Source organism: Andrographis paniculata, unplaced genomic scaffold, assembly GCF_009805555.1.
Source record: "Andrographis paniculata isolate CXL003 unplaced genomic scaffold, ASM980555v1 Contig69END, whole genome shotgun sequence".
Taxonomy (NCBI): Eukaryota; Viridiplantae; Streptophyta; class Magnoliopsida; order Lamiales; family Acanthaceae; genus Andrographis; species Andrographis paniculata.
Window position 1 is genome coordinate 1331890 of NW_026137605.1, and position 72089 is coordinate 1403978.

Consider the following 72089-nt stretch of genomic DNA (forward strand, 5'->3'; position numbering starts at 1 on the left):
CGTGGCCGTCCAATTGCACCACTTCGAAATCAACGGTGATAAATCATAGAGGTGTATGTGTTTTAAATTACTTATAGCACATATATCCTATTATATTTCTATATCATATTTATTTATTATTTTTTTAAAAAGAATTTTATGCAAAATATAAAGAGTAAAATGTAGACATTCTAAAATGACACATACAATATGAACAATTTTTTGTCTTTTATAATAATAATAATAATAATAATAATAATTAGGGACAAATTCTAAAGTGGATTTTGACAGCATATATCATTATTCTCAACATAATGATTAATATTCGGTTTAGGAAATTAAAACGACCCAAGAAAATTTGAGATTTAATAATAGAGTCAAATCTTATAATTATCATTTTTTTATATATATAATAATAATAATTGACGAAACATTTGGCAAAAATTAAAGGGTGACTTGGCATAATTGTATTTTAATATAAATATATAAGATAAATTTTATTGTACGTATAAAATGAATTATATAATAAAAATTATAGAAAATATGTTATGTATTAATTTGTTTATTTCAAAATAATATATGTACTGGAAATATAATTCAACAAAAATTAAAGGGGCCCCGGTGTGGTGGTGTTGGAAGAATGTTACAAGTTGCAGACACTTTTGCGAACTTTAAACCTGCATCACATCTATTTGCATTTCTGTCTCCAGATATTTTATTTTATTCTATTTCCTACCCTCAACTATAGCTGGTCTTTCCACCTGTTTTTGGACATTTTAATTATTCTTAATATAATAACTTTCAAAAAATATATATATATATATTGAACTTGATATAAAAAATAAATAATTGAACTTCACAAAGCTAGAGCATTTATATATTTATCTATATATATATATATATTATTGTTGAAAAAATATGGCTTAATTAAAAAAAAAAAAATTGATCCAAACCACAGGCAAGCACACCTATATATTGTCAGTTTTGTTATATCATTTTGTATGGTCAAATTTTAACAATGTAAGATGTAATAGTTGAATTTTTGTCTAATAATTATATAGAGATCATCTGAAAGTTATAGGACCAAAAACATAACAAACTAAAATAACAAAACAAGATTAATAATTAAACACACTATATATAAATTCATTTAGCATAACTTTAGGGTTTGTAGGGTTTGTTCATTTAATATATACATACATATATTTTTAAAAAATATTATATTCAATACCTATATATATATATATATAGATTGTATTCAAAATACCGCATCAAAACTGCATTTTAATTTTACAAAAAAAAAGGGAGTAAGTAAACTTGAAATCAATAGTAGAAGGTGGTTTGTTTGAATGTGTGTGTGTGCATGTTGTGTACTTAACATTCATATTATAATTTTAATATGATTATTAAATAATTCCTTAAAAATAAGCAAACCTTGAACCATGAAAAATATGGATAATCAAACATTGCTTATTATTATTGAAATAAACTTAGTTTATTTTACTAGCTAATTATATATAGCTTTTAAAACATATACAAACAAGGATTTGTTTATTATATTTAAGGAAGGGATTAATTAATCTTATATATATATATATATCTTAAGGTCAATATATTCTTGTTTCACCTTTTTTTAAATCATATAAAATATCAGCAACGGAGCAACCATATCGAATGCATCAATTCTCATAAGGCATAATAAAAAAGCAAGAATAGAGAAAGAACAACAAGATTGATGTGGGGTGGGGTGGGGTGGGGTGTGGTTGGATTGGTGTTTGATGACAAGATCTGACAAAGAGAAGATCGATCAAGAGATTAAAGAAAGGGAGATTACAAGCCTCAAATCTTGATGCCCTAAATCAAAACATTGGCTATCATTGAGACAAGCCCAATTCAACCATCTTGGATTAAAGGTAATGAATAATTATATTGGGGGGTGGGGTGGGGTGGGGGTGGTCCTTCATCTTATCAAGAATCTCTCATTATGTCCAAAGTTTGGGTAACAAGATGAGCCTCCATATTAATCTAATGTCAAAGTGATTAGAACTGTCATTTCAATAAAGTCCCAATATGAAGCCAATATTTTTGCCCAAGTCTAAATATATATATAGAAAGTGGTCACACATTTCATAAAGGAATTATTATAGTGGTTTTGGGTTAGAAATATTTTTTGATATAAAGTAAATTTAAAATTGGAAATACATATTAAATATATTCTATCAACTAAAAAATATTTGTTGAATACCAAATCTTAATTTTAATAACAATTTAACATAAATTGTATTATGCAAAAATAAAATTGAAAATACATATGAATAGCCCCTTCTCTCTCTTCTCTCTTTTGATCACAAACACACAAATGGTTTGCATTAAGTGGTACATCTTTTGTTGAATGAGCAACAAAAGTTTAAAGACAATAACTAATAATGTTAGTTGAAAGGTAGTGGCCATCAATTTATCTAAATTTTTTTTCTTGCTTTGATTACTTTTGGACATTATTTTGTAGAACTATCTAGAATAATACTAAATTAATCCAAGTAAATTACTATAACTATGAAGTAAATTAGGATTTAGAACCCTAACCTTTGGATAAATTAATCCCACAAGTTACTACCTAAAAAATCTTGTAAGTTACCATACCCTTATAGATAATAGCGACAATCAAAGTCTAGTCGAACCCTTAAAAACTTATGTTTTTACTTGGTGATTTTTAATTGGATTTTTTTTATATAAAAAAATATATATTTGGTTGAAGATGTTTCATTAAAAATAATAATAATAATAATTATGTATTTTTATTTAAAAAAAAAATAGTAAAGATTGCATATAAATCAACCAGAAAAAATAAAAATAAAAATCAAAGGATATAAACAAAGTCTTAAGAAATTCAAAGTGTGTTTATTTACTAACACATTAATTTTATCTATGTAAGAAATTGAACGATAAGCACATCATCGATAAAACAAAACTCTACAATAGCAATTATAACTATATATTTCAGTTGAGTTTTGTCGAATCGAATCGCCTTAATTAAAATACACATGCAAACAACAATGGACACAAAGAGAAACATGAAGATCCTAGATTTGTCCTAAATGGTGTTTGATGAGATATATATGATATATATATATATATATGTATATATGCTTACAGCAAAGCTGTTGGAGAGAATATAATCAATTTTTTGGTCACTACTACAAAGAAAGATATATAGATGTGTAGAAAGAGGACCCATTATTGTTTGTCCTAAAGAGGACCCAAGTACTTGGATCATGATTCTATATATATAATTAAATTATCAGAAATTAAATTAAAAAGTCATGGATTTGATTTTCTTGTTAATCAAGTACTATTTCAGACAGATGTTACACACAAGAAGTTGTAGTAAAGAGGGATGGGGTTGGTTTATCTGTTGGCAACAAAAGATGTCTCCCACTCTCAACTCATCTTCACATGGACATGTTTTTATTTCTTAAATCTTTTATGTATATCTTTGTAAAATAAATAAAATAAAATAATTGACAAATAAACTTCGAGTTGAATTATTATTTCAGTGTCTTGCAATGTTGGGAGATTTGGTTTAGGGTTCTTGCCCCTTGTTGTTGCCCGGCGCAAGAAACCCTACGCCATTGTCTTTTTCTTTGTTTGGCGCCGTTTTGCTAATATTCGGGCACTTTTCGAACTCTTCCAAAATGATTCTTGTAAGGGATTAGTGGATCAAATAATTAATTTTGTTTACTAATTTGAAAGAGGAATATATATAAATGTAATATTAGGGTTTGTAGTAAGTCAGCTTCATTGACCGCGCAAAGTTGAAAGGTATGCTATCTTTATATGGCCGATCGAAAGGGGTATTGATGAGGGCTTCAAAAGAGATTGAAGAATTAAAATATTTTATTGCAACACAAGTTTGGTGTGTTTATTTTGGGGTTGTGTTTTCGTTTTGAATTTGTGTAATAGTAATTTGAAATGATATTTTGTGCGAAAATTAAAATATTTTTATTAGAAACTATGATGTCAGCAAATTTATATTGAGAATTATAAAATTTATCCAATTTTTTTCCTCAAAAATATCAAATAAAAAACGTACTTTTTATTTTTTATATTATACTAAAAATCAATTTTACATTCAAAATATCACATAACATCTATTTATATCACATCATATAACTATTCAAATTCAAAATTTTTACTATTCAAATCTCAACTCAAAATCCAAACCCTCAAACAAACACACCCTAAGGTCTATATATATATATATATATATATTAGAGAGAAGGATAAATTGTTTGGAATGTTTTGATGACTTTTATATCTAAGAATACATGAATAATTAGAAGCAATTTTAAAGTATAAAAATAACATAAGACACCAAAAGAATTCATACGTGTAGATACATATATATGTAGAAGCCTTGAAAAACCTAACCCACAAATATAGGGTTTGTTTAGATATGTTAGAGTGTGTTTTTGAGAGTTTTATGAATAATAAATATAATAAATAGAAAATATGTATTTAATTTATGTAACATGAATTGGTATGCAATGTCATATTTTGAATGAAAAATATGTATTGATTGAAATTTTTTTAATGAAAAAGTAACTATTGTAGATAAATTGTCCGATGACAAGTTTGAAACATAAGTAAATAAATCCATAATATTCAAGAAACAGTATTATATGATTACACTGATGATTATAAGACTTGTCTTTACTTTAAACAAGACTGATACTAGGTATAATTTATATCCCAAAGTTAGAAGTAGCGTATAAATAAAAATAAGAGTCAAATAAATTTTCAATAAACTTTGAAACTCGAGGTTCTATTATTATTTTTTAGAATATAAAATTGAAATTCTCTATTTCAATCGTAAGAATACGTATATATTTATAGTATATACAAATCGTTTAGATAAGGTAAGAACCTTACGAATGTCTTAAATTAGATAACTACCATAAATATTATATATTGCTTCTATATATATTTTAACACCCCTCCTCAAACTCAAGATATGATCGAACAAACTTGAGTTTGTCAGAAGTGACCGAAAAAGATATAGCTGAAATCTTCCACGTATGAATTTTCAATTCACCAAGATTGACTGAAAGTGGTGTAGCCGTCCACTGGATCAAAGTTAGAAGTAGAATTCTTAACACCGTTACAATTGGAAACAGGACTCGCTCGCTTTATAGAGCTAGAATCGGAAACAGGACTTGCTCGCTCACAACATAGTTAGAGTCGGAAATATGACTCGCTCGTTCATAACAGAGCTATAGTCGGAAACATGACTCGCTCGTTCACAACAGAGCTAGAGTCGAAAACAGAACTCTCGACGGCATTAAAGTTGAAAGTAAAACTCTGTCAATGAAAATCGAAGTAATAGAGACGGAGACGGCATAAAAATGATAGTATGATCGTGGATAAAAGCAAATACATCAATAAAATATAAATATATATACGGAATATAACGGGTCATAAAGATACCTGAAGAGAATTTGGCTCTGATACCATGCTAGAATATGAAATTGAAATTCTCTATTTCAATTATAAGAATACGTACATATTTATAGTGATATACAAATCGTCTAAATAACGCAAGAATCCTATGAATCTCTTAAATTAGACAACTATCATAAATATAATATATTACTTCTAAATATATTTTAATATTATTATATAATTTTTTTGTATATTTTCCATTTTAGTTGTACTCTTTGATGATTATATACATTTATGTATATATTATAATTGGACAATTACTATACAAATTTCCTTGTATTTTGGGTTTTGTGTGTGTGTGAGACAGAGAGCATATGTTTTAGCTTGGTTATAGGATATAGGCAAAATTACTTATAATTTACGTGTATTTAAAAATTCATTATTTTTTTCATGTGATATAAAAATTGTATAAGATTTTTATTGTATTTTAGGAAGCATTGAACATAATTTTTTTAAAAAAAATTTAGGTGAAATTCTTTTTGTGTTTTTAAAAATATTACATAAAAACCACTAAAAGAATATTCTATGCAATATTTTTTAAAATACGAAAAAAATTTATGTAATTTTTTAAATCATTATAGATAATGATACAAATTTTTCAAATCATATATGGATTATAAGCAATTTCGCATCTATATATATTGGTTTTTTTTTTTTTAAAAAAAATATATTTAATACATATTTTTGTTGAGAATATTATCTTCAAAATTTAATTTTCATTGAAAAAAAAAAAAAAATTCAAATCCAAAACACCAGAAACTCAAAAAACAAACACAACTTACAATACAGCCCTCTATTTAAAAATATACAAACTCCATTTACTTTGCTATTTATTTTTTTTGGATTTATTATATCCATTTGTCAATATTTCTTTGAAAAAGACATTATTATTTTCTTTAATAAAATATCACATTCAACTCACTATTTGAACAAAAATAAAAATTAAATACAAAAAAAAAATAAATAAATAAATTGACCAAGTGAACATATATATATGAAAATTTTCACATATTAATGATATTTTATAATTAATAAAATACTAGAGATTAATAAGCAAAGACTAATATTTTTCTTATAATATTTTCCAAATGATAAATTCTTGTTACATGTGAAACAAATTTATTTATCTAAACTAACAAATATTAGTGACCATAATTATTGATTAAATACATAATTAGGGTCGTCTATATAGGTACGGTGTATTTATATGCGGGGTTTTGGTTTTGAATAATAAAATTATGAATTGAAATAATTATTTGATTTGATATTTTGAATGTAAATATTAAATTTTAATGTAATATAATAATAAAAAATAAGTGTTTAGTTTGGTTTGGTTTTTAATTTTATATTTTTTGAGGAAAAAGTTTTAGAATAGTAAAAATAAAAGCAAAATGCAAAATCCCACAAGTAAATATTTTTTTTCCCTCTCTCATTTTATTTTTATTGAGTAATTAATATTATTTAATTACAAAAAAGACTATTTATTAAATTACTAGAAATTTAATGTTTATTCTGTGCATGGAATAATAATAAAAATTTCAATCAAGTTTCTCATACATTTAATTTGATATATATATATATATAATATTATGAAAATATGTCAGTAGGATGACACAAATATTTAATTTTCTGGATCATCATTTAATTTGCATTTAATAAATCATTCAAATTCCAACGTCGTCCTCTTCTTCTACCATTCACCATCCAAAATTTTTGCGTTTGTTAATTTTCTCTTTTTTTTTATTATTATTATTATTATTTTACTAATATATTAAAATCGTGCAATTTTTTTAATATATATAATTTTTTAAAACTATTTTCTCGTTGAAAATAAATTTATAAATTGCATGTAATTAAGAAGAATAAAAAGATATGCAAAAAAAGGTTAATTGGTTAAAATTAATTAGCAAACTATCCTAATAAATTCCTATAAATTAAATCAGCATATGCTACATAAATTCATATATTCATATATATATATATATATATATATGTATAACACGTTGTGCTAAGATGAATTAAATGTATTGTAATGTCCTAGTATTATATTTATTTTTGGTGCAAAATTTATAAATTAATAATATTTTAATTGTAATGTGTAGTTAAAAGTTGTGTAAAAATAATTCTGTTTTTATCTTTTTGATGTAAATGTAATAATGCGATGATAAAGTATGAATATTTACAGAAAAAATTGAGGTCTATGTTACTAAAAAAAAAAAGGAATTATTACTATATAATTGAATGATCCAAAATAGAAATATGTATGTTTTTTTTTTTTTTTGATAGAAGTTTTAAAATAATATTATTTTATTAATTAATAAAAGTGTGTAAAATAATTTTGATATTTTTATTGCCATTACAAATACAAGGAAAATGATTACTTTGTAAAATAAAGAGGTATTTTAGTATTTTTATATAAATTATTTTTAAAATAATATGAAAATATTAATAATAGTTTTAAGTGATCACTACTAGAACTATTTATTATTATTATTATTATTTTAATGATGTGAGAACTATTTATTTTGATATTTCTTTATATTTAGTGTTTATATATGTATGCTATGAAAATCAATACCCAAAAACATATGTATCAATAAATGTGATGTCAATAAATATTATTAATCAAATATTCCCTCCGTCCACAAATTAATGTTCTACTTTCCTATTTGAAAAGTCCAAAAATGATTGTTCTCTTTCTATTTTTATACATGGAATTTACCTTTTTACCCTTACTATATTTATCTTTTTTATATTTATACATAAAATAAAGGGCTATTTTGTCAATTTACAAAAAAAAACTAATTACCTAAAAATGTGTGTAAATATCACTCAGGACATTAGAAAATGGACGGAGGGAGTAGTAATTTTTAATTATCATCTAGTAGTTATTATATATCACAAAGAAGATTGAGAATTGCCTAAAATAATATGTTAAACAGTTACAAAAATGGATGTTGAATTTCCCTATCTACATTGGTGTGTGTATATCATGTAACAAAACTTACAGTTGTTTGGTTATGCTGTCAATTTTTGATTTATTTTATAGTTAAACATATATATTCTTTCATTTAAAATGTTACATCTAAAAGTTATTTTTAATATGAATTTCTATTTTGATATCTAACTACAAAGCCAAACAAACCCTAAATTACTAAAACTGGAAACACTTGAATTAAGGGTTTGAATCTAGAACATCATCAAACATATAATATACCAAATTAAAGGGTAAAATCTCTGCAAGATTAATTATTACAAATAATATCACAGAAATATTCAAAACAAATTAAAAAAAAAAAAAAAGAAAAAAAGATCAATACCCTAAAATTCAACACCAAACCCTGACTACAATATATATTGATAATATTATTATTATTACTACTATTTCAGCTGGAGCAGAAAGTAATCAGAAGTCCCGGGACCTCCAGTCCTTCTGAAACTCGTCATTACCACCGCCGGAAAGTCCGACGGAGTAAACTCCGTTCCAGATCTCCGTAAAAGCCCTAATTATAATTCCGTGGTAATAAGGCGAGTTCAGCTGTAAGAAGCACTTGAGAAGCTCTTTCAGGTCCTTCTTCGCGTAGATCTCTTTCTCCAGAATCATCTGCAGCATCGACCGCCGGAAGTCCAGGTAAGGGTCGTCGGAATCCTTCTCCACCGCCACGCTGTCGCCGCCGCCGATCCTGCCGAGACGACGGACCACCTTGATGTCGGAATCCGTGTCGGAGGAGGAGGATCTCGCCGGCGGCGTCGCGACGCCGGAGGATAAAGTGGTGGTGGAATTTGACCGGCGGCTCCGGTGGAGTTTTCCGGCGGCGATCACGGCGGCGAGGCTGGGCTTTCTGCAGCTGCTGCAGCCTGTGTCGACAGACACTGTGTTAAGGATGTAATTTTTCTTGGAGATTGCCATTTTTGTGATTAAGGTTTTTGCTTTTTGGGAGAAGTTTTTGGTGTAGTGAGGTTTGTTTGTGTTTGTATATATAGAGAGAATGTTAGGGGCGGTTTTGCTAATCTCACTGCTTGGTCATGGAACTGGATCACGGGCGTTCGAGGGACACGATTTTATTGGTTTGTCATGATTGGAGGTGACCGCCGCGTCACTCTTTAAAACTTGCCACGCTGAGAGAGTAGACATTATAGGCCGGCCATTGACAGTTTTTATCGAAATATAAAATAAAGCCAAATTAGTCCATAATGGGTGTTTTTTTAGCCACCTAGTTGTGCCTCATGGATTTAAACTCCCGATATTTAAAAATTTTGTTTTTAAGACATGGTTCATTTGTTAGAGTGTACTCGTCAAATAGTGACTACGGATTCTCTCATTATTAAAAGGTAATACTCTCTTTGCCTCGGATATTTTATCCGTTTTACTATAAACACGAAAATTTAATAGGGGTATAATTAGTAAATAATTAAAAATATATTAGTAAAAATAATTATCTTATAATAAAAATAATTATAGATTAACATTAAAATAACTAATTAGTATAATTAAAATTAAAAAAATATAAATTAAATTTTTTAAAATAAGATTAAAGTATTTAATTCTTTTATAAAAAACCATGAAAGATAAACATGAGAAATGAATGGAGTAATAAATAAAGGAGAGTCTTTTATATTTTGAATTTATTTTCTTTGAATTTAATTATTTATAAATAAAAATATGTATTGCTATATAGTACTTCATCCATCCTATTTTAATTAATATTTTAAAATTAACATATTTTTTTTAGTTAAAATATACTAAATTCAAACATATTTAATAAATAAATATTTATTTAATTATATAACATCATATACATGAGTAAGACTATTCAAAATTCTTTTATTTATATTTATTTTTTCATAAAATAAATACTACTTTTTATCTACATTCAAATTCTATCTCTTTTATAAAATTAGTTTATATTAATTATAAATAAAAAAATCTTTTTTATTTACTTGTATCATATGAAATTTTTATTTTTTATAAATGATGTTCATATTATTTTTTTTAATTGCGATATAATTTTTAAAATAATTAAATAGATATTTTAAAATTTTTTAATCATATATATTCAATTTATTTGAAAATGATCAATATAATTAATTATATGAAAAATAATTTCATAATTTACTATTATTAATTTATTAAACATAGTTACCTTAAATGTCTTACTAATTAAAATGATCAACTATATTAGGACAGATAGAGTATATATTTTAACAAGAATCATACAATAATAAAAAAAAAAATTAAATTTCATTTTTAAGTGATAACTTTCACAATTTTATTACCATTTTACCGTTCCTTTGTGTTTAAAATTTTGTTATACATAAAGAAAGAACAAACATTCTAAATTAAAAATAATTGTCAATGAAATTAGCTAAAAAAGAAATGAAATACTTTATCTGTGGTATTAAGGTGTGTTTGTTCCCCTAAAAAAATTAAATTAAATACTTATATTTTATTTTTTATATTATACTAAAAATCAATTTTACATTAAAAAAACATCACGTCAATACCTATTTATATCACATCCTACAACTATTCAAATTCAAATTTTTTACTATTTAAATTTCAATTCAAAATCCAGACCCTCAAACAAACACACTCTAAATAAAAATATCTTCTAATTATCTTTTAATTTTTTTTAATTTTTGCTACAGACCAATAGAGACTATTTTTACATAACTAATGGAGTAATACAAATTCTATAAAACAAAAGTGTTCGGCTAGTATGACTTTCCTATCGGTCTGGTTTGCAGGTATTAGGTTTGGCCGGAGATCTGCTCAGTGCACACTTTCGGACAGCGGCTGCGGATTCCAATATCATAAAAAAAAAAAAAAAAAAAAAAAAAAAAAAAAAAAAATCCGTAAGGAATGGTCTGCTAATGTGAATCTTGACTCGAAGTGACCATTGATTTATAAATAAATGATATGAGAATCCACCTATAGCTTCGACTCCGAGCTCAAGTTCCTCCCATTGTCTTTCTTGATAATTCCGGCGACATGTCGCGCAACCCACACCGATCCGGCCTCAGAACAAGAGAAAGCATGCGTATGACCCTCACGCTCGACCTCCGCAGAGGCATCTGGAACCTTCCGGCACATCTGCCATCAAAGAGACCAACACGAATTAGATATCCAGCAGTGACAGAGCTAGCCGTAAAACTTCGAGGGGTCAAAATATCAGTTCTTTTTATCGATTCAAATGTTGTGTTTTTCGATTTCTCTCAGCATAGTCGGGTAAAAAACAAATTGAGAAAAACTAAATAATTTTTAAACAAAAAAAATCGAAAACATTATATAAAATTCATTAGTTATTTTTACTATAAAATAAAATAAAATTCAAAAAGTAAAAAATGTAAATCAACAAATAAACAAATTTTTATTATATTTTACACTAAAAAATACATATAATTTGGGGGTTAAGGTGCAGTCTCCCAAGCCCCCATTTCCATGATGTCGGGTAGCCGCCAAATTGTGACCTAGCCGGAAGGCCGGCAACTAAAATAGCGCGTATTGTTTGCTCGATATTTCAAAACATTTCTCGAAATGCACACACACAACATGAATGGATCGAACAACGGCTAACCTCTTCATACAAATGCAAGGGACCCCAATGATCATCGGCGCCAAACAAAAACGCGATTCGATTCCTCTTCCATCGGATCAAATCCCAATCCGGATTCTCCGGAAGCTGCCAGACGATGATGAGTGAGAAAAACCGGAAATGCGATGAGGCGAGATGAGTAAAGAAGAGAGACGGCGTACCTTCTCGAACTCGGTCATTGCCATGTAGAGCATATTCCGCATCGTATGATACTGCAGAAAATAACTAATTTTTCATTCCAAATATCGCATCAAATACTATTTCAGCTCGAGTTTTTACTGATTCCAATGTGTTTCCTTACCAAAAATTTCCCAAATTTTATCCCCTCCGTCCCATTTAATTTGTCCACTTTCTATATTTCTGTTTGTCCCACATAATTTGTCTTTTCTTTTCTTGAAAATATAATTATATACTTTAATCACATTTTAAAATTTATAATTATTTTTTTTATTTTAATTAAATTATTTAGTTATTTTTATTAAATCATAATTATTTTCACTAATACATTTCTTAATTACTTACTAATTACACAATATCTAAAACTTCGTGCATAAACTAAATTGGACAAATTAGCTGGGACAAAAGAAAGTACTATTTAGATTCTGCGTGTTTCGAAGAAAATACTTCATCCGTCCCAATTCAAAGTATTCCTTTTACCATTTTTGTCCGTCTCGTTCAAAAGTATCTCTTTCCTATTTTAGAAAAAACAATTGTACACTAATACCAAAACATCTTTAATTTTTACTTAAATTACAAACATATTATTACACATACAATTACTTTACATATAAAGTCAATAAGCAAAAATGTCAAAATTTCTTGCAGACATTTTTAAACCAAATCTTTCCAAATCAAACCCAAAGAAGCATGTACTCTTTTAGACAACAAATGAGAAGTAGAATGAATCGCGCCACAAATCTAAAACGTGTAATGTAAAGAAGTGAGCGCGAGCAAGAACAAAGCGTCGTCACCTGAAGAACATGGCTGCATAGAACTTCGACAGCAGAAGACGACCACGATTTCCCGATCGAATTTTTCACGAGGAATTTCAAAATCGACGTCGGGAGAATTCTCAACGAAGCTCCGATCGTGCTAAGCGCGGCGCATAGAGCGGAGGACCTACATTGAGAATTAGATTTTTCGACACAATTAAACTTAAAACACGAAAAAAGATTAAGTTTTTAGGAAGAGTTGTACGCTGCGATTTTTCTTATCAACGATTGAGTCGACGAGGTCCGGTCGACAGCCAAAAATGGATACAGACAGATGCAGTATGCAACCTAAAGAATCGAAGTGTTCGATTACTACGACGCTGTAATAAATACCGAATAATAATCTTTAAATAGCATACTTTCTCTTGAGATCTTCGGAACATTTCAAGACAAATGTGTGCGCCGATGGAATGACCGATCTGAATCCATTAGTACATACACATTTAGAAATATCGAAGAATTCTTCGGACACTGCTGTAATAGAAAACTGGACATGATCGCGCGATGACAAAACAAAATTTGATCGCGAAATACGGTTCTTACCAATACGACGGGCACATCGACGTCTTTGAGTTCATTATCGACAAAGCTTATCTGAAAATTTTTAAGAGTTCTTCGATACTAAATAAAACCGAAAGCTTCTTTGAAACAACGTCGATTTCGATAGATGGCCTTAAAATGCATACATTGCCATTATCATTACAAAAAATTATACCTTATGATCGATTTGTTCTTGCAAAGAGAACAATCTACCGGACTCCGAATCCTAGCAATTGTATTTTTTTGTGCTGTTATTACAATGTCAGAAAGAACATTAGATTGGATCGATGTGTAAGAGAACAAACAAACTTACCTTGCCCGAGTGGGATATGTGGCCAACAGCTTCATAAAAAAAAATTAATCAAATAAATTAAACAATCGCCATGGATGCAGAATTCGAAGAAAACAGAAATGAAATTCGATAAATCATCACAAGCCTGTGATCGATGCAGTTCCTCCAAGAAACTCAAACAGCCAATCCAAAAAATCAGCGTAGAACGAAACGACTCCTATGACACAAAAAAAAAATAATAATAATACATTCGATAATTAATTGCCCAATCCTTTTCCAATCGCACAGACAACCTCAAACATGGATGAATTGAGTACCAGGATTTCCAGGAACAAACACAATGTGCAATGCAGGATTATGGCAAGAAATCTCTAACAATTCCGTCTTAAACCTAGGTTAAAATCAGCACGAAATCAATTAATCAACAAAAGACAGCGAAATCCACGGTAAGAACATGAACAAAACGACGTCGTTTTAGAATCACCCGGAAACATTAGCGAGCCGAAAAATTGCTTGCTTCCTCGTCTGAATCAGACCTAATTTTTCACTCCCCATCGGTTTCGCGCTGCGGAGAATTGTTGTGCAGTTAAAGAAATGGGTTCGGAGGTTGGAGAAGACTCTTGGAGGGGGTGAGAAAGGTTTCGACAGCATCGGAATCATCGATGTAGGGATGGTCTTTTGCGGCTGTGTTGTATTGTAGAGTGTAGTGTAGGATTCGGAAACGCGCTTTTATTTTCCGCGACACGTTTTTTGGGAACTTTATGCATAATCGTGTTTTTGGAGGATATTTTATTTAGATGTTCGATGAAGCTTATTTATTGCACATAATAATTACCAAAAAAATAAATAAGAACAAAACAAAAGAATAAATGAATCCGCTGTTGTAGTAGTTTATCAACCTCGTTTGGATTTGTATATGTTCATGTTATAGATAGTTTGTGGCTGGAGTTGGGATCCCGGGACTTCTCTTCTTGGAACCTTGGACCGAGAGTAAATTTTGAGAGGCTTTCGACTATCGTTGAATTGTTGAATTTTAAATTAGAAGTTAATTGTGACTGATTTATTTAATTAATATTTAATTTATAATATAATTTAAAAAATTTAAAATTTTATTTAAATACTTTAAAATTTATATTTTAATCAAATATATTAAATAAGTAAAAAATAAAATTTTATATAATTCAAATAAATAATATAGATATATAAATCTTCATTCATAAGTAAAAATTAATTTTATAAAGAATACTACAAACATATATTCCTATTTTTTTTTTCACCGAGTTTTAGAAATATTAATATTATATTAGGATAAAGTCGTAATAAAGGTAAAAAGACTAAATTAACCCTATTAGTATTGTATGATATAAAAGTAATAACATTTGTGTAATATATTGTAAATTGAAATGATATTTGTAATGTTAGGTAGATAATACAATTACTAAGAAAATGAAATAGATATTTTGCTATGGGACTAACCAAAATAAAAAAAATGAATAAATTATCAAAGGACGAAGGAAGTATTTATTTGTTCAAGAAATAGATAGAAAATAAAAAATTTTAAATGACTGTGTGTGTTTACAAGAGTTTTTTTTTTAAGTATTTTAAATAAAAATCAATATTATTGACGTGTTTTTAATAAAAATATGTCTTTCGTCCCATAAGAATAATGTCACTTTCTATTTATATCGATCTCGAAATTAAGTTATTATTTTCTAATTTAATAATTATATTATATATCTAACATAATAAGTACTTTTATAATTTACAATATATTACACAATTGTCGTTATTTTCATATTACTCGGTACTAATAGAATTGTTTTGTTTTGTTTTTACTGCAAAAGTAATATAATACTAATATTTTAAAAATTATGGTGAAAAAAATCAAATAATACTATTCTTACTGGATGTAAAGAGTATAATATTTCGTCTTATAAAACATAATATTATTTCAAGTGAATTTTAAATTACAATCAAATCAAATTTTTTAAATTGAAATAATTGAAAGTTCTTAGAGGGCATGCTTTATATGATATTGCTTTTGGCGTATGAATTCAATGCTCACTCTATGTACATAATCAATTTATTCACCCAACAGTTTTTAATGAAATTATTCTTTATAAATATTATTAAAAAAAATAAATATATACATATTAATATAATATTCCTCCGTCCACTTACAAAGTTTACATGTTTCTATTTTGGGACGTCCAATTACAAAGTTTACATTTCATTAAATACCCTATTTTTTTCCATAAATACCCTTACTTTACATCACATCATTATTTTTACACGAAAAAATAAGGGCAAAAATGTCATTACACTACTTTTAAAATACTATTATTTCTTAAACACCGCGCCAAAAATAAATGTAACCCTTGTAAATGGACGGAGGGAGTATATATTATTCATTCATAAAAAGTCAATCATTTAATACAATGTTATTTTTTATATTACAACATAGTTCTCCATACAAAAAAATCAATTCATCTAAAAACACGCTGGGTGAAGAGATTCATCTAAAAACGCTGAGTCGAATTTATCGTATAGAATTAATGTCTTCTATTCTAATTATTCATGTGTTTGAAAGTTTAAGTGCGTTTGTTTTGTGTTGTGGTTTGAAGAAATTTTTTTTAATGTAAGATAAAAAAATTATGTAAATAATATAAAAATAATAAAAATATGTAGTAAAAAACCTTTTGAAAAAAAACAATTAAAGTTGTAACCGCAAGTTATTAAGTCATTAAAAAATAAAAATTATAGATTTTTACGTTTATAGATGAACAAGTGATATATAAAAATTACTCTCTCCGTTTCTGATATAATGTCCGTCCTTGATATAATGTCAATGTTACTTAGACACAAAATTTAGAAAATGTATGACTAGTAAATAATTAAGAATTTATTTTTAAAAATAATTATAATATAATAAAAATAATTATATATTAAAGTTAAGATAACTCATTAGAATAATTAAAAATTAAAAATAAATGAAATTTAAAAATTTTAAATATGATTAAAGTGTATAATATTTTTTTTAAAAAAAAATGACATGAAATGTGTGACGAATGCAAAAAAATGTGACATTATATATGAGACCGACGGAATAGTTAAATTTATATTAACTCCATCCCACAATGAGTGTATTTGTCGCTATAGACACGAGAATTTAAAATAAGTATAATTAGTAGATAATTAAAAATATATTAGTGAAAATAATTAACCTATAATATAAATCATTATAGATTAAAATTAATACTTCCTTCATCCCATAACAAGGTATTCGTTTGCTTTTTGCACGGAGTTTTAGAAATATTAGTATTATATTGAAATTTAGTATGAATAAAGTGAAAATTACTAGAATAACCTTATTAGTATTGTGTGATATAAACGTAATGACATTTGTGTAATATATTGTAAGTTGTAAGGATATTTGTAATGTTTGATAGATAGTTATGAGACAGACTAAAATGTAAAAATGATAGTTTGTTATGGAACGGACGGAGTATAACTAATTAGTTTAATTAAAATTAAAAAAATTAAAAGAAGATTAAAATAGATAATTTTTTTTTTTTTGAAAAAGGTGACATGAAAATTATTGTTAAAAAAAAAATGACATGAGATGTGAGACGGACATAAATGATAACATAGATGCGGAACGGATGGAGTATTATTTTAGAATTACGTACTAAAAATATCTTTAATTAATAGCTGTTAAGGAGTATTATAATTCTATTCTCTTTAATTAAAAAAATTGAACTTACAATTTTTATAAATATAAATCATTCTCCTCAATAAAATATTAATTATTTAAAACATAAAAAAACAAATATAGAAAGAATAAACCCTAAATTGAGGTATTGGCTGAAACTCGGGCATTGGGACCTACCTACCTGAGTTCCATCCAAGATGATATACCGTACCGTACCGAAAATACCGATCGATATCGATATCGTATCGAATTTTTTGGTATGACGAAAATATTTATCGGTACCGTACCGAAATTTTAAATATACCGAATTTTGGCACATCAAAATTTTCGGTATTGTAGGTATATATACCACTTATACCGAAAATTTTGATTTTGATAGATACTTGTATAATTTTAAATTTCAAAATAATTAAAAAAATTAATAAATATCACAATTCTCCACCTTAAAAATATTACGAAAAAATCAATAAATTTTCAATAGTTTATATATATATTTTTTGTTATGATTTTAAAAAAATTAATAATTATCATTTATATTAATAATTAAATTATTTAATAAAAATAATATCGGTACCGAAATACCGAACTCTCCGAAAATTCATACCGATACCGAACTTCAGTATGATATCCATACCGTACCGAAATTTTCGATATTCTCAACAATAAGTAGGTATTTCGGTATATTGGGTAAATTTATCCGTTCCTAGTTCCATCATCCCCACAGTCCCTTATGGATCACACTAAAGAAGCTTCCATAACAATACCATATCATATGATCAAACAATAATAATAATAACAATAATAATAATAAAGCTTTTTTAAGTTTTTATTTATGTAAATTATTTTTTCATTTTGATTTTAATTTGCATCAAACGTAATCTTAAGCGACACACGCACACACTTACACGAATTGAATCGAACGGCTCTGGTGGTGCTATCTGAGGCCCGGAAAAATCTGGAGCGTCCAATTGAGGATCCGAATGACGCTACGGCGGAGGAGGTCAAAGAAGGCGGCGACGCGTTGGCAGAAGCCGTCTCCGGCGGCGCCGGGCGACGAGGACATCGGCTGGAGGTACGCCCAAGCAGCCTGCTTCACGAGCCGGTTACGGATACAGATGTCGGAGTCCGATTGGAGGACCTGGCTCGGCTTCGGCGAGTTCACGGCGGCCGCCGGCAGGAGGTCTTTCAGGGAGGTGTAGCTGTAGGACGCCGGCTTGATGACGAGGAGCTCGAGATCGTCGGAGGAGGAGGAGAAGGTTCCGGTGGTGGTGGTGGAGGAGGAGCTGCGGTGGGGGAGGAGGATTAGCTTCGGCGGCGCGGCGGGGACGGAGCTCCGGCGACGGAGGAGGGGGTGGTCTTGGCCGTTTGTGGGGGAAACGACGTCGTCCATGGAGGCGGCTCGGCGGAGCTTAGCGGCGCGGCTTATTCGGCTCTTAAGGGTTTGTTTTGATTTGGGTTTCAGTGTTCAATTTTGATTTTCTCAGCAAGCCAACAATTATTGGGGCTTACATAATACAAACTTTCTGCGTAGAAGTGCTGGAAGATCCCGGGACTTCGGGGCCGGATTTGATACGCTCCACTTCTAGCGTGGGACCCGTTTTTTCGATTGTATTGATCTACTCCGGTGTCGCCGTCCCCGGGCTTCTTAGATTTAGTGTCCAATTTTGACTTGTGGAAAGTCAAAAATACCCCTAACTGAATTTATTTTTTGGAAGAAATGGGAAAGGCAAATGGCATATCGACACAGCAATGACAAATAATCCAATATGGAAGAAAGGTGGTGGTCTGTTACGAAAGAGAACATCAATGAATTATTTTGTTGGGGTCTTTTTATTTATTTTATAATAGCTAAAACCCATATAATTTGTTGGGTGGTTTTTATTTAAATTTTTATACACACATGAAAAATTAATACGTGGATATATCATTTTCTTGAAAATGGGTAGTCATGGGGCATGGGACCCACAGTTGCCTTGGTTCTTAGAGAAATCGTGTTGGCCAAATGAGAAAACGTTTTGTAATAGTTCAATTTGTTGGGGAAACTATATTCTCCCTCCGTCCCATAACAAGATATCTATTTATTTTTTGCATCATTGTATTCAACGTTAAAAATATTTTTATATTTGTATAATTTTTTATATAAATGTCATTGTATTAGTATAAGATACTAATAGAAATATTTTTACAATTTTTTCTTAATTTGTAATACGTTTTAATATAATAATTAATATCCAAAGACAAACACGCAAAAAGTAAATGAATACTTAGTTATAGGACGAATAGAGTATTTGAGTTTTACTATTCTAATACTTTATCTTTTAAAAAAATATTATATCGAATAATTATTTTAATTTAAAATTTTACTATTCAAAACTAGAATCAAAATTAAAATCCTACAAATAAACACATTATATGTGTTCCGGGAATGATAAGAATTTTTTTTCTACAATGGCTCTATTTCACAAGGGAAAATGTCTTTTCAATCTCTTCTCTGCGAGCAAATCCGTAGCTACGGTGAATGAGAATCTCTCTCAATTTTTTCTTCAATTTCTTGAACATTTCTTAATTTTGAAAAAAATTCTAAGAATTTATGAATAGAGTTAGACTTGAGACAACCTTTGCCGAAAACAAAATTCACTCTAATGGCGGCTGGTGAAAACTTTGGCGTAGACAGACCGGTGGTCATGATGAAAAGAGAAGAAGAGGGTGGCCGCGATCTTGTCTCAACTGCATGAGACAATGTCGACGGTGCACCAAAATTATGGCCCGAAGAAGATGACCATTGCTGATGTCTTTTTTATGGCGTGGGGAAAAGACGTCTAAAATGAAAAGAAGGATCGTTAGAAAAAAGTCACTGTGTGTGCTCTTAAACCAGCAGTCCCGTTAGAATTATTTCAAGCTTATTTACTAGTACGAGTTAGAGCACACATAATGACTCAGAACTAAATATTTTAATGTTTAAATTTGATTTCGCTGCTAAAATTTTGCGGAGCCGTGTGGACTGGTAGTCCCGGGAGCTGCTGTAATATTCGAATGTTACCAATAATGGGCCAGAATATAACGGGCCAGCCCAACTATTATATTAGGCTCTCAATATTAGTAACGTGTAGTCGTGTTTCACTATTTTGCGACGTTAAAGCAATATGGAGAAAAGCGTGGTTTTAAATGTCGCTTCACGTTCGCCGCAGCGTCTTCTGCTGCGGTTGCTTTTCCCCACTCGCTCATAAGAGTCGGTCCCTGCGCTCATTCGCCGTGAATCTTCGAATTGCCGGCAATCGGAAGTTGTTTCCGAGAAGTTTGATTCGGATCTCGTCATTTTCTTCCATGTCTCACCGCCCTAACTTCCAAGGCGGCCGTCGTGGCGGCGGAAGAGGTGGAGGTGGACGAGGCGGTGGCGGAAGAGGTGGAGGTGGACGCGGCGGCGGCGGAAGAGGTGGTGAGCAGCGGTGGTGGGATCCTGTATGGCGAGCTGAGCGCTTGCGTCAAACAGCACCCAAGGTGCTCTATTTTTTTATTTATTGTTTGTTGAATATTTGGCTTCCGTAGCATTTCTCTTATTTTTTTGATATGGAGAACATGGTTTTTTCATCATTTATCATTCTAAAAATTATTTCTAGCTCGGGGCACTTACTGACTTGCATATTGAGCTGAGAATTTTAAGCGGGGAACTCATACGAAGAATGTGTAAAGAGTTTATTAGTTTCATCTACGTCGCCATTGCCTTTAAAGCTTGAATTTCTGATTCATATATATGGAATAGGTGTTCGTGGATAGTGGAATGGGGAAGTATGAATTGATAACACGTAGTTGAATTCTTGCACTAATTATGTGCTTGAGTGCGTTACTACGTTTGCCACTAACTTGTTTTTATTGATCTAGATAGAGGCAATGGATCAGAATGAATGGTGGGGGAAAATGGAAGAAATGAAGAAAGGAGGGGAGCAGGAGATGATAATAAGGCGATATTTCAGCAGAGAAGATCAGCAGATATTGGGCGATATGGCTAATCAATTGAGCCTTTATTTGTAAGTTGTCATGTCTTTGTAATCTACTGTTACATGCCGCTCATTTCGTTGAAATATTGATGGGAAGTATATGCAGCAGCTGTAGCATATTGTCTAAAACCCTAAACCCTATCCTATGTTGGTTACTCTTATATATTGATTGAGTAAGTTCCTTTTTTTTTTGTTTTTTTTTCACTTAGTGTTCCTGGAAATGTAAAATTTAGGTAACAGCTGCTATATAAAATCGCATTGAGAGAACTTGAAAATCTGCACTTAACAACTGCTTTGGATGAAGTATGCAATGTACTTTAGAAGTTGGTATATCTTAGGATAATCATTGAATGACTGATCGATCACTCTATAGAAATCCTCATTAAATCTTGTGCTTCTGTAATGTGTTGTGTTGTCTCTTTTGATAGTGGGCATTATGTATTTACATATCTGACTTTATCATCTTATGGGTTTGGAAGTCATGCATATAATAAAGGGAAGGCACTTGTTGTGAGCAAAGTTCCATTGCCTGATTATCGGGCAGATCTTGATGAGCGGCATGGCTCAACAAAGAAAGAGGTATTTGGTGCAACAATTTGTGGAAAATGATTAACTACACCAGACTCTTTATGTTGCTTGTGGCGTGTGTCACCTCTCCTTTTGGACAATATTTTCAGATAAACATGTCCTCAGAGATTGAAAGAAGAGTTGGGAATTTGTTGAATAGTTCCAGTGGGTCAAGACCTGCAGAGATCAATTCTTCCAGTTCTTCTCAGAATGCAGCATCACAATCCAAACTGGCTGAACTTAACAACAGAGTAATGTTGCAGACTGGTATTGGCACAGAGGACCTTAATTTGGAACTGAAACAGAAGCAGGACAACCTGAGGGTATGTGGCCTGATGCCATGAATTTCTCTGTTTCGTTGGTTAAAGATACCTGCGAATGACATGTTTCTTGCAATGCAGGAAAGTGATAGTGTAAAGACAATGCTAGCATTTAGAGAGAAACTCCCAGCTTATAAACTGAAATCTGAGTTTTTAAAAGCTGTAGCAGAAAATCAGGTAATCCAGTTGCTATTTTTCATGCTCTGCATTTATGCTTAAACTTTTAAATTCTAATGCCGTTAAACAGCTGTAGCAGAAAATCGGGTAATCCAATTGCTAATTTTCATGCTCTGCACTTGCTTACAGTTTTATCTTCTAATGCTGTTGAACAGCTCCCTGTTCTCATAGTTTGTTTATTGTATGCTTGTCTCCTGTCACTTATTATTATCCTATTTCATTCTGCTTCATTTCTGCTTACATCTGTCTTCTAGATATGATTTCTGAAATATATTTTAGCTTTTGAGCCCAGAATATGTTGAGGTCTTAGTAAAACCAATGAATTAGTTTGATATATTTACTGCAGTAACATATATGCATTGCAGAAGTTTCCTCTGTAAACCATCATTTTTTTGCCCCCGACTAAAATCAGGGGTATCCTGTACTTCATTTTTTTCAATGACATGGGTTTTTAGTGTTTTCCTATAAACATCTGACAAACTTCTATTCATTGCTACTTGTATCTCTTTGTCTGTCATATTTTCATATTATGAAGGGACTCTGCCTTTTTAATTCCTGTATGTTATCAATGATGCAGGTTCTGGTAGTATCAGGAGAAACGGGTTGTGGGAAAACCACCCAGCTCCCTCAGTTTATCCTGGAAGAGGAGATATCATCTCTAAGAGGTTCTAGTTGTAGTATAATATGCACCCAACCTCGTAGAATATCTGCAATATCAGTTGCTGCTCGAATATCCTCAGAAAGGGGAGAGAAGCTTGGTGACACTGTAGGCTATAAGATTCGTCTGGAATCACAATGCTCTGCTCAAACAAGATTACTCTTTTGCACAACTGGAGTTTTGCTTCGGCAGCTGGTATTGTGTTGATTGGAAGTTTTACACCTGCTGCCTGTTACGAGATTCAGGATTTTGGTTTATTCTTCATTCCTGTATACAGGTGCAGGATCCAGATTTAAGTGGAATTACTCATTTGCTGGTGGATGAAATTCATGAAAGAGGGATGAATGAGGACTTCCTGCTAATAATATTACGAGACATCCTCACTCGCCGTCCAGACCTTCGCATTATCCTGATGAGTGCCACAATCAATGCTGACTTATTCTCAAAATACTTTGGAAATGCTCCCACTATTCATATCCCCGTATGCAATGCTAACTTATGTGTTATCCTGTCTTCAATGTTTGCTATAATAGGCATTTCCCATATGCAGTAAGTATTCTGGCACTATTTCTTTTGCAGGGATTTACCTTTCCAGTGAAAGAATTTTATCTAGAAGATGTTTTGGAGAAAACTCGTTACAGTATTCAATCAGATTCTGACAATTATTCAGGAAACTCTAGAAGAGGTCGGCGACAACAAGAGCCCACGAAAGATCCTTTGACAGAACTATTTGAGGTGTTGCTTTCATGATTCTTGAGAATTTTGAATATGCTTTTGTTTGAAGTAATTAAATAGTGAGCAGCAACACTGAGAATTGGATTGATTTGCATTGTCTTATTTGATTTTATGTTTCACTTGGTAGCTTTTTCATGATGCTGCTAAAGCATGGGAAACTGTTTCTAGCATATAGAGCAGTTATAATTCATATTGAAAGTCAACACACACCTGACTATGTTAAAGAAATTTGATCATGTTGTGTGTCATATTTGATTAGTTTTCTGAATATCCTGCTAATATACTAGCTTTAAGAAATCAATGTAATATTTTCTCATCTCACCAATTTTGACCCCTTGTTCTAGTTTGGTGTCCATTTGTTTATTCTGATAGGAGTGAGTTTCTCTTAGCATATAATAAAGCTTTTGATTGTTAGATAGCCTATGCTCATAAGAATGCATGTACCAAATTTGTATCATACCATGTAACTAAAGTGCAACTCCATGAATTCTCTAGCTTCAAGATATATTCTCAAAATTCTACAACCTACAAGATACTAATATTTCTCCTATTCTTTTTTCAGGACGCAGATATAGATTCACTCTACAAAGGCTACAGCAGAAACACCAGACAATCACTTGAAGCTTGGTCGGGTTCTAAGCTGGACTTGGGACTTGTATGTATCTTTGAGTTGTATAATTTTACATGCACCTAAATTTATAAATTGGGTGAAATATCCAAAGATAACAGAACAGTTTAATTTCTTTTAACAGTTATTTTAATTACTCTGTTGTTTTACATCAACATCATTGTCAAAACTCCAACAATAGGAAGTCTGATTGATAATCACTACTTTTAGCAGATCTGTATCCTTCCTATGACCTCTGATGTGGTAGAGTGCTGTTTTATTTTATTTTCAGTTTTGTCTTTTCATTTAAGTTTTTGACAGCTGATTGATATTACTTGGTTTTGTTGGTAGATATCTCAAAGATTGACGTTGGCAACCTATTTATTTTTTTTACAGGTGGAAACAACTATTGAGCATATATGTTGCCGTGAAGATATTGGAGCAATTCTTGTTTTCCTTTCTGGATGGGATGAAATTTCAAAGCTCCTCGATAAAATCAAAGCTAACAGAATTCTGGGAGATGCAAGTAAATTCTTAGTTCTTCCACTTCATGGCTCAATGCCTACTATTAATCAACGAGAGATTTTTGACCGTCCACCTCCTAATGTTAGGTAAGCATCTTTATCTTTTATCTCCTCTTTACATGTTCAAAAATCTGTTTTCCAAATGAAGCAGAATAGGTATGTGTAATACAATTGGTATGAATTTCCTCTCATACACTGAAAACCGTTAAGGGATCCGCTGTTCCAACTTAAACGAATTGGTATTAAATGGAATAGCCATACCCTTATAAGTAATAGGAAGTTCCAACATTTTTCTTATGTGGGACAATATTCAACATTCCCTCTCTATATATTCTCGAAATCCCTTAATTAGAACCAATATCCAATATAGCCCATGGCTCTAATGCCATGTCAAAAAAGGATCTGGATTTCTAACTTAAAACCAATTGGTGTTAAGTGGTGTAGCAGTAATAGGGTGTTCCCACATTTTTCCTATGTGGGACAATGTTCAACAAAAACAAACCGCCAGTCTCTTGGTGTGCAACATATGAAGTTGTTTGCACATGCCAGTTGTTCTCATTTGATATGAATGAAGCAAGTTGGGACGTTATATTGAATATTTCTTTCTCACTGAAACCTTTTGGGATTCCAACTGTAAAAGCTTTTCAATCTTAATCTAGTGGACTAATATGTTCCAAACTTATTTTCATCATTTTTAGCTTTCATTCATGGAAATTATTGTTGAGATCAGCTTGTTTTGATCCTTACAAGTTTCAGCTACACTTGTGTTCTATTCATGACACTAACCATGACCTTTCAATTGTTCTCGTTTGTTCATGTGGTGGTTTTGTACACAAGCTTAAACTCTTTTCTAAGAAACACAATTTGTGTAATTGATAGATACTGCAGTGAGAGATGCTGCTTGTAACAATTTTTATACTTAATTTTTATGATGTTTGATTCTGCAGAAAGATTGTGCTAGCAACCAACATTGCTGAGAGTAGCATTACGATAGATGATGTTGTGTACGTTGTGGATTGCGGGAAGGCAAAAGAGACAAGTTACGATGCTCTTAACAAACTAGCTTGCCTTTTACCTTCATGGATTTCTAAGGCGTCAGCTCATCAGGTATTTTGACAAAACATCTAGCCATTTTAATTGGGCTTGCAGCTGTCAAAATTTATATCTTAAGTACTATCTGTGTATGACTAAATTTGCTCTCATATGATTTACTGCATTTTTTCCTTTGGTAACTTGTTATGGGTAATTGCAGAGACGTGGTCGTGCGGGTCGTGTGCAACCGGGAGTTTGCTACAGACTATATCCCAAAATGATCCATGACGCTATGCCGGAATACCAGCTGCCTGAAATGCTTCGAACTCCTCTGCAGGAGCTATGTCTGAATATCAAGAGCTTGCAGCTTGGTTCAATCAGTACATTTTTGTCAAAGGCTCTCCAGCCACCTGATCCGCGCTCTGTGGAAAATGCCGTTGAACTTCTCAAAACAATTGGCGCTCTAAATGAAAATGAAGAGCTCACTCCACTTGGTGCGTGGTATTTAACATTATCGGGTACTCATTGTCTTCATCCGATTCCATAACCGATATCTAATAAAGAACGCTGCTAATATTTAACAGGACGGCATCTCTGCACATTGCCTCTGGACCCGAATATTGGAAAGATGCTTCTCATGGGTGCAATCTTTCAGTGCCTTAACCCTGCGCTAACAATAGCCGCTGCCCTTGCTCATCGTGACCCGTTTGTTCTTCCATTAAATAGGAAAGAGGAAGCCGACGCTGCGAAAAGATTCTTCGCCGGTGATTCATGCAGGTTCGTCGGCATAACTTTAAACTCGATAGATAAATACATTAATATTGACGAGCTTACCCGTCTTTGAAACAGCGATCACATTGCGCTCCTCAAAGCATTCGAAGGCTGGAAAGACGCGAAACGTAATAGAAATGACAAGTCTTTCTGTTGGGAAAATTTTCTGTCGCCGGTAACCATGCAAATGATGGAAGACATGAGGCTTCAGTTCTTGGATTTCCTGTCCGGGATTGGTTTCGTAAACAAATCCTTAGGCCCTCAAGTAAGTGTGTAACCTTGCGACTTCTTTCCAACATAAAATTACAATAATCCGCGCCGTTGATTGGAATTCATGTATGATCGCAGGCGTACAACAAATACAGCAACGATCTGGAGATGGTATGCGCGATTCTCTGTGCGGGACTCTACCCGAATGTTGTGCAGTGCAAAAGACGCGGAAAGCGAACCGCATTCTACACGAAAGAAGTCGGTAAAGTGGACATTCATCCTGCGTCGGTAAACGCCGCCGTTCATCTCTTCCCGCTCCCGTACATGGTGTACAGCGAAAAGGTGAAAACCAACCTCATCTACATACGAGACTCGACCAACATATCCGATTACGCGCTGCTCATGTTCGGAGGGAATCTTGTCCCGAGCAAAAGTGGGGACGGCATCGAAATGCTCGACGGTTACCTGCACTTTTCCGCGTCGAAGCCTGTGTTGGACCTAATACGGGTACTCCTACACTTATCTCGACATATTTATTCCGACACTGTTCTTCGAACATGAATTAGTCGTATGGTTCGATCCTGAATTCTCTACTTCAATTCACGACTAACTTTTTGCAGAAACTTCGCGGGGAGCTCGACAAGCTTCTCACCCGGAAAATCGAGGAGCCGGGGCTCGACGTAACGGTGGAGGGGAAGGGTGTTGTTGCAGCTGTAATCGAGTTGTTGCACAACCAAAATATTCGGTAAGCGTTAAGAGTTTTAATCTTTACATATTTCACTAGTCATGCACTTTTATTACAAGTAGAATAATTCATATACATATTAGTACACTTACCATTTTTATTTATTTATTTATTTTTTAATGTTGTGTCGTTTTGATTGGTGTGCTGTGTGCTAATATAATTTATTGCTGAATTAAATCTAAATTATTGGGTTAGTTACAAAATCAATGATCGAAAGATTCAGTAAGGAATTAAGAAATTACATGGTAGTATTCACCAGAGTTCTTTATTTCTAGTTTAATAGTTTATATATTGTTTAATAGTGTAATTCTGTTGTACACTACATTTGTGGTTCAAGTGTAGATGCCATGGTTAACTTAATACTCGCTCCGGCCCAATACAATAGTCCTATTTACTATTTTTGTCCGTTCAAAAACAATAATTTTATTTTTATAAATATTCATATCTTACTTTTATTTTTTCTTTATTATTACACAATTGATATTCCTCTTTACACTAATATATTCGCAAGGCCATTTGTCCATGTTTTTTTATCTGCTATTAATATAATATCAATAATTTTGTGTCAAATACAATTGTTTTGGGACGGATGGAGTATTTTGTATAATTATGATTAGTATACAAAGAGATGAATATTTTTTGTTATAAAATAATTTATTCCATAAAATATAAATATTTAATACTTAAATTTTACATGGATCTGCCTTCCAATACTTAGGGTGTGTTTATTTTAATGAGTAGTTTGGAAAAAATTTGGTATGATTTGGTATGAAAATAATGTTTGATAGATATTTTTGTGAGAGAAAAAAAAATGTATTTTTTTTCCACCGAAACACATAATCTAAATAATAAAATTAATTTATTAAAAAGAGTAGGAAAGCACTTATGCTATTTCTTTCCATTTTTATTTATTCAATTTATCAGTAAAAATATATTATTTTTTATATAAAAAATATAACATCAACTATAATTTTATTTAGAAAAAAGAAAACAAAACTGACAAAAACTTATAAGATTCAAACCCAACACTCTTTTGTTTTAGTTTTTTCCTTTTTGAAGTAAATATATTGATTTCAATGCGTTTTTTTTTATTTTTTTATTTTGCACAAAAATAGATCGAAATGTAAAAATAATCGAGACTAAAAAATATATGTTTTCTTGTGTTTTCAATTGTCTTCCACTATATATTAATCAATATATATATATATGTATGTATTTTTTTAAAAATATTCTACTAACATTGAACTTTTATTTAAGATATTAAGATTCAGTTTAGATAGAAATTTTAGAATTTAAAGTAAAAAAACTAAATACGTATGTAAAAGGAGAATTCAAGTGTTTAAACTACTTCCTCTAATTTAATTTAATAAAAATTATAAAATTTAAAATATAAAATATTTTTCTAAAAATAAAAAGTAGCATAATAATGTGAAACAGACGAAAATGAAAAATATTTTATAATATGTGAGACTAAGAGAGCAATAAATTGTAATGTAAATTTCAAAAGTATATAAACAAAGTCGAAGTTAAAAAAAATATGTAAGTATTTTTTTAAAATGATGTAGTATTTATTAATAACATATTTTTATTATTCTTTTTTTACTATTTTCAAATCTCACTCAAGATTTTAAAACAAATAGCAACCCAAATATCACATACTCCTATTTTTTATGTATACATAAATTCTGTCAAGGATTAATATTATTTTCTTAAATAATATATTAAGTATTTATTTTTTTTATTTAAAATATTATAGTAAAATTCTGTAATAATTTATTTTTTTATTGTTTAACAAAAAAGACGTAGCAACACTTTATTAAATAAATACATGAGTCATTGTTGAGTGTTGAGAAATGCAAGTGGGATACATCATATATATATATATATATATATATATATCCTCACACACACGTATCAAGAATCAAAGTGAAATCACAATCCCATTACAAATATAAAAAGGCTATTTTAATTAAAGTCAGAATGGTGCAATTTGCACAAATAATAACAATATCTTTTTCATTAAAATTTATGCTCATTGTATTTTTTTATTGTTATAAGAAAATTTTTTTTAATAAGAAAATTCTATTTTTTACTCCTTTTTTACTATAAATTTTTTTTTATTTTTTTTGCACAAATGATAATAATAATAATAGTAGTAGTAATTATAATAAAAATAATAATAATATCTTTTTCATTAAAATTTATGCCCATTATATTTTTCTATTGTTATAAAAAAAAAAAATTATTTTCTTTTTTAATAAGAAAATACTACTTTTTTACTATAAATTTTTTTTTATTTGTATTCAGTCTTTCTAAAATACATAGCCAATGAACATAAATTTCGATAACAAAGTAATAATAATAATAATAATAATAGTAGTTTCAACATAAACGGCTGTGCAATATTTGACAGGTTCATTACAACCTACACACATCACTATAAGCCACACAAAAAATATTATGAAAATTGATGCTATATTATATTATATTAGTATATCCATTCTTTCATTGTTAGGTACGGACAGCCGAAACCTTGCCTCAATTTTCCACCACTTAATTATTTAATAGTATTAAGTTTAGTTGACAACCACAACAAATAAATTAAAATATATATATATATATATATTATACATCATCAAGAATAAGACAAATTAAAAAATAAAGGTGTTAGTTGGGTTAAATTGTGTGAATCGATTCTACCACATGTATTGTGTGTGGGGGAGATTTGTTACTACATACAAAAAATAAATAAATAAATAAATACCATTTTTGAGATATATTTCTAATTAAATTTTTGTATTTTATTAGTATATATTTCTATAATCATAATATTGTAGAACTAAATTTCTTGTTTAATATATATATATATATATATATTTTGTTTATCAATACAAAAAATATTTTATTGCGAATGAATACAATATCCAAGAACTGTCTATGCGTAAACTTAAAATTATTTGCACGGTTCTTTTTTATGGAACAATGAAAATATTTTGTTACGAGAGAAATATAAGTAATGTGAATTATTCAAAAATCGAATCGATTTGCAATATGAGATTCAAGCAATTTGTCTTGATAAAAAAAAAATGTTGATAGAAATGAAAATTAAGTTATGTTAGATTCAAGACAACAAAAAATAAAAAGTATGTCATGGATCAAATTAATAGTTAAAACTTTATTCATCCAAAAACTAAATCAAAATACTTTATGAGGGCACAACTTTTTGCCCATCCATTAATGTATATCCTTTATAGTTGAACCCAAACTATATTCACAAACAACAATACACCAAAAATGTGACTTAAAAAAAAATTGTATGTATATATATGTGTGTGTGTGTTCTAAAAACCTATGAGCATGGATAAGAAAGCATCAAATTTACAGGCACACATGGTGAATTCCTCCAGGCCCTGGAATGTGTTCTCAAGATTTCCCTGGCCCTTTCCCTGATTTTGCTCCCACAATCGACCTGGACTATCAAACACAGCTTCGCCACGACGCCAATCTGCAGCATCTCCTGTAGAACCGCCGGCGTCGACGAATGTCTGGACACAGATTGCAGAATTCTTACAGCCCTTTCGCTGGCGGCGCTGGAGATTCTGAGGATCTTCTTGGAGACGACAGCCAGGCCGGCGCTGTGGGTCAACAGGCCTGATCTTCCATCGGCGCATTGGCAGAGGGAATCCAGGGCCGTCAGGGCCATTTCCGATGTTCTTTTGTCGGAAGATTCTAGAAGGAGGTCGATCAGGGCCGGGACTGCCCCGGATTCGACGGCCTTGATTCGATTCCGGCCCCATGAGATGGAGGTGATTAGGGCTTTTAGAGATGATTTTGTGGCCTTTGGGGAGATTTGGTCTTTTAGGGTTTGGGAAATTTGGGTGAAGAATTCGGGGGTCAGATTGATTAGGAGATTAGGGTTGGAAGATTCTTCGAGGATTGGGTTTAGGAGCATGATTGAGTATGTTCTTGATTCGTAGCTGCCTGATTGCATGATTAGGGTTAGGGATTCGATGAATTGGGGATTGGCTAGGGTTTTCAGGCCTGATTCTGATAATTGGAGGCTGTAGAGGATGCTGAGGGCGTCGCCGGCGGCGGCGCCGGCGTCTCCGTCGCCGTCGTCGAATAGTTGGGGGTTTGAGAGGGTTTGGTTTACGACAATGGCGGATAGGACGGCGGCGGCGCCGGCGGATTCGAGGGAGCGTTTGTTGGTCTGGCTTTGGGCGGCGATGGATTTTAGGGTTTGGAGGGACTTACGGCGGCGCGTGGGGGATTGGGTGTCTTCTAGAAGCTTCGAGATTTGTGGTACGGTGGCGGGGGGTTTGGGGGTGGGGAGGCGTTCGACGGCGTGGAGGGTGCACCAGGCCTGGATCAGGCGACGGAGCGTGATGTTGGGGGTGAGGTCCAGGGACTTGAGGTCCTGCTTGGTGACGGGGCAGGTGGTGTTTTTCTGGGAGAATATCCACCGTTCGATGCTTTCCCTGTCGTAGGTTATCCCCGTGGCTACTGTGACGGGATCTTTCATGGTTTCGAGGGTGATAGGGCAGAGAAAGTAGGGGGGCACTTCGATGTTGTCGGTTTCCGCCATTGATGGACCTCGAGCTCGGATTTGGGCTTGATTTTGAAATTGGCGGCGGTTCCGGCAAGAATTGAATTTCTGAACTTTCAGATGGCTGATCGGAGAAGACGATGAAGGAATGAATTTTGGGAATTTGGGGAATGGGTTTGGTTTTTATATTGGGAAAGTCAAAACACGCTCAATTGTGTGCGCTGTCTCTGGGAAGGAGTTTGGTGGTGGTGGTAGGTCCCGGGAGTTAAACACCAGAACCGTAGGATTTGAGTCTGAATGGTGTTGATGCGCTTCAGTGCTGAAGTCCTGGTGTTGTGGGATTGGAATATGGTTTTTATTATTTTTTTAATTAATATATGGGGTTTTGACTTTTGACTTTTCTTAAAAGACGCTGTACATTGTGTGTAGGATTAGTGTAAGCGAAAGTATCCATTTTGAATTTTCTACGTAGGAATAAGAAATTGCACGTGGTGCTAATTAGTATTACGTGGCGCAGCCACGTGCTTTAATTCACTTTGTCGATGGTCAACTCCTTCCATACATAACATTTTCATAATGGATTATGATGTAACAAGCTCATTGTCCATTTTATTGTCAAGAACATTGAATGTAATTTTTGTACATTCTTTAAATTTATTACCCATAATAATAATAATAATAATAATAATAAAAGTAAAGAAAAATTTATCGAATTATGTAGGCTCAACAAATTTTAATATGATGATCAATTCTTACTTAATTTTTTAAAAAATATTCATTAATAATTTAATTTAATAAATTATTCCTGTTCAAATATTAAATTAAATATTTATTTTTACTTAAAATATTATACTTCAAATAAAGAGTAATATTTAATTTTTATACGCAGATTTTTTAATATTATATTGAATTATAGTAAAAAAAAATAAAAAAATTTCTATAAGTATTATGTAATAAAAAAGTAATGATATTTGTATAATATATTAAATATTGTAAAAATATTTATTATATTAGGTGATTGTACAATTTTTTAACTTTGTTTTGATACGAACCAAAAAAAATGAAACCCTAAGGGAGTATAAAAATATAATGTATATTTTTATTAAATTCATCAAAAGATATTATCTTTATTTTATATTTTATAAAAATAGTACTATCTTCGTCATTCAATTGTGCGCTCATTTAATCGGAGATGAGTTTTAAGAAAAAATAAGTAAAAATAGAAACTTTTACTTTTTTAGTAAAGAAAAAGTAAAAAAAAATGATATTTTTAACGGGAATAAATTTGAATGACAACAAAATAAAAAAAAATGATAATAAATTTGAACAATAAAGAGAATAGTATTTTTCTTAAAAATTAAGCAAAATTGTCCATAACACCCTTGTGGTTTCTAAATTCAGCGTAAATCTCTCATCTACTTTAAAAATTGCATGACACCGTCTTGTATTTTAAAAAATGTTACATGAAATCACTCTGTGGTTTCGAAACTTAGCATAAATCCCCACTTTACTTTAAAAAATTGCATGACGCTCCCTTATACTTTAAAAAATATTGCATAAAATTCCCCTGTCATGCAAAACATATAGATATGAAATCATTTTTTAATTACATGAGGAAAGTTTCATGGTGGTGGGGTTTATATAACGTTTTTTAAAGTATAAGGGGGTACCATGCAATTTTAAAAGTATATGGAGATTTTACATTGAATTTAAAAACCACGTGGGAGATATAAGCAATTTTACCTAAAAATTATGAAAGTTCAACAAAAAAATTTTTTAAATTAAATTAAAGTTTATAGAATAAGAAAATAGAATTATATTTTCTATGCAAAACTTCTCGAATTTAATATTTATTTATATTTAATCAAATACTACAATTTTATTTAACTTTTTATTGTTCACAAACCAATCCAAAATTTCAGTACACTTCCGGAACGCACAGCCACACTAATTTCAATAAATTAATTCATTAGCAATAATTTCAATAAATTGTCATAATGGTATTTTAAATAATAATAATAATAATAATAATAATAATAATAATAATAATAATAACATAAATTAGTATTATTATTCTATTAGGCTCTGACTTGTTACTTGTGTTAGCATTTGAACATTTCGAAAATGCGACTTCAGGTTTAAGTTTAGAAAACGTTACAAGCAAAGTCGCTTCTTTCAAATTGTATAGTGCAGAATACGTCGCCGTTTTGTTTGCCGACATCTACAGGAAGGTGGACTAATTAATACTACAAATTTAATATTAAAGGAGTTTGGCAGTTGGATGTGGGTCAGCTGGACCGGACCGACCAACCCGGCGGTGTTGACCCTGACCCGCTCCGATTGACTCTAATATATATATTTTTTTCATTTGTTTTTTTAATTATAACATTATTTTATTAGTTGACCTGATATTTTTATTACATAATTGGCAGGGCATCGAAAGTCAAACCCCCAAGGATGAAATTTATTATTATTATTATTATTATTATGAAGGCTGCAAGTAGGGGATGCAAACTTGGAATAGGTATTTCTTTGTTGAGTAGTAAATATAGAAATGATGTCGGTGGTGACAGGTCAACGCAAAAAGCCTTTTCCACAATAATGATTTTATTTATTTATTTAATTAATTGTATAGATGCCATGTAAATATGTAATCAATTAATCCATTCGTCCATTAATAATCTATTTATTTTTTTTATTTTGGTTTATTCCATGATAAAATATCAATTTTCTTTCTTTTTGTAGTAATTGTATCATCTACCTAACATTACAAATATCTTTCCAATTTACAACATATTACACAAATGTCATCACATTATATCATGCAATACTAATGTGGTTAATTTAGTATTTTTATCTTTATTTCTACTTTATTCTAATATAATACTAATAATTCTAAAACTTCGTACAAAAAGCAAATGAATATATAAATATGGGACGGATGAAGTATATAAATAATCTAATGTCAGTTACCTTGTCGAACTAACGCACCGACTCATACGTTATAAAAAAAAATAAAATTATATAAAGTAGTCGATATTTAGTGTATGTAATTGTGGTATATAATTTGTCTAGTATTGCTTATTCAACTTGCTTGGATATTAGCTTGGGATTTGCTCAATGCTTATTCAAATAGAATAAGCTTGACTGAAAAAATGTCTACGGGATTTAAATAAAAATCATAAGTTCATTTATCACACCAATTCGATCATCTTTGTTTGAATTTAAATTTTTTTATTTGAATAATTATTTAATATAATATATATATATAGTAATTTTAATATTTTAGTTATAAAATAAATTTTTAATATAATATAAAAAATAAAAGTTAAATATTTGATTTAATATTTAAAAATTAATTAAATAGCAAAAAAATTTGAAAAAAAAAATATTTTAGAAAAACACAACCTAAGTAAAATGTCATTAAAAACCTTTTTAAACACCGAACTGTTCTAATCAATAATGTGAATTTAATAATTAAAAATTTCAACAGAATATTGTTAGGGTCTGTTTAAGTGATTTTTTAAAACATTTTTTTAAGTAAAATAATTATCTGATATAAATTTTAAATAAAAATAAAATTTAAGTAGTTTTTTTTATATATATATATTGAAATACTTAAATAATAATAATAATAATACATTTGATTTATATTTGATATTTTATAAAAAATAATAATAATGATAAATAAATTTTTAAGCAACAGTAAAAATTACTATAATAATAAAATACTTCTTCCGTCTCAAAAGAATTGTCGTTGTTTTTTCATTTTCGTCGGTACCAAAATAATTGTCTTGTTTCCTTATTTAGTAAGTGTGGTCTTCACTTTATAACAAAATTATTCCTATTTTTCCAAACTACACATAGTTATTACTCTAATCTAACTTTTTAAAATCTTTCAAAAAGTAAGGATATTCTAGTTTTTTACATTCTATTTTATACCTACCTTCAATTAAATACTATTATTTATTAATTCTCGTGTCAATATAAGACGTCTCCTTTTGCGACGACGAGAGTATTAAAAATAAACTTTAAGAAACAGCGTGTGCAATTCCATAAGCATTAAGCAATAAGATTTTTAGGGGCAAGGCCATAGCCATCCATTATCAAGCTTGCTTTTTATATTGATTAATTAATTAATTAATAATCAATAGTCAATATTGTAATAGAGTCATCAACGCCCACTATTAATATGATGGACAAGTGGCCCCCTTAAGGAAAGATAGAAATATTTTAATACAGCAAGATAATGCAAAATTATAGTCCCTTCGTTCCAGATACTATGTCTGCTACACTGTAGAGACGGTATTTTAGGAGGGGTGTAATTAGTAGATAATTAAGAATGTATTAGTAAAAATAATTATCCTATAATATAAATAATTATAAATTAAGATTAAGATAACTAATTAGTTTAATTAAAATTTTAAAAATTTAAAATGAGATTAAAGTGTGTAATCATTTTTCAAAAAAGGAAAGTGACATGGTATGTGGGACGGACAAAAACGGCAACGTGGACATGGTATCTAGGACGGAGGGAGTATATCAACAATGACGATGTTAAATTTTATTTTTTTTAAAAAAAAAAAAACTATCAAAGAAAGATTCTAACTTCAATCACTCAAGAATTTGGATACTATAGGAATGATTTAGGATGGTTTTGAATATTGCAATTCTTATAAATTACAACACCAGACACAATAATAGATAATTTACTAGAAGCCGTGGTTAATTATTTCGAAAACAATGACGAGAACACACACACAAGTAACAATCGGTTTAAAACTGGTGGGATTGGGTCAACTCAACACTAAGTATGATATTATCAGCTTTGAGCTGAGCCCGTACGAATTTGTTTTTGGATATTCTCCAAAAAGCCTCGTACTAGTGGAGTTCACTTGATACTTATAAGGTGTGTAATTTTTTTCACAACTTTCAACGTGAAACTTGAGTTTGCACCCCAACAAAAAACGATTGAAGATGAGAAATCGAGATAAATTCAAGCACATTCTAATCAAATGATAAATACAACACAACCAAAAATCACACAATCAAAATGATATAACTTTTTTATCTCAATTTATTCAAGAACAATTAAGATTAAAAGACAATAAATCCTCAAGAACATTAGCTTAACTTCTTGGAGACACCCTTATCAAAGTTCTTGCGCTGCTATTATCGAAGTGATTTTCAAATATAAATAAGGTAAGTTGGACTCTTCTTCGGAGTCCAGTTCAACTAAATCATCATATATATCATACGTTTTCGACACCCTCAAAACCAAACTCGAGTAAAATGAGGAATCTAAAGAATCGAACATTTCAAGCATAAGATTAAGACTATTGGAACAAACCTCACCAGAAAATTACCCATAAGTCCTTGGCATCGACGAAAGATTTTTTGGAGCACAAACGAAGGGAAATGCCAAAGACCGGCGGCGACCACACCACATCACCGGCCGGAATTCCGTCAAAATTCGCCATCGGAAAACATATTGAATAAGTAAAGTAAGAGCGATTACGTTTCGATTTGAGGTTTTAATTTTATTTTAGTCTTAGTTAATTAATTTTAGGTGTTGTGCTTTAGTTTGTTTAATGTGTATGTTTTATTTTTTATTTTTATTAAAATGTAGTAGATTTAATAATTTATTTTTTATTGTGTATTTTAATTGATGTATAGAATAATGTAATTGGAAATGTATTTATAATTTACAGTGAAGTAAAAATTTACTAAAAAAATATTAATTTTTGTAATGAACGGACAAAAATAATAAAATAAAAAAGATAAATCTTATTATCGGAAAAAATGTAATTTTATACTATTATTTATATTATGTTAAAATTTATAATATATTTTATTGAATAATTTACATTGTTTCTTTAATATTGTTTAATACAATTAATTCAAATTTGTAATTACATTTTCTCTTGTCTCATTAAAAGGAATGCTTTAGTGTTTTATAATATATAAATTTAAAAATAATAATATTTTTATTAATTAATAGAAATATATAAGATGATTTTAATCTTTTGCCATTTTGTATTTTATGTATTAATTAATTGAATGTATAATAATATATTTATAATTTATGTAAGATTTAAAGGGTATTTGAGTTTTAATGTGTAATTATTTTTACCATAATAATAAAAAGAAAATATTTTTGAGTGAAAAGAACAAAAATAAATAGTAAAAAAATATTTTCAATTACGACATGAAAAATATTTCAAAATTTAATTAATAAAATATATTCAAAATATTGATATCATTTTGTAAAATACTACATAATTTACGAATTATGAAAATATTATAAAATTAAAAATATATTTAATGCATATTACAAAAAAAGGTTATATATAAAATAAGATAGAATTTGCGTTTTACTCCTTCCGTCCGTCTTTCAGGTCATATTTACTTTTTGCGTCATTGTCATTGTACTTAACATTAAAAATATTTTTTTATATTTGTATAATCTTTTGTACAAATTTTCTTCTATTAATATTATAAGACACTAATAGAAGTATTTTTATAAATTTTTTTTCATTAATATTACATTTTAACTTAATAATTAATATTCAAATATCCATACACAAATAGTAAACGGGCCCTTAGAGTCGGACGAAAATAATACAAAATATTATATCAAAATATTATTTAATTAAAAACTCAAATAAAAGCTCTTTTTCAAACTAATTTATCTCATATATTCCAATTAAAACAAGACAGATAACAAAATAAAAAATCTCTCAAACTTTATATATTTTTATTTTTAAAAATGCCAACGTCGCAGCAGCTCCTCTTCCGTTGCGGCGACTTAAAACAATTTTATTGTATTTTATTTTTTTTTCTTTTTTCTTTTACTGCGGATGTATCTGCCGTCGATTTTGAACACGTGCAAAATATGTGTTTATCTATCTTAAAGGCCGAATAAAAGCAAACTTAGGTAAGTTTATAGTTTAATTATTTATTATTGTTGTTGTAGATAAACTCTATATAATAATGACGTGGACACAACGATATTTTTTGTACGAAATTTTAGAAATATTAGTATTATATTGGGATAAAATAAAAATAAAAGTAAAAAGACTAAATTAACCCTATTAGTATTGTATGATACAAAGGTAATGACATTTGTGTAATATATTATAAATTGAAAAGGTATTTGTAATGTTAGGTAGATAGTAGTACAATTACTAAAAAAATGAAATTAATATTTTGTTATGTGACAGACCAAAATAAAAAAATGAATAGATTGTTAAGGGATAAAGATAGTATTTATTTTTAATTATTCAATGTATATAAAAATTATACTCAATCTGGACACATAATTTGGCAATTTTATTTATTTATGTTTTTGGGTTTCAATTTATTATATTTATATTTAATTATACATTGTAGTCATATTTAAATTTCATAATTTATAAATTTTAAATTTTAATTAAATTAACTAATTATTTTAATTTTAATTTATAGTAACTATTTATATTATACTAAAATTATTTTTACTAATATATTTATGTCCCAGACAAAATAAATAGAATGGAAAGAGTACTTTAAATAGGTCATTTGCGATTTTATACTACTCCCTCCGTCCATTTACAAGGTTTACATTTACTTTTGTGTAATTATACATTTTAATTATAGTGAGTAGTTAAGAGTAGTGTAATGACATTTTTACCCTTACTTTTTTGTGTAAAAGTAATAATGTGATATACAGTAAGGGTATTTAGGGAAAAAAGTAGGATATTTAATGAAATGTTAACTTTGTAATTTGACGTCCCAAAATAAAAATATGTAAACATTGTAAGTGGACGGAGAGAGTATTATTTTAAAAAAATAATATATTTTATTGGTTAGTTGTGTATTTTGTAAGATTTTGTTATGTATAATTTATGTATAAATTAAATATATGTTTTATATTATGTTCGTAATTAACCTAAAAGTTAAATAATATTTTGATATTAGTATATAATTATTTTCAAAATAATAGAAAATATATAGTATTTTATCAGTGAGACAAAAAAATAATAAAAAAAAAAAATACTTCTATTTGATATAGAAAGAGTATACTCCTTCGGTCCCGCTGCAAGGTTGTCATTGGCTTTTTGCATATTGATATTTGAATATTAATTATTACATCAAGACTTAGTACAAATAAAAAAAAAAAGAATATATTTATTAGTCTCTTATAATACCAATACAATGATATTTAGAGTAGATTATTCAAATATAAGGATATTTTTAATGTGAAGTATAATGACTCAAAAATCAAATGACAATCTTGCAGCGGGACGGATGGAATAATATTTTTACAAAGATAATAAGCATATATATATATATATATATAACAAATGGACATTAATTTATGTAAAGAATTTATTAAATAATATAAGAAATCTAATAGAATATAAATTTTTTAATTTAAGGGATTTCAAATAATATATTTATGATATTTCTTTTGTTGGATAATATGAAAATTCAGTTTACTTATTTAAGAATGGATTTTATCTTATTTATTTATTTATTTTTAACCGTAATAAAGATCTATTGATATGCATAAACCTTAAAATATATTACTCTCTCCGTCCCATGTAATGTGAGTCTATTTATATATTTCTATTTTGGGACGTCCAATTACAAAGTTAATATTTCATTAAATACTTTACTTTTTTCTACAAATACCCTTACTTTACATAATATCATTACTTTTACACAAAAAAGTAAGAGCAAAAATGTCATTACACTATTTTTAACTACTCACTATAATTAAAATATTATTATTCCTTAAACACCGCGCCAAAAGTAAATGTAACAATTATAAGTGGACGGAGGGAATATTATTTAGTAAAAATAATTATAGATTAAGATAACTAAATAGTTTAATTAAGATTAAAAAAGTTAAATTTTAAATTTTAAAATATGATTAAAGTGTATATTATTTTTCCAAAAAAAAAAGAACAAATTATATGGGACGGACGAAAATAAAAAATATGGACAAATTATGCGGGACGGACGGAGTATTTGCTTATTTTGTGTGAAGGTTAATAAAGATTTCTTAATGATATTTGATAAGAATTTTTGTATGTAAAAGTTATTTTAGCATTAATAGATAAATTAATATAACAATATTGATGTAAGTTAAGTTTAAGAGTACTTTTAATGTGTAATAGAGTTTATACTAAAATAAGATTTTAATATGTTGTGTTTCGATTTTTTTTTCTTTCAATGTTATTATTGTGTTACTTTACAAATATGTTTTTAAAAAAGTATCACATTAAATATTTATTTTTAATAAAATAAAAGTATTTATTCAACAACTATTTTATTTCAAAAGTATCAAAATATATAATACAAATATATATATATATATATACTGTAAAAAGGTATGATTTGTGTTTGGAAATTTTAAGTTTTAAACAGATGTGATATACTCCCTCCGTCCCATGTAATATGGGTCTATTACTGTAGACACGGAAATTTAGGTAAAGTATAATTAGTAAGCAATTAAGAAATATATTAGTAAAAATAATTATAGATTAAGATTAAGATAACTAAATAGTTTAATTAAAATTAAAAAAAAAATTAAATTTTAAATTTTAAAATATGATTAAAGTGTATAATTAATTTTCTAAAAAAGAAAATGACAAATTATATGGGACGGATAAAAATAAAAAATAGGAATAAATTATGTGGAACGGAGGGAGTGATGTATTGTAAAAATAATGAAAAATAAAATTAAAATTGAAAGAATATAACCAATTGAAGTAGTACAATGCTTGTGTTTTATTGGGCCACCGATTTCATACTTGACACATTTTTATGGGCTTATAATTGGGCCACTGATTTTATAATTAATTCATTTTTATGGGCTTATGATTGGGCCAAAAATATTTTCAGGAATATATGCATCATGGGTCCTTAAATTTGCCACATTCAGCGGTTTGTTTTTATTTCAAATTCTTTATTATTATTATTATTATTATTATTATTATTATTTTATGTTATTATTATTATTACTAGAGCCCAAAATGTTCCCATTAAATCCCAAGAAACACACCTCATTGAACACACTCTTTGGTTTTATTTTATTATTTGGTACTCCCACTTATTTGGTTAAGGACACCTAATTTTAGACAGTGTAGTATGTATTTTTAATTAGGTTTAGAAAATTTTTGTTTGACTTTGATATTAAAATAATGTATGATTGAAATATTTGTTGCGAAGATAAAATTTATTTTTTTTCGAAAAATGCAGAATTCAAATAGTAAAAAACTGAATAAACATGTGTTTTTACTTGTGAAGTTTTAGTTTTGGATTTTGATTTTGAATAGTAAAATTTTGAATTAACATAGCTGTTTGATGTGATATAAATATGTATTGATGTGATATTTTCAATGTAAAATTAGTTTTTAGTGTAATAAAATAAAAAAAAATTGGGTGTTTGATTTGATATTTTTAGAGAGAAAAGAAAATTGAAATAGTAAAATAATGAGTAAAATCTAAATAGAGTCTTAATAACTTATTTTTAATAAGTTATACTATTGTTTTGGTATTTTTTATACGAGTATTATTATTGGTATTTAAAATATTTTTAGCATTATATCTCAATAAAATATGAATATAAATTTTATATAATATAAATAAATAAATATATTTATTTAATTATTTATAATTAATTAAAAAATAATTTATAAAAAATAAAAAAGTTTTAAATATAGACAAAAATATTTATTTGTTGAATAGAGATAGAAATAAAAAAAAAAATTGAATAGATCTTACATGTAAAAAATTAAAAATTTAATCGAATTGATTTATATTTATTAAATATATTTAAGATGAACAAAACTTATTAAAATATAAATGAATTTTTTTTATGAGACAAAAAAAAAAAAAAAAAAAAAAAAAAAATTTGCGACGAGATGGAGATGGAGAAAGTATTCAACTTGAAGTTATGATAATTGAATCTTCGATTTTTCATCGCACACCGTGTACTTGTTTAATCTGAAATTTCAATATAACTTAAAAATAAAAAAAATCAGGTGGTAGTATATCTGGCGAGGGTTGCCACTTCAACGCAGGGGGAATCTTTCCAGGCCTGGAAATGCCTCCTCAAAATTTCCCTGGATTTCTCCTTCACATGCCACCCACACTCCACCTGCATCACCGCACACAGCTTCGCCGCCGTCCGCACCCTCACCATCTCCTCCGCCACCGCCGCCGTGCCGGAAAACTTCGATACCACCCACAATATCATAACCGCCCGCTCGTCCGCCGCCGCCGACACCGTCAGCATCCGCCGCGTCACGACCGCCACCGCCGCCGCGTGCCTCAGGAACTCCGCCCTGCCCTCCGCTTGAGAACACAGCCTGTACAGCACCTCCAAAACCAGCTCCGTCGTCCGCCGCGCCGGACATTGAAGCTCCAATTCGATCAGGTCGGAAACAAACCCTAATTCCACCATCCGAACACGATTCCTCCCCCATTGACAAGCTTCCACCGCCACGTGTAACAGAGAGTTCACCCCCTGCTGAGAAATCCCGCCGCCGACGAGATTGCCCCCGATTCCGGCGAGGGTTTCCGCCTTCATCGTCTCGAATATCCTCGCCGGAGCGCCGCCGTCCGCCGCCTGGACAACGATTTTTAGCGCGCAGGCAGCCTGCGATTTCAGATTATCAAACCCTAACCCCCAAATCAAAGCGTCCACAATTTCCAGGTTTCCGGCCAACTCCCCGGCGCCGGCGCCGGCCCTGGATTTTTTCAACGCCCCCCTAATTACATAAATAAGACTCAGGGCTTCCTCCAGGCCACCATCAGCCTCCCTGTTCCGATAACAATCGACGATAAAATCGACGACGGCGGCGCCGATTCCCGCCTCCACCATTAAAACCCGATTCCGGTCACTCTCCGCCGCCAGGGCTTCAAGAGTCTGCAATTTCCGGCGAGTCAGGTCCTTGACGAGTTTGATGAAATATAATTTACTGAGAGGGGGTTTCGGCGTCGGAATCCGATCGACGCCGGAGGCCTGATTGGCGGTGGACCAGGCCTGGATGAGCCGCCGGAGAGTGTGGTTCGGCGTGAGGTCGGAATTTTCCGGCAGGGGCTGTTTGGTGACCGGACAGATGGCGTGGTGGCTCTTGAATAGCCACCGTTCGATGCTGTCCCTGTCGTAGGTGATGCCGGAAACCGCCGTGACGGGATCTTTCATGATCTGGAGTGAGATTGGGCAGACGAAGTATTCGGGGATTTCCACGTTGTTGTCGCCGGCGGCGGCGGCGGCCATGGAAGCTCCGGTAAGTAAATCGATTGTGCAGTAAATTAAATTAAATTAAATTATAGATAGTATCGAATTTGATTGAAATGAGGGATATGGTGTAAGAAAGATTTGGAATTTAGGGCAGAAAATAAATAGCGCTGAAATGAATTATGAATGTGTGGATAGTCTGGTAAGAGAATGCGGCTGTATTAATTTCAAATATTTTATTATTATTAGTTTTATTGTTTATTTAGTTAAAATCTCTCTAAAAGATTCAATTTAATTTTTAAATATTAATTATTAAATAAAAATATAAATTAAATTAAGAAAAAAAAAGACAAAAATATTTATATTAATATTTTATAATACTATTACATATAAAAAATTATATAAATATAAAAATTCGAAAAAAATAATTTATTATTATTAGTATGGTTGTAGTTGTTGTTCTAGAAAATTTCGAGGGAAAGTGGTCATAACTAATAAATGAGTCGTATATTCTCACGGACAAGACAGTTTGGCTGGTCAAAGGGGCAAAATTGTGTAGGACAAAGACTTATGGAAATGTTGTGTACTCTAATAATTTACTGGGAAATACTCCCTCTCTCCGTTGTAATACGAGTTTATTACTGTAGATATAATAATTTAGGTAAAATATAATTAATAAGTAATTAAGAAATATATTGTAAAAATAATTATAAATTAAAATTAAAATAACTAAATAGTTTAATTAAAATTAAAAAAAATTTAAATTTTAAATTTTAAAATATGATTAAAGTGTATAATTAATTTTCCAAAAAAAAAAAGGACAAATTATATGAGACGAAAGAAAATAAAAAATAGGAATAAATTATGTATGACGGAGGGAGTATATATATATATATATGTTCATTTAATGTTTTAAGGGAGTATATATATATATATGTTCATTTAATGTTTTAAAAATATGGAGGATTAATTTAAAATATTATTTATATATGTAATATAATAAAAAATAATAATACGTAGATTGGTTTACAATTCAAATTTATATTAAAAAAATTAGAATAAGAGCCCACAAATCCCACATTTAACTATATTTATTAATATGATTTTTTTTTAAAAAAAAAAAAATTAAAGTTCTTCCTACAATATTGTTTAATTTAAAACCAAGGCGGCTATAGTTTTGGATAAAATGTTGACCAATCAAATCAGCATGATATTGATTTGATCGGATTAGCATATTACATCAATATAATTAGTATATATTATATATTATCGTAACATGGTTATGATATAATATATGTTATATTATAATTTAGTATATGATATTTTACAACGCATCATATGTTGTGTTATTAAAAAATATATGTTGTATGATTTTATGTGATATGTTGATTAGATAACACTACGCACTAAGCGAACCATGTGTGACAGATAGACCTGAGACGTCGGGGGTTCGAACTCATAACCTAATAATTACAAATCCAACTCCTACACCACCAGAACATCTTTTACAGGCAATGGTTAATCTTATTATTACATGTGTGTGAATATGATGTTGTTATTCAACGTGTAAATGAAATCCAAATATTCCTTATTATTATTAATAAAGAAAAAAAAAAATGCCTTAAGGACTTCTTGAAAGATGGATACTACCTCCATCCTATATAAAATGTATATTTTTTCTATCTTCGTTTTTTTCACCTAAGTTGTTTTTTTATTTTTTAAAAAATAATACTAATATATTTTAATCACATTTTAAATTTTATAATTAATATAATTTTTTAATCCTAATTAAAAAGTTTAATTATTTTAATCTTAATATATAATTATTTGTATTATACAATATCTATTTTTACTAATATATTTTTAAAATTATTTACTAATTATACTTATCTTAAATTTTCAGAGCTATAATAACCTAAACAATTTTTATAATATTTAATGTGCTAATTGGGCCAATCAGTATGTTACTAATAAATTCCGGATCACCATCTTTAACTATCTATAAAAGAAAAATATTCAGATTAGAAATAGTAATAAAGTGTGTTTTCAATTGTTTTGAATTTGAAATATTCTAATGAAAAGTATGTATTAATTATAAAATATTGAAGGAGAACAAAAATGTGTTTTACATGAAAATATTTTTCAACATAATATTAAAAGAATAGTTCAATATTATATATAGTATAAAAATAAGATTAAAAATGAAACTCATATTCTCAATTAATTAGTATATATATATATATATATTTTCTTCATCTGAATTAATTATGTCATTTTGTTTAAACACAAAAACTAAAAAATAATAATATTTTAATATAAAACTACACAAATAAAAAAGTAAAATGAGAGTCTTATAAAAAATTTATTGAATAAAAATATTAATGAAAATTAGTTATTATTTGTAAAAGTATAGATAATAAAATTATTATAAATAAATTACGAAAATAAAATAGGATGTGTTTGGAAAGCCAAATTAATATTCAAAGTCTTGCAATCACTACCGATTATTACTCCCTCTATTATCCAATTGTGTGTTCATTTGACCGAACACGGGTTTTTAGAAAAATATCTAAAAATAGAAATTTTTAATTTTTTTGGTAAATAAAATTGGTATTTTTTTACTAAAAAAAATAAACCGGAATAAATTTGGATGACAATCATAAAAAAAAAAAAAAAAAAAAAAGTGAGAATAAATTTGAATGACGGAGGAAGTATTAATTTTTCCGAATAAAAACAAGGCTTGGAAAGAATCAAATTTCAAAGGTACGTGACTAATAGTTGCCACGTTGGTATATTTTCTTCTTCACATATGATATGATATACTAACCAAGTCAACTTCTCTACAATTCAAATATCCATAAACCTATTTCACACTTAGGATCTGTTTGGTTTGTGTTTTTTTAAAATTCTTTTATTCAGTTCACAAATTAATATTCTATTTTTGCTATTTGAAAATTTCCAATAAATATTATCCTATTTTCCTTTTATATAAATTTTTTTACTTTTTTACCTTTTTATTCATTTACCATTTTTATTTGAGCATGCTTTTATCTCTATCTCACCAAAAATAAAAAATACTAAAATAAAAATTGTTCTTTTATTTTTGTAATACTTCCTCCTCCCAACTCAAAATACAATTTTTACTATTTTCGTATGTCTCATTCCAAAGTATCATTTAACTTTTACTTTGATTACAAGCATATTATTATATATACAATTAATAAAATATTATTATTTTTTAATTTACTACATCCAAAAAAGGACCCATTTCGTTTGGGACGAATAAAATATATAAAAAGAAACCTTGCCACCTAATTCATTATCGATTTATTAATTATATTATACCTTATCCACCGCTTAATAAGAATAATAATATATCGATGTGATCTTTCTAATCAAAAAATAATAATAATAATAATATATCGATGTGATATTTGTTAAAAAAATAAATGTTAGATATGATATTTTTAAATGAAAAAGAAAATAAAAACAAAATTACAAAAAATAATTTGAAATTGATTAGAAAAAGGTGGTTGATTTAAGTTTTTGTTTAAATAATATTTTTGGTTTAATATTTTGCAAAAAAAATATTGTATTTTTATTAAAAATTATATAAAGTAAATAATATTGCATTGATTTATTTTTTAAGTCACAAAAGAACAAAACCCTAAATAATTCAGTCCTCATATATATATTCACAATGTTGATTGCGTATTATATTTTTTATTGTTAAATTAATTTTTTTTCTTTGGAATTAAGCTATCAAATCATTCGATTAATTTAGAAACTTTATAGAAATGTAACATAATTTGAACAATAAATTTATATTGTATAATATTCTAGTTTTAGTCATTTCAAAGGTCCTCTTGTTTGTATAATAAATTTATATTGTACTCTCTCCGGCTCACCGGAGTTGAACCATTTCATTAGGTACACAGTATTCAAGGCGAGGATGTTTAATTAGTTAATAATAATTAATTATGATATTATTATATTATTTTTTTGTATAATTAATAATATTTATATTTTTAAAGTAAATTTAATACATATGATTAAAAAAATTAAAATATATGTTTAAATATTTAAAAAGTATATAGCAATTAAAAAATATATGCAATATAGATATCATTTTGTAAACAATAAAATTTTTTATAATACAAGTAAATAAAAAAATATTTTTGTTTATTTATAATTAACATAAATTAATTATATAAAAGATGTGTAGTTTTAAATATAGATAAAAATATTTATTTTTTTAGGAGAGACGTAGAAATAAAGGGGTTTTAAGTGGTCCTACGTTATTTATGATGTTGAATATTATGTAGTTAATTAAGTTGATTTATATTTGTTAAATATATTTTGATTTAATAATTTTTACCAAAAATAGAAAGGTGTCAATTGTTATGGGACGGACAAAAATGAAAATAGTGTCAAGTGTGGTGGGACGGAGGGAGTATAATCTTTTATTTATTATACTGTATAAATTATTTTAATTCCACGAATCACTTACGGGTGTGTTTGTTTGGGGGATTGGATTTTAAATAAATCTACTATTCATTCTATTTTTTCTCCTCAAAAATATCAAATCAAACACCTATTTTTTATTTTTTATACTATACTAAAAACTAATTTTACATTCAAAACATCACATCAACACTTATTTATATCACATCAACACTTATTTATATCACATCATACAACTATTCAAGCACACTACATGAAATATGAGCTTCAAGCCCATTATTATTAGGCCTATAAGACTAGTTAATTAGTTGGCCCATTAGGCCCATTCTAGACCCAATATGACTATGTTTATGTATTTGCGGATGCTTCTTTGAAATGAATATTTATTAGATATAATATTTTTAAATAAAAAATAAATATATAATAATTAAAATAAACATAGATAGAAGATACAAAGAAATTTATTGTTTTTAGCTATTTTTTTCAATTACTTTACGATACAATTCTTGTAATTTTTTTTTTTATAAATATATAATATGTTTATCTAATAAAATATTCCATTTAACTAATTTCTAATTGAGAAAAAAAAAATACACACAATATAAACACTCACAAATAAATAAACCATTTACTTAACTTGAAGTGTTACAATATCCAACCCTACTATGGACCTAATAATTAGGGATGGCATATGGGAAATACCGATCAATACTGATATTGTATCGAACTTTTTCAGTATGGTGAAAATACATACCGGTATCGTACCGAAAGTTTTAATATATCGAATTTCAGTATGACGAAACATTCGGTACGGTACCGGTATATACTGCTTATACCGAAAATTTTGATTTCAGTATAATACCGACCGCTTATACCGATTATATCGAAAATATAATCGTAATTTCAAAATAATTAAAACAAAAATTAATAAATATCACTATTTTACACCACAAAAACATTACAAAAAAAAAGATAAATAACTTTTCAATAGTCTGCATCATTTATATTAATAATTAAATTATTTAATAAAAATAATATGGGTACGGTATCATACCACAGTATCAAACTTTCCAAAAATTCATACTGATACTGTATCGAAAATTTGGTATGTACAATATCTATACTTTACGAAAATTTTTAATATACCAAAATTTTCAATATTTTCGACACAATACGATATAATAAGTCAGTATTTCGGTACATTGATTAAATTTCTCCGTCCCTACTAATAATATTGTGGGTGGGTGAAGGACTAGTAATATTCTTTGTTTATATTTATTGGCAGCTGTGGTGCAATTAGTGTAACACTGAAGTTATTAAATGAGATTTCTTAATTGGGGAAAAGGACAAAACTCCACCGTATAGAAAAATATGAATAAAAGAAAGAAGTAACCGATTACTGACCTTCTCAAAAATTCTTACTGAAAAATAAAATAATAATAAAATCACAGAAATATTCAATTTTAATGTATATATATATATATATTATTTTATAATGATTCAAAAAAATCCACATATCTCTAGTTTTAAATATTCAATTTGAAGTAATGATTCAATTAAATCTTTTATTTTCACCGAAAACACAAATAAATTGAACTTTCAAAATATTAAATATTTATTTACATTACATTAAATGTGCAATTTATTTATTTGTTATTTTTTATTTTACTATTTGAAAGTTTTTATCCTGTTTTAAAGTTTGATTTTAATTTGTTAGTTTTGAGTTTGTGTTTGTGTTTGTGTTTTATCTTATCTTTTTGTAAAATAATTGTTTTTTTATGTTTTACATGAGAAAACTATGTATTCATAAGAAAGCATGAAATATCATTACAAATAAACTTATATATATATTAAAAAAAAAAACTCAAAAAGAATATAGCCAGAAAGTATATTGGAAAAAAAAAAGTGTTTGTTTTCAAATTTTACATTACACACCGTTTTTAATATACTCCCTCCGTCATTCAAATTTATGCTCACTTTCCTTTTTGGATTATCATTGAAAAATATTCTCGTTTTTTTTTAAGTAAAAAATTATTATATTTTTGTATTTTTTTCCTATAAAAAGAAAATGTAATAATTATTACTCATTTTTATTAAAACCCATACCCAGTCAAATGAGCACAAATTTGCAGAGGAAGTGCATATATATATATATATATATAAAACAAATAATACAACAGTAACATTTTAGGGTTCCCAATAATAACAACAAAAAGCCTAAAAATTTACTAAAAGCTATTAATCCACCTTTTTTTTTTATTATTAATTCTATCTTTAATTTTTTTAAAAAAAGATATTATATATAATATATATTTTTCGTATAAATATCATATTAAAATATTTTAAAAAAAAAACTGCTGGCTGCTGAATTTTTTCTTTACTACTGGATCACACCAAAGCAAAATTGTATACGTGATGGAGTACAAAAACACAAGAAAAAGGAATGAATTGAGGGTCCATGGACCAGTGCTCCTGGAGAAATCCAAGCTGTATGTGAAAAACGGGCGGTGAGGATATTTCCGGAGTTTGGTCCGAGGAATTGTCTGGAAATTGCTGGGGACACATGTCCGTACGTCCCGTGGTAAGTAACCGTACGTTTCTGTAAGAGGTGAGTCAACTTATGATAATTTGTAGTTTGACATTTTTCGTGTGTCCATATATAAAAGCACTGTTGACTATCCAGCATTTATTGCCTATCAAAATAATTAATAAATTATTACTTCAAATTAGTGTCCATCTGCCGTTCGATTTATGGCTCTCGTGTCGTGTGACAATTCTTAGGAGTGTTATTGAGTACTCCCTCAATCCCATGTAATATGAGTGTATTACTATAGACACGAGAATTTAAGTAAAATATAATTAGTAAATAATTAAAAAATATATTAGTAAAAATAATTATAGATTAAGATTAAAATAACTAAATAGTTTAATTAAGATTAAAAAAAAAAATTTTAATTTTAAAATATAATTAAAGTATATAATTAATTTTCAAAAAAAAAAGGACAAAGTAGGACGGACGAAAATAGAAAATAAGAACAAATTATGTGGGACAGAGGGAGTATTACTCATCAATTTTATTATTTTTAAATATAAAAAAATATTTATTTACGGAAAAAATAAATAAAAATAAAAAATTTTGAGTGCTTATATCTAAAAGAATTTATAAATGTATTAATGTATATTTATTAAATATATTAGAAAAAAATCATCTATAATGGGAGGGTGAGTATATTACTTTCTCTGTGCTAAACACTTAACAATATTTTATTATTTTAAAAATAATTAATAATATCTATATATATATTAATATACGCTTCACTTTACGTCATCACATTACTCAAATAAAAAAAAATAATCGTTTCTCTCTTCAATAATATTACTTAATATCCAAATTATCTCAAATTATCATACATAAATTCTCGTGTCAAACATAAATATTGCACGGTGTTTGGGACGGAAGGAGTACTACTTATTATGTAAAGAAATAATTTTTTTTATTGAAAATATTATATTAAATATTATTTCAGATCAATTTTTTATTATTTTAAACCTTATACAACCTTTTTACTTCTCTATGATTTTGTTTATTTACTATCTAAATTTATAACAAAATTATTATATTGCTATTTTTTTATTGTAAATCCCAATAAAGTTATAATTTTTATTTATTTAGACAGCATGTGTTTGTTTGGAATTTTTTAAATTTTGAATTTTAATATCTTAAGATATATGTTGATCTTTTATTATGAACATAAAAATAATTAATAAATGAATCTTTGATTTAATATTCTTAAATAATACTATAATTAATATTAATATTGAATATTCTCTTGTATGGAATGATAATATATATATATATATATTGAGATTGTGTTTAAAAGAAATTAGTGGGCAAACATACCCAATATATACATAAAAATAAGTTAATGGAAATATAAAAATAATTTTTAATATTTCTTTTACGATTTTTACATTTTATAATAGAACACCTAAAATTATAAAAAAAATAAAAATAAAATGCAATTTAATGAACAAGGATTTTGAAAGCTGGAAATGGGAAGGTTATTGGAAGGTCCCAGGACCTCCGAATCCAGACAGAGGCAATCGGTGGTTCATGCAGTGGGCGCTTGGAAACCATGGACTTGATGTAAATTTTTTCAATTATATTTAATTTAAATAATCATATTCCATAATTATTTTTATTTTTAATCTATAATTTTACTTACAATAATCCATCTCCCCACCACTAATTAAATCATTTTTTAAAAAAAACTACAAATTAACATTTTTTCATTTAATCTTTTTTTTTTTTTTTAATTTAATCTTGTCGAGTGAGAGTAGTAGTGGTAGAAAGTAATTTTTAAATAGATGGTGGAAACAGCATTTGCACACTTTCAACACAATCCACTAAATAAATACATACATACATATATATATATGAATATATACTCTTTATCTATCTATTTTTTTACACAGAATTTTAAAAATATTAATATTATATTAAAATATTAAAATAAAGGGAAAAAAATAAATTAATCTTATCAGTATGACATAAAGATAATATTTGTGTAATATATTATAAATTGGAAAGGGATTTGTAATGTTAGACAGATAATACAGTTAAAAAAAATTAAATATTTTATTACGAGGCGGACCAAAATAACAAAATAAATAGACTGACAAAGAAATACACACAACGTTTGATGGATTGGCTAGTAATGAAGAGGAAATATGTACTTGACAGTATCTTGTTATTTCTTGAAATGAATCAGGACCGTCGATCGCAACTACGGACGGTGAGGATTGACAATTGATGTAAGCCATAAAAGCACATCAAGCAAAGCTCATCCAGTTAATGGTGATGGTGGAATAGCTGTGTCCCATCATTGCCCAAACTATAATTTATTTATTTTATTTTATTTTATTTTATTATATGTATCAGAAAAGGAAATAAAATAGAATAAATTAAAAGGAGTCCAGATTCATGTAAATGTTGTTCCCAGTTTGATGATTGTGAAATAACCCACTTTTGTAACCACAGCAACAGATCAAACAAAATACATCTACGCATGTAGATATCAATAAAGCACATTTCTTATCAACCCTTCTTTTCAACTCCATCCAAATTTAATTATTACTATTAATTAATTAATTATTTCATATGACGGCAACTACTGTGCTTATCTTGTGCTGCCAAACGACACACAATTTTATTACAGACAACGTAGTGTATATGTTAATATAATATAAATATAGTATATAAACTATTAGTATTGTTATAGTTTTATACAATACACAACGGTTGATATTAGCACGTAACATATTTTTATACAATACACATGTAATTATGAACAAACAACATATTTTTTTATTACACACAATATCTGTCGTGTCTAAGAAGACCCATATATTATGAGTGCTGAATTTTCTAAATCAACACATTTTAAAATTCCTAGTTTATAATTTTTATTTTATTTTAATTAAACTATTTAATTATTTTAATGTTAATATATAATTATTTTTAATAATATACTTTTTAATTACTTGCTGATTACACAATATTTAAAACTTCGTGCCTACGTAAAATGAGATAATTTAAATGAGACGGAGATAGGAATATTTTAGTTGTTGTGTCTGATCTAATATGTTGTGTCGTCTATATAAGTCCCTTGAGCCAACCCTAAAAAATCTCACCCCCTCCTCCATTACTACATCCTTATACTTATACAATTCGATTCTTCGAGGAGGTGTCCTAATTTGGGAGAATCGAATTGAATCGAATCAAATCGAATCAATAGATCGATGGATATTCAAGAAAGCAGTAGCAACAGTTTAGGGCAAAGAACTATTGCTGCAGCTGTGAAGATTATTCCTCGGAGAGTTAAGTCGACAGTAATGGAAGCTCGAAGAATCGGGCGAGAAGATCCTAGAAGAATTGTCCACTCGATTAAGGTTGGGTTGGCTCTAACGTTGGTGTCGCTGCTCTACTATTTCAGGCCTTTGTACGACGGCTTCGGACAGGCCGGAATGTGGGCCATCCTCACCGTCGTCGTCGTCTTCGAATACACTGTCGGTATGTATCTATACATATATATATAATTTCAGACAGCTGTCGTCGATTCATTTACATATATATGTGATTAATTATTGTTTGATTTTCAGGTGGAACTTTGTTGAAAAGCATAAACAGAGGGTGCGCGACAATGGCGGCGGGTGGTTTAGGGATTGCGGCGGAGTATTTCGCCGGCCGTTGTGGGGAAAAAGGAGAGCCTATCGTCCTCGGGATTCTGGTTTTCTTTCTAGGTAAGAAGATGAACCCTCTGGTTTATTGAAGGTCCCGGGACCTCAACTCCAGTTGCATATATATACATTTAATTAATTATTTAATTACGTACAGCGGCGGCGGCGAGTTTCATGCGGTTTTTCCCGAAAGTGAAGCGGCGGTACGACTACGGGGTGATGATATTTATCCTGACGTTCAGTCTGGTGGCGGTGTCGGGTTTCCGGGTCACGGAGATCCTGGAGCTCGCGCACCAGCGCCTCTCCACGATTCTGATCGGCGGGGCGACCTGTATCATGATATCCATATCCGTTTGCCCGGTTTGGGCGGGTCAGGATCTTCACAACCTAATCGCCGGAAACGTCGAGAAGCTCGCCGTCTTCTTGGAAGGATTTGGGGATGAGGAAGAAGAGTTTTTGCAAGAAATTATTAAACAAGAACAAGGCAAGATTCCGTGTAAGAAATCGTTTCTCCAAACCCATAAATTCGTGCTCAATTCCAAGGCCACTGAGGAATCTTTGGTAAGTAAATGATATTGATAATTAAATAATTTATATTATTAATCATTTAGTAGATTCGAAATTGATTTAAAAAATTGTTTTATTGCAGGTAAATTTTGCTTGGTGGGAGCCTTGCCATGGTCGATTCAAGTTTCGACATCCATGGAAACAGTATTTGAAAATTGGGGCTCAAGCTAGGGAATGTGCATACCTCATTCAAACCCTAATTGGATATATCAACACAAAATCTCAACCCAAAGTACGAATCTTTACAGAAATTGATGATTAAGAATCAGACAATCTAAAGTAATGCTGTAAGAAATTAAATGTTGTTTGATTCGATTTACAGGTGTCATCAGATCTGCAATTAAAGATCCAACGTTTGTGCATCAAAATCAGCAAGGAATCAGGAAAGGCCATGAAAGAGCTGTCGAGTTCTGTCAAGAACATGATTTATCCATCGCCACGGGTTTCGACACACGCCATTAATTACAGATCTGCACTGGACGAGCTCACGACGATTCTTGAAAATTCGACACTGCCCACGAAGGCTGATCTTCAGGACATCCTGCCTGCCCTCGTCATCGCTTCTGTTCTCACCGACATCGTTAATTTCGTCGATTTGATTGCAGTGTCCGTCGATGAACTTGCCCAGAAAGCTCAGTTCAAAAAATTACCTAATTCGACTGCGTACAAGAAACAGCATCACAGTGTGATCGTGAAACCAGTCGTGATTAAGGTGGATGCCTCGCCGGAGAAGACGCCGGAGAAAGAGAACACGCAGGGAACCGTCGCCGGACAGTGACCGGAGAGAGTGAAGTGCGATTTTGTTAGTATATGTTTTCCTGATACTAACTGGAGAGAAAAGCATATATGTAACCGTACTTATAAATGTGGGCCCCGATTCCCTAATTATGAGATAGGGGCAGTATAGTAATTTCAGGGAGGGTTAGGTATAATAGAAATAAATTACTACTAATATATGTACATGATTTGTATTTTGTAACATAGAAATTAATATTTAATTATATATATATATATATATATTTATGCCTTTCGGTGACGGTACGGCCGAATGATGAGAATCAATTTATTTTTGCAATAAAATAATAATATCTTCAGTGCATCATCACGTTTATTTATTTTTTTTATTTTAAAATTTGCCCACTGACGAATAAATCACAGCTTATTTGATTATTATTACTTTCAAAGGAATATATACCAATTGGATATTCGGATCCATTCACAAAACTAAGATTTCCTTTAAATGTTTTTGTAATTTTAAACAGTTTAGAAAATAATAAAAATTAAATGTTTTCTAATATATATATATATATATTTAATAGAATATTTTTTTTTAAAAAAATATTACTATAACTCGTAAACGTACAATCGCCTAGTCATAATTTTTTTAAAAAAATAAAAAACAAAAATAGGCACAGGGTGTGGCCACTGTACACGCCCAACTTAGTCTATTTCACCAAAAAAGAACCTAAAATATCGTACAAGAATATGATGTATCTGACTCAGATAGACCATCAAATACATTTATATATATATATATTTATTTATTTAATTATTTAATTTTAGGGACGAAGGACGATTTCATTTCAATTTGAAGACGCACTGGTAAATCCGATCGAACCTAATACCCTACAAATCAAGTTCGACAGAAAAGTCACACTAGGCAAACTATGTGTGGCAGGTGATTTGAGGCATGACCTCATGGTCACAAATCCAATTCCTACACCACCAGGAAGGGACTGTTAATGTATATACTTTGAAATTTTAGTTTGTCCGCCCTTAATATATATGTTCTTTTTATTAGTAATTATACTTTTTACTTAGGGTGTGTTTGTTTGGAGGATTGGATTAAATTTTCCCTATTTATCCAATTTTTTCTCTTAAAAACATAAAATCAAACAACTATTTTTCATTTTTTATATTATACTAAAAATCAATTTCACATTCAAACATCACATCAATACCTATTTATATCACATCATACAACTATTTGAATTCAAAATTTTTTATATTCAAATCTCAACTCAAAATCCAAACCCACGAACAAACACACCCTTAATAAAACTATCTCTATATTGTATATAATATCAAAATTAATGTCATTATAAAGTATATGATTTAAGGGTAAAAATTATTGTTTTATTCTTCTCTTATACTATTAACTTTAAAATATTAATATTTTAAAATTTACCTGAAAAAAGATAAATATTTATATTAGAACTGGACCAAAAGAATATTATTTTATATCTAACATATTACATTAAAATATTTTATATTTAAATATTACATCAAAAAAAATAATGAATATAAATACTTATTTTATTTTATTTTATATAAGTTGAATTTAATATTTTAATTAAAATAAATTTTAAATATTTTATATTATATATTTCATTTTATGAATTTGAACAATGACTTCTCATAATTACAAATTCACTTAACATCACCAAATCATCTTTTACATGACTTCATTTATTTTAATTTATTTTAAAATTAAATAGAGTGTGTGTTTCTTTATTTTCTTTTTTTATAGTTTTATACATTTTTGTTGTGAAGTACAAAAATTATCTTTGTTAACTTTTGGTGTCATGAAAGAAAATAAAATATTTTTATTAAAAATCATATAAATTGAATAATATTAATTTGTATTTTTTTTAAAAAAAAAAAGAAAAGAAAAAGGAAACCATAATTAATAAATACAAATACAAATGAACAAGCTCAAAATAGTTGAAAACATTCATAAATCCATGCAAAAGGGACATGAATATCTCAATAGGTCTTCAATTTTATGTGTACTAATTAAATTTTAGTTGTGTTTTTTTAAAAAAAAAATAAATTTTTTTATTCTTGTATTTTTAAATGAAAAATAATTGTTGAATGTAATACTTCGTATAAAGAAATAGGTATATTTTTTATTAAAAAAAGTAAGATTATATAATAAACAAATAAGAAAATTTCAAAGAAAATGGGCTCTGTTTACAATTAATTGTCTTTTTTTCTTATTTAGTAATCATAGTCTCCACTTTATAATAAAAATTAGGCTTTGGATCAAATGCTGAAGTGATAAACAATTCAGCATAAGCTGAAATTGATCCAAATTTTTCATTTTAATTTAATTATTTTAATTAATTAAATTAAATAATTTAATTTAATTAATGGTGTAGATCAAATTCAGCATAGCTAAATTCCTTAATTCAGCATCCACTTTGATAAAATTATTTCAACTTTTCCAAACTAATCCTAATTATTACTCTAATCTAAAATCATTCAAAAAAATAAGAGTACTTTAGTCTTTTATCATCTGCGTTATACTAACTTTCAATTAAATATTATTATTTTTTAATTCTCGTGTCCACTCCCTTATTCTGGGACGAAAGGAGTATATTTTTTTCTAAAAAAATATCAAATTAAATATTAATTTTTTATTTTTTCCAAATTTCCAAAAACCTCTTAGGCTACATCAATCCACCACACTAGTTGTTGACACTTGATGAGGTGTAATTTTGTCATAAATATGTAAATAACAATTAACATTTGTTACAAATGTCTAAAATTAGAGGGAAATGCCCAATAACACTGTAGAATTTTATTTTGTTGACTATAATCAAATCAATAATCTTATCTAAATAATTTAAAAATATTTATGGAAAGTAAATTAATAGGTAGCTTAAAATGGTATATAGCCATTTAGGCACTAAAGGAAGGTTCCCAAAGTAACATTTGGGCACGTAAATGAGACGTGAGTTGTTTCCCACTTTCACTTATTATAGTACAAAATAATACTTATTTAATTATAAATTATTAATTTATTGCAGATTTAGCCGCAATTTAAAGGCCGAATTAACGATGGACATTACGTACGATCGTACATATAGGCAATGTCTCTTTTTAATTAAATTTTAAAGTGAAGTCAGTATTTTATTTCCAAAAAAAAAAATAATAATAATAATAATTTTAAATTTAAAAAAAAAAAAGAAAGAAAAAGAAAACAATACAACCTAATCTACTGAATTATTTATATTATGTTAAAAAAAAAAAAACAATTTATTACAAAAATGGTAAAAAGGGGAAAATAATAATAATGTTTAAAAGATGATACTTCCTCCGTGCCAAAAACATTTGGGATTAATACGAGAATAAAAAAATATTAGTATTATATTGATATTTGGTGTAAAAATATTTTTTAAAAGATTAAAATGTAATTATTGTAAAAAAAATGATGATAATTTTGTAAAAGAATAGAAAATTAGTTACCAAAAATATAAACGAGATTATTATTTTGGAACAGACGAAAATAAAAAAAATAAAATTATTATTTTGAGATGAAAAAAATATTTTTCTTATATATAATTACTATTATTTTTTATTTCAGACAACAAATTGTTTTCCTGAAATGAAGAAAGAATAAAGTTGAAAAAAAAAAACAGTTCTTTTTTATTTTGTAATATTTCCTCCGTCTAGTCAGAAAGTATACATATTTCTATTTTGGGACGTCCAATTACAAAGTAAACATTTCATTAAATACCTTACTTTTTTTTTTCCACAAATACTCTTACTTTACATCACATCATTACTTCTACACAAAAATGACAAAAATATCATTACACTACTTTTAACTACTCACTATAATTAAAATACAATTATTTTTTAAACATCGCGCCAAAAAGTAATTGTATATTTTATGAGTGGACGGAAGGAGTACAATTTTTTTGGTTTATTTAATTTATATTTCAAAACTAAGGTTTTTATTATTCAATTTATATACATTTTATTAAATTGTGTAAAATATAATATTAAAAATAATATCTAATTAAATAAAAAATTCAAAAATAAAACTGATCCAGGAGGATACACATTAAATTGTGCTAGCCACTTTTCTGATAAAACAACCTCCTCCATCCAACCTGCTTCCATGATTCATCAATAAATATATTTATCATTTTAATAATAATTAAAAATAATACTCATATTATTTTATATTTTTAAAAAATTATAATAATCCCTCGGTCCTATTGAAAGGTTGTCATTTTCTATTTTTGTCCGTCCCAAAACAAAGCTATTACTTTCTAATTTAGTAATTGTACTATATACCTAACATAATAAATATCCTTTCAACTTACAACATATTACACAAATATCGTTACTTTTATATTACACAATACTAATAGGGGTATTTTCGTCTTTTTCACCATAATCCATTATAATACTAATATTAAAAAATTTACGTGCAAAAAGTAAACGACAACGTTGTTTCGGGACGGAGAGAGTATAATTAGTGTGTGAAGACTAAAATGAATTTAAGTTGTGAAATTAGTAATAAAAAAACTATATTATACTAAATCATTTACTCTTATATTATATAAGAATATGTGTTTCTTTTATTTTTTAGATATATATATATATTTTTATGTTAAATGTGAGAATTGTATCAATAATATAAAAAATAATATTTTATATTAAATTGTTTATTTTTTGTTTTTTTGAATTGATAGAATATGTATTATATATATATATATGTGTGATACTAATATGTATATATTTGATTTTTTTTATATAATATTCATCGAAGATGATGTCAATTGTAAATACACTATGGTATATCTTTTTATTACATGAAATGTTCAAAATAATTTTATTAAAAATGTATGTTTAAGTACATATATATTTTTTCATTTGTATTTCAAATATTATATTTAAAATCTCATTTTCATTAGCAGTAAATAAATTTTTAATACACCTAAGTATAATCAATAATGTATGTGTTTGTTATTTTTATCTTCTGCTTTCAATTACAAATAAAAAAAAAAATTTTATATATTTTTTTTCTATAAAATACTATTTAATTTTACAAAATATCTTAAAATAATAAAAAATACTTCATTTAAATAAGATTATAAAATTTCAAAATATTTTTACAATTATCAATAAATAACAATAAAAATCATAATAAATTACTATCAACGCTAGAAGAATAAATCTTAAGGTGTGTTTGTTTTGTGTTTTAATTTTAAAGAATTTTGTTTTGCGTAAAATATAGAAAATTATATAAGTAACATTAAAATAATGAGTGTGTGAAATATAAAAAAAGTTTTGGAAAAAATTGTGTTGGAAAATTTTGATAAAAGAACACAGCCTTATATATTTCGAATTTAAATAGTCAATAAATTTTCCATACATGAGTTTGTTACTTATATACATAATATATATATATTTAAATTATTCCTTAACTAAGTATATTCTTCAAAAATTCTATACAAAAATAACAAACTATAATAATAATAATAATAATAATAATAATAATAATAATAATAATGATAAGTGTTGAATAAATGGGATTAGGCATGATTGTGGCATGTGATTAAGGTAATTGCATGCATGCGTGAGGCTGACGTGGAATCTCTCTCAACACCAACAAACACTAAATCATAAATAAATTAAATTAAATTGAAAAAACAAAATAAATTAAATTAAATTAAATTAAAACAAAACAAACACACACTAGCACATGGGAGAATAATTTTGTACAGATCCACTCGTTTACGTACACTACTTTGCACACCTAATTTTGTTTCTACCTTTCAGAAACCAATATGTGATAATTAATTCAATTATTATTATTATTATTATTATTATTATTATTATTATTGTCACAAACATATTACTCCTCATGTCCCATAACAAATATTTATTTTTTTATTTTAGTCCGTTTCATACAAAGTATCAATTTTCTTTTTTAAAAACTGTACTATCTACATAACATTATAAATATCCTTACAACTTACAATATATTATACAAATATTGTTACCTTTATATCACATTATACTAATAAGGTTATTTTAGTAATTTATACTTTATTTTTACTACGTTCCAATATAATACTAATATTTCTAAAACTACGTACAAAAAGTAAATTGATAACTGGGTATGGGACGAAGGAACTATTATATTCCAATCTCATAATAACACATAAGACTTTACCCACACAAAATACATCATAACAAATTCACTTCCAGTAGACTCTGAAATCACATATCCAATACATCCACTATATTCACTTTGTCCACTATATTTATGTATGTTTTTTTTTTTTTTTTCTTTTTTATCCAAAAAAAAAAGAAAAAATTAAAAATTAAAAGAAATACTATATTTTTAATTTATAGCAAATACTTATTATATACTATATTTCTCCGGCTGTAAGGGTCTCATTTATTTTTTGTGTGTTGATATTCGAATATTAATTACTATATCAAAATATAGTGCTAATTAATAAAAAATTGCAAAAATACTTTTATTAGTGTCTTATAATACTAATATAAGAATATTTGTACAAAACAAATTATACAAATATAAGGATATTTTTAATGTTAAGTAAAATGACGCAAAAGGTAAATGCGACACTTCGAGGCGGAAAGAAAAAATATTTTCAATTTATACAATTTAATACTATTATATTTATTTAACGCATATATCACTAACATATGCACATTTATATTATCTAAATTTTTGTTTAACTTTATTAATTTATTCATAAATTTTTCAAAATATTTCTACTCACAATCAATCAATATAAATATAATGTTATATTCATTAAAATAAATAGGGTACACTGTTTTTTTAGTCCTGGACCCCCTTATCATTTTAGTTCGGTAAGTGGAGCCTGTCGCAAATTAGTCTCATAAGTGAAAAATTTTCGTTGTTTTAGTCCTCCGGCGCCGGAGACGCCCGCGTGGCTCGCCGGAGGTGACGTGTCCGTCAGATGTCCCGCCAGGTCAGCGACACCTGGCGCACACGTAAATTTTTTATTATTTTTTTCATTTTTTTTATTTTTTTTATTTTTTTTAATTGGACCAAATAAAAAAATACAAATAAAATTAAAAATAAATTAAAATTTTTTAAAAAAATCCACGTGTCCGCCAGGTCAGCGACACCTGGCGGACACGTCACCTCCGGCGAGCCACGCGGGCGTCTCCGGCGCTGGAGGACTAAAATAGCAAAGAATTTTCACTTATGGGACTACTTTGCGACAGGCTCCACTTACGAGACTAAAATGATAAGGGGTCCAGTTACGGGACTAAAAATACAGTTTACCCAAATAAATATTTAACTCATATGAATATATTTTTCATGGAGGAATGGGTACAATAGCTAATCATTATTTAAAAATAAAATATATATACAAAATCAAAATGTTTATTTAGTTCTATTGTGATTTGAATTTTGATTTAAAATAATATGTTAATCTGATATTTTATAAAAAAATATATTATTTTATTTTATTGAAAATTATACAAGTTCAATAGTATTTATTTTTATTTCAAATCAAAACCAAACGTGTACCAAAGTAAACAAAGCACTTTTTTTTCCCAATATATATATATATATATTTAATAACATTAGAGTTTGCTTACCTTGTAGGTTTCTATTTATTTATTTATTTATTATTATTATTATTATTATTATTATTTTTTTAAGTAGTGAGTTAAATATAATGTTTAACGGGGAGAAAATTATTCTATTAAGAAAGGTTAGCATTAGTTTACATGGACTAGAGCGAGAGTGAGAAAAGAATCAAAGAAAACGTAAAAAGATTATTTTAAGTTTGTTCTTTCAATATCTTTTTTTTCTTGATACGAGTTACAATATATATATATATTATATTATATTATATTATATTATCTTACAAAAAATTGATATTAAATATAAAATATTATCGTTTATATTATTTACACAATTTTTATATCTCACCTAAAAATATATATATATATTTCAAATCAAAACACTAAACAAACAAACCCTTTGTGATCTCTTTATATCGTCAAATTATTATTATTATTATTATTATGAAGCTATGGGATTACTAAAGTTTTGTATTTGAATTGTGTAAAAAAATTTAATTTGAATTTGATCCTATAATTGAATAATTGATCAAAGTATAATTTTGTTTGATTATTTCTAGTTTAAATTATTGAGTTTGTTCACACAATATTTTTTTTTTCATAATTTCTTAATAAATACTATTATTAAAAATATACTATTATTGAAGGAGAAAAAAAATTAATTTTGGTTCCAATGTAATTAAAATTAATCAATTTTAGTATCAATATAAAAAATTCATAAATTTTGATATCAATATAAATTATTTCAATCAATTTTAGTCTCATAATTTAAAAACGAACAAAAATGACTAACGTGAATGTAAAGGGGTGGCGTGAAAACTAATTTGGACCAAACACGATCATATCAAATAAAACACGCTCGTTTTTTCGCAGTTAGCAAAATGCTAAATCAAAGTCACGGCCTTGTTACATTATACATAGAGCTGGCAATTGGTCGATTCGTATCGGATTCGTGTCGGGTTGAATGCGTTAAAGAGGTTAAATTACTCAATCCTAACCCGACCCCTTTATTATCGTGTCAAGTTCGGTGTTGTCCCGTTTATTATCATATCGGATTCGGGTTGACTCGTGTTGACCCGTATACATAATTAAGTCGACATTCTTGATTCAAATTAAATTATTTTTTGCCGTTTTATGTTAGTTTTTATTGGTTGGAGAATAAATTAGGTTGAATTATTTAAAATTGAACTTAATTTAAATTAATTAATAAAAAAATTATTAAATTATGATTATTTTACATATATAATAAATATATTAATCAATATTAATATATTATAATCAGATTGTCGTATCAAGTTCGAGTTGAAAGCTTCAATTCTAAACCGACCCGTTTATTATCGTGTCGAATTCGTGTCAACCCGTATATATAATTGGATTGAAATATTTGATCTAAATCCAATTATTTCGTATAGGATTCGTATCGAATTATCGTGTCGGGTCAGTTTTTGTCGACCAAGGCCGAATACATTCTTACAGCCAATATATATTGATTGTGTCGCAAGTGCGCCTACTGCTGTCCGCCTTCTTCATTTCCCACAATCTGGATTGTATTGTACTTGATTGAATTGGAATCTCAATTTATTATTATTATTATTATTATTATTATTATATTCAATTTTTTCATCATGTTACTCTTTTTCTTTAATGGACTATTGTTTCTTTAATTGTATATTTATTTATATACATTTATGTATATGTTTGTTTTCTTTTGCTATTTTCTTCGTCAGCAGATTCGATCATATCCATAGATTTCTCATAAGATGTAGATTATTGTATGGAATTAGCGGTCCCATGAGTTTATGTAGGCATTCACTTTATTATCGCATAAATGTGACTCTCCAAATTGTCTGCGAGAAGTGGAACTAAAATCCGATGTAAGAGGGGTTGATTCTTAAAAATTTTAAAATAATACCATTAAAAATATATATTTCAATGTTGTTTGTTGTCTTTTTTTAAATTGATATATTTAACAATAATAATAATAAATAAAGGAATAAAAAATAAATATTGCATATATTTATTTTTGTATTGCTTGAAAATAATAAATGGAACCGATTTTTTTTAGAAAGAAGAATATTTTAAAAAAATTATTAAAATTATCTTATTGTCACAACTATTAATGTGTTTAATTTTTATTATTATATTATATTATTTTATAATATTTCTAAGAAATTATATAAAATTAAAATACAAATCATAAATATACTTAATTATTTTTTTAACATTTTTAAATATTTTTTCTGTGTAAATATACTATACTTATATATTAAAAAAAATTCAAATAAAATAAGAAGGCAGGCCCGGGCGGGGCTAGAACCCCCTTGCCCTAGGGTGGTTCCGCTCCTGAGTCTGCCACAAGGCAAAAAAAAAAAAAGTAAAAAAAATATGGTCGTGTTTAATTACAATCAGTATATATATATAGTTGTAAGAATATATACGATCATGTATAATGGAGTACGGTTATATTTTATTTTTTTTGGATGATGCGGGAACACGCAATACGATCATGTATTTTGATTCAGCATGTTGTTGATTGCGATAACACGGATGTGTTATATTCTGGTCGTGCTTGGTCCAGATCTATATTCACGTCACTTTCTTTATATTTACGTCAATCATTTTCGTTAGTTTTTAAATGATAAGACTAAAATTGATTAAAATAGTTTATATTAAAACCAAAATTGATAAACTTTTATACTGAGATCATAATTATTTTTTTTCTTCCAATTTGAAATATCAAGACTTTTTATTTACTATTTACAATTTTATTTTTTTTATAGAAAATATTATATTTAGTACTTATTTATAATACAAAATATTAATTCTAACACCTATTTTCAGATTCTGTATAAATAAACTTTGTTTATTAACATTTTATAGTTGATTAAAAAATAATAATATTTTATTAATTTAATAGAAATATCTAAAATGTTTTGATAATTTTGCTCATAAACTTTATATATAAAGTAATTGTATATATAAGTAGTATATTTTTAATTTAAATAAAATTTAAGAATACTTTAGTATTAGTTTATATAATTTTTTTATTAAAATAAAAAATTAAATATTTTTTGAATGAAATATAGAAAAATTATTTAAAAAATTATTTTGAATTAAGACGAAGAATATACTATTTAAAATACAAAAAACAATTCAAAGTTACGTGAAAATAACATTAATTAAAATTATTGAAATGAAATGAGAATTAAATGAAAATGAAATTCACATGAAATTGAAATTACGTGGAGCTTCTGGTCTAGTCTAGTCTAGTCTAGTCAGCACCGTACTACCAACTACTGTAGTGAAGAATGGCCGGCGTAGTTTCTTGAATGTGTTCTAGGGTGTGGTTAGTTAAAAGATTTTGGTAATTGATTTATTTTTTTTACTAATTTTATTAGATATAAAATTAAATATGTATTTTTTATTTTTATATTATACTAAAAATTAAATTTATATTCAAAATATTATATAATACGTAATCATATATCATCATTAGGAGTGTCAATTTGCGTTTCTGGGTTGTGTTTGTGTCGGATTTAGCCATGGGGTAACAAAAAAAAAAACTGTCATCTCGAACTCGAAATTTAACCTGAAAACTCTGGATCCGAACGTGACACGAATTTTTTCAGGTCAGGTTCAGATTGAATTGATTTAGTTTCAGATCATCCGAAAACGAACCTGACACGAAATAGACCCGAAAATTTACAAAAAATTAAATTAACCAAAAAATTCATTTTTATTTAATTATTTATATTAATTTATATTTAAAAAATATAAATATTATAAATTATATTAATAATAATAAATAATTTCAGGTGAACTTGAAATACGAAATCTGATCTGATTTTTACATTTCGGGTTATTAGGTCAACTCGAAACCTGACCTGAACACGACACAATTTTTTTTATTTCGGGTTCGAATCAACCCGATTTTTTGCAAACCCGAATCTGAAAAATTTCAGATCGAACATATTCGATTTTTTTTTTTATTTTTTCACCCCTACTCACCATACAACAATATTATTTCCATTATTTTTTTTTATAATCAAAATAAAATAAAAACATAAACTCCCAATCAAATACTTCTTTTTACAATTATTGGAATAATAATTTACAAATAATAATTTATAAGAATAAATAAATGATACTCCCTTCGTTGTCAAAACTTATGCTCGTTTGATCTTGTACATATTTTTTTTTAAAAAAAATGGATAGAAAAAAAAAAACTTTTTTTATAGTAAAAACAAATAGAAAAAAATAGTATTACCTTCATCCACAGGGTGTCTTTGTTTGAGGGTTTGAATTTTGAGTTGGGATTTAAATAGTAAAAATTTTGAATTTGAATAGTTGTATAATATGATATAAATAGGTGTTGATGTGATATTTTAAATGTAAAATTGATTTTTAGTATAATATAAAAAATGAAAAATATGTGTTTAATTTGATATTTTTTGGGGGAAAAAATAGGATGAATAGTAGAAATCCAAACAAATCCCTCAAACAAACACACCATTAATCTATTCATTTACTTTTTACATATTAATTTTTAAATATTAATTATTATATCAATATAGTAAAATTTAAAAACAATCATAAAATTACTTCTATAGTGTCTTATAATACTAATATAATAATATTTGTATAAAAAATTATACGAATATAAAAATATTTTTAAGAAAAATAATGACGTCAAATACAAATGGATAGATGGCCGTGTTTTTTTAACAATTTGAAAAAAAAAAATGTATAAATTTAGATAGTGAGAGTGCATATTTTTACATAAAGACGTTCTAATTAAATATTAAAAAAATTAAAACCTAACTCCAAATGGAAAAGTCTTTTACTTTATTATTATTAGATCTATTAATTGGAGTGTTGGGCTTTACATTGACAGCAAGGTCCAGAAGGTTTATTTGGGCCATATTTTGGGCTCAATATCTTACAGAGTCAATAAAATGGTACAATTAGTTCGACCGTGTTTACTTTTTATTTATTTTTATTTTCATTTTTTTCTTTGATTAGAGTTGCAATCGGCCCACGTTTTGGTTTTTATTGAAATTGTATCCGATATAAGGGATGTTTTTTTTATAAGTTTGAGAAAAAATTGATTTGGATTTGTTATTAAAATAATGTATAATAAAATACTCAATCTGTTTCAGAACTATAGTTTGGATTGCATTTGACACGAGATTTAAGAAATATTGATATTACATTTGTTGCGGGTAAAAGATTTTTTTTTTCCTTGCGAGTGTATTAGTGTAAAAAATAGTGGCAATTGTGTAATAATAATAATGAAAAAGTAAGGGTAGTTTTATAGTGATATAATTATTTCTGAAAATGAGACTATTATTTTGAGACGAATAAAATTAGTAAACAGAACTATTGTATTGAGATGGAGGAAGTATTTCGTAAATATATATATTTTTCGAGAAACAATAATCTAAAATATAAATATTAAGAATTATTAAAGAAAATATTGGACAAACAAACACTAAATGTTATGAACATATCTTCTCTCTCTGTTTCAATTTAAAATATTATATTAAAGAGTATTATTTTTTATTTAGTATACACTAATATTAATATATTTTAAATTTTTATTTAAATTATAAATATATCATTATATATATAATTATATATTCATAAAATGAAAGAATATAATTGTAAAAACCTTTTACATATTTTTACTGACCAATAAAATATTATTACGTACTAGTATTAATCAATTGTAGGTTAATAAAAAGCTTTGAATATATCATGTGTGTGTCGTATCCCCTTTATATTTTTAAATAAATTTTAAAATTACAGTAGAAGGATTGCACCGTTAACATACAAAATAGTATTATATATTAAATTATTAATTTTTTAGGAATAAATATGATATACTGTGTTAAAATATTTATATTATATTTTTTTATACTTTCTCCGTCCATGTAATACAGATGTATTACTATAGACACTGGAATTTAGATAAAGTATAATTAGTAAGTAATTAAGAAGTGTAATAGTAAAAATAATTATTATTTAATAAAAATAATTATAAATTAAGATTAAAATAAATAAATAGTTTAATTAAAATTAAGAAAATTATAAAATTTAAAATTTAAAATGCGATTAAAGTGTATAATTATATTTTCAAAAATAGAAATGACAAGTTATTTGGGACGGACAAAAATAGAAAATATAGACAAATTATGTGGGACGGAGGAAGTAATATTTATAAAAAAACTTATAATTTACTCCCTTCGTCCCATGTAATATGGGTGTATTACTGTGGACACGGAAATTTAGGTAAAGTATAATTAGTAAGTAATTAAGAAGTGTATTAGTAAAAATAATTATAAATTAAGATAAATATAAGTAAATAGTTTAATTAAAATTAAGAAAATTATAAAATTTAAAATTTAAAATGCGATTAAAATGCATAATTATATTTATAAAAATAAAAATGACAAATTATGTGGAACGGACGAAAATAAAAAATAAGGACATGGGATGGAGAGAGTATGTGTTAATAAGTCAGCACCCTAGTGAGTGGCCGATCTACTTGACGCAAGGCCAGATCCCATTGCCTTTAAATTTTATTTTTATTTTTAAATGTAAAAAATATTTTTTAATATAATTATGTTAAATTAATTTTTAATTATAAATTTATTATTTTATTTTACTTCTCAATATTGAACAAGTAGTATTCCCTTCGTCTCAAACACGCTGCTTTTTTTTTTGTCCCAAATTCACTGAAATATTTTCAAATTTAGAAATAATTAATAATATTTATATCCATATATTAATATATACACTTCACTTTATTCCATCACATCACTCAAATAAAAAAAATAAATAATCATTTCTTTCTCTAATCACATCACTTAATATTCAAATTATTTCAAATTACAATACTTAATATTCTCCACCTAAATTCTCATGCCAAACACAAATGCTGCACGGATGTTTGGGACGGAGGGAGTAATAAATTGACATTTAGCTTGAAAACTTGAGGGATGATTCCGCCACTTATCATAATCATTTCTTAATAATACTTCCTCCGTCCATTTTTTATTGTCCTAAAGTATATTTACACGGTTTTTTAGGTGATTGTCTCTTTGTTATGAATGGACAAATTTACCCTTAAGTGTAGTAGAGATTAAAAGTAATAAATAAATGAAGGGTAAAAATGTAAAATTTGTGTTTAAAAAAGGAAATAAAACAATAGTTGTTGGACGTCCCAAATAGAAAAATAGAACATTAGTTTATGGACGGATGAAGTATATTTTTGGACAGTACAAACATTGTTGAGACACTTATTTTGTGTTCTTTTGTAAAATAAGAAAAATAATTCAATACATTTTTTTTAAAAAATTAATATACTATACCATTCATTATTTTTATATTATATGCACAATTTTTTATATTTTACATAAAAAAAAATATATATATTCATTAAAATTATTTTACAAAATAAACATACCCTTATTTTATGTTATTGACTCTGAAAATAATTTTTGTTAGACAATATGTATATTATTTTCATGCTGAGCAATAAAATAAATTTGTAAAAATCTAGTGTGTTTTTTTGTAAAAATCTCTTTTATATTTTTCTAAACAAATTAATATATTTATTATTTTTATATTTTTTACACAAATTTTTATACCACTTAAATTCGGCCCACTATCGATCATTTTCTAGGATAA

At 27.9% G+C, this 72089-nt stretch overlaps 7 protein-coding genes across 7 annotated transcripts; 2 read left to right on the forward strand and 5 right to left on the reverse strand.

Annotated features, from left to right (window-relative positions):
• Positions 1-8755: 8755 nt before the first annotated feature.
• Positions 8756-9422, reverse strand: LOC127264205 (transcription repressor OFP6-like). The gene has a single exon (XM_051293658.1). It carries the CDS (start codon positions 9386-9388, stop codon positions 8885-8887), a length of 504 nt encoding a protein of 167 aa, XP_051149615.1. The 5' UTR covers positions 9389-9422; the 3' UTR covers positions 8756-8884.
• A 1648-nt stretch (positions 9423-11070) lies between these two features.
• LOC127264199 (uncharacterized) lies at positions 11071-14948 on the reverse strand. Its single transcript, XM_051293654.1, has 13 exons — positions 14383-14948; positions 14216-14289; positions 14044-14115; positions 13920-13948; positions 13782-13832; positions 13610-13660; positions 13426-13485; positions 13272-13354; positions 13046-13193; positions 12236-12286; positions 12057-12161; positions 11411-11572; positions 11071-11275 (listed from the first exon to the last, which is right to left on the reverse strand). The coding sequence occupies exons 1-12, from the start codon at positions 14556-14558 to the stop codon at positions 11411-11413; spliced, it is 1062 nt and encodes a 353-aa protein (XP_051149611.1). The 5' UTR covers positions 14559-14948; the 3' UTR covers positions 11071-11275.
• A 3464-nt stretch (positions 14949-18412) lies between these two features.
• On the reverse strand, positions 18413-19102 carry LOC127264206 (uncharacterized). Its single transcript, XM_051293659.1, has one exon. It carries the CDS (start codon positions 18998-19000, stop codon positions 18545-18547), a length of 456 nt encoding a protein of 151 aa, XP_051149616.1. The 5' UTR covers positions 19001-19102; the 3' UTR covers positions 18413-18544.
• Positions 19103-20738: 1636 nt separating this feature from the next.
• On the forward strand, positions 20739-28071 carry LOC127264193 (DExH-box ATP-dependent RNA helicase DExH1). The gene is made up of 16 exons (XM_051293644.1): positions 20739-21108; positions 21490-21635; positions 22085-22184; positions 22283-22495; positions 22574-22669; positions 23247-23522; positions 23605-23808; positions 23907-24062; positions 24625-24717; positions 25066-25280; positions 26141-26300; positions 26446-26719; positions 26810-27002; positions 27075-27261; positions 27345-27713; positions 27827-28071. Exons 1-16 carry the CDS (start codon positions 20776-20778, stop codon positions 27953-27955), a joined length of 3144 nt encoding a protein of 1047 aa, XP_051149601.1. The 5' UTR covers positions 20739-20775; the 3' UTR covers positions 27956-28071.
• A 3033-nt stretch (positions 28072-31104) lies between these two features.
• On the reverse strand, positions 31105-32632 carry LOC127263352 (E3 ubiquitin-protein ligase PUB23-like). Its single transcript, XM_051292333.1, has one exon. The coding sequence runs from the start codon at positions 32534-32536 to the stop codon at positions 31301-31303; it is 1236 nt and encodes a 411-aa protein (XP_051148290.1). The 5' UTR covers positions 32537-32632; the 3' UTR covers positions 31105-31300.
• Positions 32633-43423: 10791 nt separating this feature from the next.
• Positions 43424-44943, reverse strand: LOC127263837 (E3 ubiquitin-protein ligase PUB24-like). Its single transcript, XM_051293084.1, has one exon. The coding sequence runs from the start codon at positions 44769-44771 to the stop codon at positions 43527-43529; it is 1245 nt and encodes a 414-aa protein (XP_051149041.1). The 5' UTR covers positions 44772-44943; the 3' UTR covers positions 43424-43526.
• A 9967-nt stretch (positions 44944-54910) lies between these two features.
• LOC127263936 (aluminum-activated malate transporter 8-like) lies at positions 54911-57015 on the forward strand. Its single transcript, XM_051293260.1, has 5 exons — positions 54911-55269; positions 55359-55499; positions 55594-55997; positions 56086-56235; positions 56326-57015. The coding sequence occupies exons 1-5, from the start codon at positions 54999-55001 to the stop codon at positions 56779-56781; spliced, it is 1422 nt and encodes a 473-aa protein (XP_051149217.1). The 5' UTR covers positions 54911-54998; the 3' UTR covers positions 56782-57015.
• The last annotated feature ends 15074 nt before the right edge of the window (positions 57016-72089 follow it).

Coding starts and splice junctions, on each gene's coding strand:
- LOC127264205 (XM_051293658.1), bottom strand. CDS start 9,388: ATGGCAATCTCCAAGAAAAATTACATCCTTAACACAGTGTCTGTCGAC.
- LOC127263837 (XM_051293084.1), bottom strand. CDS start 44,771: ATGGCCGCCGCCGCCGCCGGCGACAACAACGTGGAAATCCCCGAATAC.
- LOC127264199 (XM_051293654.1), bottom strand. CDS start 14,558: ATGATTCCGATGCTGTCGAAACCTTTCTCACCCCCTCCAAGAGTCTTC. Junction 14,290..14,382: donor CGGCTCGCTAATGTTTCCGG/GTGATTCTAAAA, acceptor ATTTTAACCTAG/GTTTAAGACGGAATTGTTAG. Junction 12,162..12,235: donor CAATGACCGAGTTCGAGAAG/GTACGCCGTCTC, acceptor ATCGTCTGGCAG/CTTCCGGAGAATCCGGATTG.
- LOC127263936 (XM_051293260.1), top strand. CDS start 54,999: ATGGATATTCAAGAAAGCAGTAGCAACAGTTTAGGGCAAAGAACTATT. Junction 55,998..56,085: donor AGGCCACTGAGGAATCTTTG/GTAAGTAAATGA, acceptor GTTTTATTGCAG/GTAAATTTTGCTTGGTGGGA. Junction 56,236..56,325: donor ACACAAAATCTCAACCCAAA/GTACGAATCTTT, acceptor TTCGATTTACAG/GTGTCATCAGATCTGCAATT.
- LOC127263352 (XM_051292333.1), bottom strand. CDS start 32,536: ATGGCGGAAACCGACAACATCGAAGTGCCCCCCTACTTTCTCTGCCCT.
- LOC127264206 (XM_051293659.1), bottom strand. CDS start 19,000: ATGGACGACGTCGTTTCCCCCACAAACGGCCAAGACCACCCCCTCCTC.
- LOC127264193 (XM_051293644.1), top strand. CDS start 20,776: ATGTCGCTTCACGTTCGCCGCAGCGTCTTCTGCTGCGGTTGCTTTTCC. Junction 22,185..22,282: donor ATGGCTCAACAAAGAAAGAG/GTATTTGGTGCA, acceptor CAATATTTTCAG/ATAAACATGTCCTCAGAGAT. Junction 27,262..27,344: donor ACAAATCCTTAGGCCCTCAA/GTAAGTGTGTAA, acceptor GTATGATCGCAG/GCGTACAACAAATACAGCAA.